This window comes from Drosophila willistoni (genome assembly GCF_018902025.1).
Source record: "Drosophila willistoni isolate 14030-0811.24 chromosome 2L unlocalized genomic scaffold, UCI_dwil_1.1 Seg168, whole genome shotgun sequence".
NCBI classification, from domain to species: Eukaryota; Metazoa; Arthropoda; class Insecta; order Diptera; family Drosophilidae; genus Drosophila; species Drosophila willistoni.
This window is the reverse complement of record NW_025814047.1, coordinates 13,392,547-13,464,635: the sequence shown is the minus strand read 5'-3', so window position 1 is coordinate 13,464,635 and position 72,089 is coordinate 13,392,547.

The window sequence follows — 72,089 nt, the reverse complement described above, 5'->3', positions numbered from 1 at the left end:
TAAGCGCTCCCGTCCGTTGCCTGTCCACCTTTCTAATTTATCTTCTGCTTCAAAAAACTAATAACGTCTAGTCTTTGCATTCATTATCAAAATGTAAGAGGACTTCTTACCAAGCTCTCGAACCTGTTCTGTGATAGCCAAACCTTTTCGGCTGACATATTAGCTTTCTCTGAAACTTGGCTTAACTTCTGTGTTTTGGATAATGAAATTCTTTCTAATAACTTTATTTCTTATAGGCTTGATCGTGTTGGTCGTCGTGGCGGTGGAGTACTCATTGCTGTTAACTCGAATCTGTGTTCAAGTGTTGTGCCGATTGATCTGCCCTTAGGTGTTTAGTTTATTTGCGTTGAAGTTACATGTTCCAACTTTAGCTTATATATTTCTTGTTCATATATTCCTCCAGCTTCTGATATAACGACCTATATGCACCATGCTGATGCTTTGCAAACTATTTTTAATCGTCTTAAAGATCGCGATTTCCTTATAGTTTTAGGTGATTTCAACTTGGCTTGTTGATGATAATCTGTCTTTCTTAATTCCTTCATCTCAACATGTCATTTCTATTTGAGTGCTGCGATATAGATCGTGCAGTGAAGTCATCTGGGCCCACTGTTATTTACACTGTTTATAAATGATTTGCCTTTGGCCTTGGCTCATTCACGCGGGCTCATGTTTGCGGATGACGTCAAGATTTGTTATTCCTATAAAGATTTGTTATTCCTTCTTTCCAACAGTACTTGCAATCAGATCTCGATGCGTTCTGTGATTGGTGCCACGTTAATAAATTACACCTTAATCCTCTAAGTGTTCTTTTATGACTTTCAGTCGTTTGTCTCCGTTCCTAGCTCATTACTCTGTTAAGTCTGTTCTGTTAGATTGTGTACCATCGTTCAAAGACTTAGGCGTTATGTTTGACCCAAAAATTTCATTTAATGTTCATATTTCTTCTATTGTCAATAGAGCATGCAGCCTTCTTGGCTTCATTAAACGTTGGGCCAAAGAATTTGATGATCCCTATGTAACAAAGGTTTTATACACTTCGTTAGTTCGCCCTACTCTGGAATATTGCTCGCCAGTGTGGAATCCGCAATATGATGTTCACCAGCGTAGTATTGAATCGGTACAGAAGTAATTCCTTCAGTTTGCGTTACGCGGTCTTAATTGAGACCCGAGTCTTCGCCTACCTTCTTATTCTAGCAGACTTCTTCTTATTAATCTTCCTTCACTTTACAACCGTAGGCTCGTTTTTGGCATTCTCTTTCTCCATAAACTAGTCAACGGCGAAGTCATTTCTACTAATTTACTAGATACGCTTTATTTTTGTGTTCGCTCACGTCGGACCAGAAACTTTTTTCCTATTCACCTTAGTAGATGTCTGACTAACTACTCTCTTCACGAACCTTTTCGTGTTCTTTGCCAATCTTTTAACAACCTTTCTCACCCAATTTCTCCTCATCTTTCTGTCACTTCTCTTCGCGCTATACTTTTTAATCATCTACAGCGAAACCAATAATAATATTCTGGACTTGGATTGGCTGCTACTCATCCCTGACCACATTGGCTGTGACTCGGGGCATAGCTGGCACCTTATGCAAATAAAACACCTCCACCGGGTCGGGGATGTTTAGTTGTGTATATAGCTAAGCTATCTTTTTCAATTAATTACTATCTGTCTTTAGCTTAAGCTTTTTCGTCGACTGCTGTGTTAGTTGACGTAAATAAATAAATAAATAAATATATACACATGCGTAATCATTAAATTTTTCTTTTTTTTTTATTATTTATTATTAGACATATATGTAGATATTTTTTTATGTTTGGCCGCTTGGATTTATAAGTCGCCCTGAAATATAAACCCAATTGCAGCAACTTCAAACTGTATTATCATACATGTTGTTTGTTTCTGAGTATGTCGACAACTGCTGCCAACCTTTCTGTCGCATAGACGTCGAAATCGAACCGCAGCACGTTTTTCACAAACACTTTGACCCTTTGACACCCTTGCAAAAAGGGTATATTAATTTTGGTCAGAAGTGTGCATATAGTACCACGGATACTGTTTAATGAAATCCTTGGCAGTATCGAGGATATATGCGTTAAATTTGTCGGCACTAATTTTATACCCCGATGCTAAAGCTTGAAGTATAGTGGCACAACCATCCATTAGATCCTCATTTATTTCGGAAGCCAACATTGGATTTGAAAAAAATGTTCTTGCAGTATTTCCGTCGTTCGATGAGCCTCTACCTCCCTCTCTGGGCTTGTCTACAATTCAACCCAGTTTTTCACGAAAATCTTTTTGAATTTCGATTTTTTTTTTCCATGACTTTTTGTTTTTGTTAATTTCCTTTAGCTTGCCACATTTTAATGACGGACTTATAGGATATATGCAAAAAGTATTCAAAAAAACGTATTTTTGCATGAAGAGGCAAAAGACCAAATTCAAAATATTTCTTCAAAGCGACTTTATTTAAGCAAACGGCCAAGTTATTCAACTGTGTTGGATTGGCACTGCATATATAGCACTTGGCAGAAGAAGACTCGCTTAAAGCATTGCAGACTTTTCCATCTACCATTGTCAGTTGTAAACTATGTCTAAGGTTAATATTTCTTTTGTTGATAGATAGTTCCGTCGGCCTTAAAAGGTTAATTTTATCCTTAAAATATTTTTCTTCTTCCAGTTTCTTTGCTCGTTTCTTTTTTAAACTGGAATCGAACTGGCCGAGTTCGATTCTGACAGCGGTGAGAAGCAGACGTGTCCAGAAATTAAGTGCTTAACAATCGGTGTTTCTGAAGTTTCTTTTCTACAATTAATTATTTTTTGAGTGTTTAATACAAATACTAAATGCCCATAGAGGTAGCAGCTCGTAATTATGATTGAGCATATTGCTCTCGACGATATGGACGTCAATTCTAATGATATGGACCTAGAAAAAATACTAGGCAATTCCAGAAAAAGAAAAAGTGTTTACTCTCCCACAAAGCATGAAAAAAAAACTTCGCGTAAATGCGAATACTACGAATTATTAGACATTGATTCGCAACTGTGCGACGAAGAAGTGCTTGAAAGCTTTACGCAGCATGTCCAATTACAAGCAGGTCTCAATAAAAGAATAAGTGCACAAAGCAAAAACTGCGCTATAATAACAACAAAAACAACAACAGCTTCAACAGATGAGCCCATACCATTACCGTCAACATCCAAAGCTGCAAAAAACACCTCAACTATAACGGCGGGTACAGGGCCCAATGCAGAAAATATTAAAAAGTCCACCAAAAACAACAACAAACATATACCCCCAATAAATGTGCATTGAAGCAAAACAAATAATAAAATTAATTAAAACTGGTTTCAAAATTACACAATTCACTATCAGAGAACTAAACCAAAACAAAACTGCCGTTTTCTTGGAAAAATCCAACGCTCAATTTTTCTCCTATACACCTAGGAGCGTCAAAACCAAAACATACCTAATGAAAGGCCTAAGTGGGGATTCAGACGTACAGGAAATTTTCAGTGATTTAAAAAGTTTTGAATCAGAAGCTCTATAATTCATACAAGTAAAACCCTTCAACATAAAATCCTCTGTGGAACGGAAAATTGTCTTACCTATGTTTTTGGTTCAAATAAGCGCCGAAAGCAGCGCAATCGCTTTAAAAGCAATTAAAGCGATACAACATCATTGCATAAAAGGGGAACCACTGTGCCGAGCGGAGTTTCCTCAACGTAGAAAGTGTCAACGTTTTTTTCACAGTTCTGCTAACTGTAACCTTCCATCCAGATGTGTGAAATGTGGTGCTCATCACGGCGACGCACCCTGCCCCTTCCCTAAAAACTCTGAGTGTAACAAGGAGAAACTGTTCTGTGTACCCTGCAAGAAGAGTGGCCACCCGACCTCGTATAAAGGATGCGAGCGATGCAAAGAACTCCAACAGGGGAACAGGGATAAAAAAAGACAAACAACATTAACCCAAAAATATTCCACTAAGCTAATTAACCCTAATATATGATAAGCCAATGTATGCAAAGAAGCTTATATAGGTAATCTAAATTTAGACCTCCAAATCGATTCAGTTCTGATAAATATCTAAAAATCGCTTTTAGCTTTAAGTAAACAAATTGAAAATTTTCAAAAACAACTCGAATTTTAAACTGCTCGGGTAGACACTATTTGTAATTTAGTAGACTCATCATGAATACTATTAGGCACTCCACGAACATAAAATTTTTAAAAATACTTTAAAAATAATTTCAATTAACATAAATTCAATAGTCAGGACATCCAAAAGAATTGAGCTCAATCAGTTTATTATTAAAACAAGCCTGATATCCTTATGTTGAATGAAACCAAGCTTAATCGCATGCACAAATTGTACATTAACGGATACAAAGTAATAAGAAAAGACAGAGACATCGGTTTCAGAGGGGGAGGCGTCGCAATACTAATAAGAAATAGTATAAAATATCAGAGACAATATAATCACAAATTAAACCTTTTCTCCCACATTGAGGCATGTGTGGTAAAGTGATAAAGTATACAAGAACGAAATAAATAACCTACGACCTAGTAGTCTACTCCCTAATATAACCAAAGTATTTGAGATTCTAGTTTATTTAAACATACATAAAATTTGTGCCAAAAACAAAATCGTATGCAATAAACAGTTCGGATTTAAATCTAATCACTCAACTCTTCATGCAATGAACCTTTTAACATCTGAAATCAACTGGAATTGAAACAAAAAAAATGTTGTTGGCGCTTGTTTTGTCGATCTTGAAAAGGCATTTGACACGGTTTGGATTAAAGGACTAATTGCAAAATTAATGAGCTTCAAATTCCCTTTACACCTTCTAATGTTAATATACAATATGATCTCATTTCGGAAGTTTGTGGTTTATTTAAATGGCACAACTAGTAGTTCACAGTTTAAAGCAATCAATGGTTTGCAGCAGGGCACCGTAAATTCACCTACGTTGTTTACTATCTTTATACACGATTTACTTGAAAAAATTGAAAATATTATAGCATACGCTGATGATATTGTTATCTACAATGCAGACAAAACAATAGCCAATATTAACAAAAACTAAAAAAAAGCTTCAATTCACTAGAAGAATTTACACTAAACTGGCATCTTAAAATAAATATTAGTAAATGCGAAAGTATTCTTTTCCGACCTCCAATTAACAAATGCAATCCTAATGTCAGCAAAAATTGGAAAAGATTTCAAGTTGTCTCTAACATGTCCAACGAACCCATTCCTCCCGCTAATAGAGTGAAATACTTGGGGGTACATTTTTACAGTTTTTTACTTAGAGCAAGCAATATGTAACGGGTTCTCACCCCCTGAATCATTCCTACTTCTAGATTAAAGAGGATTTATACAATACTATCCTTTAGTACATACTGAGACTAGCAAATAATAAGTCAATACAATCAAAAAGCTTAACTGTTGAAAATAAAAGCTTTGATACATCCCCATCGATCAGAGACAAAGAATTCCAGTTAGCATCAAGGAAGCTTTTCTGGTGACTCATAGAAATTGAGGCTCGGTCTTAAAATTTTTCTTCTCTTCTTTTATCTTAAACTACCCTACTTATGCATATTTTTTCCTTACTTTTTGTTGCGATCGATTTTGGTTTCATTACACTAATTTAGCTTTTAAGTATATATACAAAAACAAATTTATTTTTGAAAAGAAAGCCTAAATTACAAACATCTATTTCTGCCGAGAGCTCGATGAAAGACTAGCATAAGTTGAAAAAAAAAATGTATATACTGTTTTTTATTAAGTCAACCTAACTCAATTAACCAATAAATGATCTAAAAAAAAAAAAAAAAGAATCGAATGCAGTAACGTGTTGACGAAGGCCGAGGGTTTTTCCAAACATTTTTTTGGTCAACTGTTGAAATGAGTTGCAAAGGTACATATGAGGTAACAAATAAGCTTTTGTCCTTTAAGCCGTCAATGGAAAACTTTTGCTAATATTCGCTATGGCCTGTACTTCCATCAAATCCCCACTTTCCAATTAATAAAAAATTATCACCCGAACCCTCGCAGGCTGTTTGACAACATCAGCTTGAAGTTCCAGTATGCACGATGCTGTGTTATCCAAAAGATTTTGCAACTCGGCTTCGGCCTAAGATTCGTCGACAGAAATATAGTCCGGATATCTTTTTTTTCGCAGTGACTCTACTTTGATAACTTGGAAAAAAATCAAAGAATATTTTGTTATTAACGAAGTCACTTATCAGCAAATATTGGCTATTTGACATGCCGGTCTCCATTAAAAGCGAAATAACTTCGATAGGATCTGCTGGCAATAAATTTTGCGTTTGATTATCATTGCGTAAAGCAGAAACAACAGATTTATCGATTTTGAAAAACTGAGTCTAGGACGGCTACGTTGAGCACTTTCCGATGTTTGCTGAGATGAATTTACTAAAATTTACACATTTTCATTCAACCAAGCGCATTTATATTGGAAAACGGATGATTTTTTGCGGTTGTAATAAGTGCAAAACGCTTCAAGCTTCTTGCTTATGTAACCAATTGATTTCAATAATTGGCTTAAGTCAGCTTCGTAGCCCTCCTTCTTAATTTTAAGTTGCACCATGAAAATTGTAGACAAACACGATAGATGTAACAAAACACAACAACACAATAACAAGATTACACAGAGGCTTAGCTGGGCGGACTTAACCTTGAAAAACAAGACGATGATGAGTTAGCAGATTGCAAATAGAAGATTGCAAATACATCGGCGAATTTCCGTTTGGAACTTTAACACTTTTATTATCTTTAAACAGAGAGAAATAATGTTAAATAGAAAACTTTTGGGGGAGATAAAAGTTTAAGTAAACATAAAAAACATGCACAAAAACGGTACAAACATATGTTTCTTTAAACAATAATTATACTGGAGTTACAAAAAATAATTCAGATCTATTATTTTTAGCAAAAAGTAAATACCTTTAACTTGAAAATCCATTTTAAATAATTAATTTTAGAGCACCCAGTCGATTACCTCACAAAGTGCAAGTTCACTTCGCTTCAGATTAATGCCGTTAAGCGTGCAGCTGTACGTAAAATATGAACACGTGTTCAAGCTTTTGGTTCTATTTTTAGAAAGAACCGTTAGAATTTCAGCAAAAATCAGTTTGCACTAGTTAATAATGGACATTTATGAGATAAATGGACATTAATGACATTTATGAGATAAATAGTGGTAATTTTTATACCCTTGCAAAAAGGGTATATTAATTTTGGTCAGAAGTGTGCAACGCATAGAAGGAAGCATCTCCGACCATATAAAGTATATATATTCTTGATCAGCATGACGAGACGAGTTCATATAGCCATGTCCGTCCGTCCGTCTGGATCAACGCAAACTCCTCCTAGACCGTAAGAGCTACAGAGCTGAAATTTTGCATGTGAGCTTGTATATAGTGCAGGCGTTGTATATCTCGGATTCAGCCGGATCGGATCACTATATCATATAGCTCCCTTACAAATGACAAAGTCACGAACAGTGACTTTTCTTAATAACTTCGTTATTTTCTGAGCTATCGTGAAATTTAATATTGGTTAGTTAATTACACATATAAACGACTGTGCCAAATTTGATCAAGATCGGGTGACTATATCATATAGCTCCCATAGGAACGATCTTTCGAAAACAGTGACTTTTGTCAATAACTTCGTTACTTTTGACGCGATTGCTTTCAAATTAAACATTTGTTAGTTTAATATATCTGTTAATGACTGTGCCGGATTTGATCAAGATCGGGTTACTATATCATATAGCTCCCATAGGAACGATCGGTTGAAAACAGTGACTGATCAATATCTTCGATATTTCCTATGCCAAGATTGTAGGCCGTTCTTTCGCAAACATTAGCCTTTTTAGATAAAAAGTTTTTCCAGGCCCCGGCCCTCTGGTTTTTAATATATTTTGTGATGACGTTTTCGAATTGTGGCCTATAGGCGGACCACTGTGTATTGGTACCTTTTAAGTTTTCGTGATTTGATGCGTTAGATGCTTATAGTCTTTATGTAGTGTACAAGTAGTGTGATACCTATTAGATCGTAAGTCATAAAAACGACGAACTTATGAGGAAGATGAAGAGCGCATATTATTTGGACTGTGTCGTTTGCGTTGATAATTGATAACATAATAATAACATAATGTTGTATTGAATACACAGTTTTAGGAGCTTTTGATATTTGTATTGAGAGCTTTTTATTTGGTGACAAGGTACTTAATTTTGTTTGGGTTATTAATTTCCCTTACTAAGCGTTTTCATGCTTCAAAGGTTTTGGGTAACAGATTTGCTTGTAGGAATTTTGCTAGCCTCAATTGAAATAAACATCCGCTGTTTTGTAGACTAAAGGGGAGTATAGTTATGTGGGTGAATGGAGTGGGAAGTGAAGTTGTGTGGGTGAATAGAGTGATAAAAAGATCGATTTTTTTTTTTTGCATTTTCGTATAGATATATGATTCAAGAATACTGTGTGAAAATTTCAAAAGTAATTACAAATTGCGAAAGTTATCGGCCGTTAAGTGGAGCGGTGTTAAGTCCGCTGGGCAAATTTTCAAACGCGTTTTTCTCAAAACTATGTTATTGGAGTTCATGGAAGTCACACAGGGCGCAAAAATTTAGAAATTGCTATGAAATTTTTTATACATGTTCTTTAAGATATCGTGCAACGCTGGTAGTAGAATTGGTGAAAAATATTAAAAATTGTTAATTTAAAAATATCAAAGAATTTAAGTCCTTGGCAAAAATATTTTTACATTTTGAAATTTGTTTCCCTGCAACTAAGTCCTTGGCAAAAATATTTTTACATTTTGAATTATGTTTCCCAGCAACTCAATTCATCAATACACAGTCTAAACATTATTACTCTTTTTACTACAATTTTTTCTTCTTCTTCCATCATTCCCAAAGCAAAGCACGGTACGTAGCGTTACGTTTGTGTGCATGTGCTCTGTTGATTTGATTATGACGTAGTAGGCAGCAAGCAGCGCTTTCGGCAGCACTTGAGCCGATTTATATGGAGTGTAACTTGTGTTCTATTTATCCGATCAGATTAAAACCTTGGAAGTTTCACGGGGATACTTCAATTTGTTCAGCTATGTTTCTTCTAGCGTCATAAGTAGCTCAAATACCAAGTTAAATCACTACAGCTCTTTAGATGGCTGAGTAAAACGCATATAAACGGACGGACGGACAGACGGACACGCAGGCAGACGGACAGGCAGTCAGACGGACAGAGGGACATGGCTATATCGATTCAGCTTCTTATGCTGATCAAGAATATTTATACTTTATGGGTTCGGAAACGTCTGCTTCTGTGCGTTACAAACATATGACCAATTTTATAATACCCTCTGCAAGGGTATAAAAATAATTAGTAACAAAAAAAAGGCGAAAAATACATTTTTTCTAAAAAAGCTCATACTTTGTTCGTTTTTATCATTTTTGTCCAATTCTACTACCAGTAATCCGAAAAAGTGTCTAAATTAAGGAAAACTTTTCATTTTTAGATTCAGACTTCTTTTCAAAAATTATTATTTTAGGCACGGCATCAGCCACTTGACATCCTGCCATTGTGAACTTTGGGTTAGTTTAAAATTACAAGTGCTTTTTCACAACATGTGTGGCTGATTGTTTTTTTAGTCATATGCTAGGTTAGTTATTTGTGACAAAGATGTATTATATTTTCTTTAGTGCATCTGATTTGGTGAAGCCTCTTCAGATAAACACGATGTTTATTCTTAAACAAGATGTTACATATTCTGTTTTACTCGGTTTTTTCTTAAATTATTGGTTTAGTTGGGATATAAGAGATTGGTTCTATTTGTGTTACGGTGGTTGTTACATAAATGTTATGAAATTGAATTTGACAATGTACCTACTGTTGTTATTTCATTTAACTGCATAGCACAGTCGTATATTTCAAATATGATATTGTTTCCTTCTATGAGTAGTTTGTTCTAGTTACAATTTTCCGTTAAGCATGTCTTTGTATATTTGCATTCTACTGGTTTCTTTGTTTGTTTATTTGTTTTTCCTGGTAAGTATTTTATTTTGTAATCGAATTCGTTCAATTGTATGTTCCATCTCTGTAACTTCATGTTAGCTTCTTTGATATTATCCAACCAGACAAAGGGTTTGTGCTTACTTAAGATTTCAAAGTGTCTACCGAAGAGGTATGTCCGAAAATATTTTGTTTTGTAATTTGTTAAGTAAGTTGATGTTTATTAAGTGTTCTCCTAGCACAAGAGATAGGTTTATGTTCCTGTTAGATGATCGTACCTAAAGCTATATTGCTATATTATACAATTTTTTATATCCTTGAGGAAAGCGCATATTAATTAAACGAGACGAGTTCAAATAGCGATTTTCGCCCATCCGCCCGTCCGTCCGTGTGGAGCGACGCGAACTCTATTAAGACCGTAAGAGCTACAGAGTTGAAATTTTGCATGTTTTGGAGCGATTGCTTTGAAATTGAAGTCCTCGGTAGAGAAGTTGTCTAAGTAGCCCAGTCATTTAGTCAACTGAACAACGAGGGTCCGGGTTCGAATCCCAGGCTAGTGTATGGATGTAGTTTTCGTCTAAGCCGAAGGCCTTAGTTGCCAGTGCTTGTAAAATATAGTTAGTTTACAACACTTTAATAATAATAATAATAATGCTTTGAAATTAAACATTTGTAAGTTTTATATATCTGTTAATGACTGTGTCGAATTTGATAAAGATCGGGTGACTACATCATATACACAGCTCCCATTGGAGCGATCGGTGGAAAACAGTGACTTTAATAGAAACTTCATTTTTTTGCTATACTAAGATTGTAAGCTGTTCCTTCGCAAACATTAGCCTTTTTAGATAAAGAGTTTCCAAAAAAGTTGCAAGGGTGTACAAAGTCTCTCTGTTTTTTTATAGTTTAGGATATTATGACTGTAACCTTTATCTCTTTAGTTTTTTTTTTATTTATTTATTTATTGTATTTTCTCTTCAAACATATTGTTATAATAATTGCACGCAAGCATATATTTTTTTAGATCTTATCCAGTTCAGTAGCTTGTGGCTTAAGGCCATTTTTGTGACACATTTATTGTGTACAATATATATGCGCACAATGTTATGACAATTATCAATAACAATATATTTGTTAATTTTAAGTCAACATTTGATGATTCGATTATATTTATTACATTTTCAGTGAAATTCACTGTCTTTCAATCGACTAATCGCATTTTGAGTGTAATATATGTTTCAAAAAAAATTGTTTTTTTGGCCTCTAAACGGACAACTTGTTAAATGCCGTTAGAATTTTGATAACATTAAAATTTTTTTGTGATTAATTTTTATCTTATATTGTTCCACTTATTAGTTCGTATAGCTTTACGGGTTGTACTTCTATTGCGCGGATAAAGTTCCGCTCAATTTTACAATTTTGTATCTTAATTATATATATATTATATCTTATTTATTTGTTTTATATTAAAATCTGCAACTTCTTTTACCAGCATCAGCTGGTTGTCGCCGGTTGACTCGCTGATGCTCCCTCAAAGACGTAAAAGGCGTTAACGGTCGTTTTCAGCTGTTGATGTCCAATGCCTATGGGCTCAGGCGGTACCGGTGCCGGTCATCGCACCTGTTTTTGTTACACACGTATATTGGCAGTGTATACTTTCCAGTTGGAAGAGGAGGTTGTATTTTATTATAAGTTGTGTTTAAAATTTTTGAATCTGAGTTAGTGAGAGGTATTGGTTTTTTTTTTGTTTGAGGTTTGACTTGTCTTATTTGTGTATAATAGCCACTATATATGTGCTATTCTCTTTTTTATTTTGTTTAGCACTCTCCTTCTTGCCATAACTCTCTCTCTCTACTCACTCATTTTTTTCCATTTGCTGCCAAATAATTGTTTTGTTTTTGTTGGTCCTCCTTCCTTTCTTTTGACTGTTTGGATTTAATTCATTTTTCTGTACTCTTCCTTCTTTCATCCTTCTGTTTTAGTTGGGTCCTCCTCTTTTATTGTAGTCCCCGTGTGACTATGTCACTGTCGCCATGTAATAACTCCACACAATGATTCTTTAGTTTCTTTGTCTTTCATTTATTTTCCTTTTTGATTTAAGTATTAAAGCAAAGACTTGCTTTGTCGATGCAGTTTATTCAATGTTCATAATTCTATAACAATTGTCTTGTACAGCTAAAAACCGCGTAGCTACGCTGCCTGAGACGCCAGCAGAGGATCGGTCTGCTTATGTATAAATGTTTACATATTTATGTATATGGCTTGCGAACAGAGCCGTCGCGCGTGTTAAATATGCCGTCTCTTCACTAGTGTGTAGTCTTGTACACTAATTGTAGTCTTGTAACTAAGTGCTACAATATGTTTCTAATGTTATTTATTATATTCACTTACTACAGTGAGTATTCGATATGTGAACATGCTACACTTCACGTCAAACAGGCTTTCGACCGATTTTGGTACAATGGACTTCTACGCAAATTGAAATTACTGCAACCTGCCCCGTTCACATGATCTTAAAATCATACCTCACCGATAAGCGCTATTACATCAGGTGTTAGAGCTCGGGGTCCAGGATTAAGCGCATAAAAGCAGGCGTCCCCTCAAGGTAGCGTATTGGGCTCCATTATTTATACCTTGTACTCCGCCGACCTGCCTGTGCTGCTAAGCAGCTCCTGATTGTCACTTATGCAGACGGCACTGCCTTGGTTGCTTCATTCTCAGACTCTTCGCTGGCATCGGATCAACTCAACCTTTTGAAACCATGGCTGCGCAGATGGAATGTCTCAGTCAACATGCATAAGTCGCAGCATATGACTTTTGCCACTCACAGGCGCAACTGCCCCCCTGTTAGCCCTAATGGGCCACTTCTTCCGAGTGTGGATAAGATGGAGTACCTAGCCTTACCCTTGACAGGCGTTTAACCTAAAAAGCTCACATCAAGGTCAAGAGAACCCAGTTAAACTTAAAACTGACCAAGATAAAGTGGATAGTCGGCAGGAGATCTGGCAATGAGCTCAGCACCTGTAACAAATTTCAAACATTGAAATTCTGCAATAATTCCAAAAAAAAGATTCTACGTGAATTTTTGAAGCGCATCCTTACGTGCGTACCTCAGTCATCCACATCCACTCATCCGTTAACATCCCGTCAGCTAAATGCTAGATCCAGAGGTATGGTATTCCAGGCTAGAAATCCATGATAATGCTCTGGCACTCAAACTGCACGACAACGGCATGGTGATTAGACGTCTGAAAAAAGACACCCACTTGACCTGCCATCTATACCAGAAACGGACTGGCTATTCCCTTCTATTTCGTGATTACCTTTGTCTATATTTGCTTATTGTCCATTTAGGATAGATCGCAAATAAAAATATATTAAAAACAAAAGAATTTCTTTATTAATAGTCCAATGCATTTTAATTATTACTAAATTTAGTATTAAACTAGAAGCGTTCAACAAATACACCTGCCACTTATTGAACTTTGGAGGAATAGAACTAGAACACATACACTTAATATATTTAATATTTACTTATCAAATATACATGTAAAGTTTTACTGACAGTAGTATTATGAATGATTCTGAGTGGTTAGTTTGCAGTACATTGGTTATCTAAAAGACAACTGAGAACAACTATGATTGAGTTTCGCGACGACTTTCGAATAACCAATGACTACTGCGACTGATTACTTTCAACTCTTAACTGCAACGGACTACTGACGACTCTCGCTTCAATTCGCTCTCTCTGTCTTATTGTAGATGCTCTCTCAATTGCCAGGGACGGGCATAACCGTTCTGATCTGGACAACACCTCTTCATATACTTATATATATGTATGGTCTAAATGTGCGAAAGTCCAAAAACACATCGCATGTTGAAGCAAGAACAATTATGAAATATCGGCATGGCAGAAGTTAAAATACCCTTGCAGTTCTTGACAATAATATTTTTGCATGTTTTAAACTTTTTTCTGTAACTTAATTCATCAATGCATAGACAAAGCCTTCCAAGTATCTTTGTCTCTTTTTTTCTTGCTGTAGGTACCTGTACTTTTTTTCTTTCCTTAACCCAGGGCCCGGCACTTATATCCCCCGGGGAACGAACAAGTTCGGCATCGCTAATGCGTGTAACCGAACGGCTGCCGAATTCGTCACACAAAAAAATCAACAGCATTAGGGTGGATTTAGTTTTCTTCAGCATTTCGACGCAAGCAGATCTAAGTTGCTTTGTTGAGAGAACACACACGAAAAAATTGATCGCTGCTTTGTTTTCTCTACCTTTCTATTTCATCAGATTATCGGCTGCGCTTGTTTTCTTAATATGAAGCCGAATTTGATCACTTTTTATTTTACGCAGTGTAAAGCAATTTACGCACACAAGCAAGCGCACACATTTTACAATTTTCGTTGGCTGTTTTTGTGCAGGGCCCTGCCTTAGCGTTGCGTCTGTGTGTATGTGATTTCAAGTACTGTCGTAGTAGGCTGCTGGCAGCGCTGCCGGCAGCGCTTGAGCAGAGCTGTTTTTTATATTGCCTGTAACTTGTGTTTTAATTACTCGATCTCATTTATTTATTTTATTTACGTCAATTAACCAGCAGTCGACGAAAAAGCTTTAACTAAAATGCATATAACAATTAATTGAAGAAGGTAGCTTAGCTTTATACACAACTAAACATCCCCGACCCGAGAGTTGTTAGTCAGACATCTACTAAGATGAAGAGGAAAAATGTTTCTGGTCCGAAGTGAGGGAACACAAAAATATAGCGTATCTAGTAAATTAGTAGAAATGACTACACCGTTGACTAGTTTATGAAAAAAGAGAATGCCAAATACAAGCCTACGGTTGTAAAGTGAAGGAAGATTAATACGAAGAAGTCTGTCAGTACTGTACTACGCTGGTGAACATCATATTGTGGGTTCCACACTGGCGAGTAATATTCTAGAGTAGGGCGAACTAACGAAGTGTATAAAACCTTTTTTACGTAGGGGTCATCAAATTCTTCGAATGATGGTACACCATCTAACAGAACAGACTTGATAGAGAAATGTGCTAGGAACACAAACGACTAAATGTCATAAAAGAGCACTTTGAGGCATTAAGGTGTAATATATTAACGTGGCACCAATCACACAATCGAGACGCAAGAGACCCCTTGTGGGTTCTGCCAATAAGATACGACTTTAACCAAGCCAATAGTTTCTGGGAAAAGCCCATAATGTTAAGTTTCGTAAGAAGCATAGAATGATCAACAATATCAAAAGCCTTACTAAAGTCGGTATATATAACATCAGTTTGACACTTTTTACGGAAGCTATGGTGTACATTTTGTGACGAGTCACAATACTTGGCAGCGTCTGACACCCCATTACCGTTCCCCTTCTGATGTATATATTTAAGTAAACTACGCTTATGCAGGGCCCCTCTGTTGGTTATCTTTCGTTACGCCCATGGAGGGCATATTTAAATGTTCCGACATGGAATTAACTGTAGTTCTTTTCGACAAACGATGCTCATGATCTACATCTATCTCTTTCTGCCGACTTGGCGTGGCAGCGGCGTCGACGCGTCGCGGAGTGGGCAATCTCTCAGCATCGGTCGCTGCGCCGCGTGCCGACGCCAAATGGAAAAGCAAAGAAATCGAAAGTGAAAGAGAGGGACGCAGATCGTGACGCGTGCCAAAGCACAAGACGCATCGTATGTTTTCACCGTTAGGACATAAGTAGGCATAGCAAGGGTGGGTTTGAACAGAGAGCTAGAATAAGGAGAAAATCACTTCGCCACTGACCACAAGAGGGTCAAGTTAAACAAAGTGAAACAACCAGCAGCAGTGAGAAAAACCTATAACCATAGAAAATCATCAAGTGGGGTACAAGGAGTAGCAGGTGAGCCCATTTCCTAAGATCCTTTTTGCTTGAGTGCGGTAGGGACCCAAAATTATAAAAGATGGATTAGTTAGTTATCAATAAACTCTGTACTATTATCACTTAACGCACACAGCATTATTTCTCTATTTGTTACTAAATTTATGTCTACCCTTTCCCTTCGCTTTTCCTTGGCCACTTAACTATTTGAGCGGATCCGAATGATCAGCGGATTTCGGCAGAAAGAGTTATTCTCCTGCAGACGCAGTCAGTCGCTGATCTCAAGGCTCAGTCACTCAAGGTGAAGAGGCAACAGATCTTGGCCAAGCGGGCTTCGCTTGGCAGACAAGATCGGTCGTTGCTGCCTATCTTGCACTCTTCTCCTACGCCTTTCCCTTCCCTTTTTTCCCTTTATGTGGTCTCAATCTCATATCATAATACTCTTCAAGGTCTTCATATCAAATAAATGTTCTGTAGACGGGCCTCTGGAGACTGAGAACCCCAGCCAGAGCTTCCTTACAGATGGCGCCCGAGCAGGGACCTTGATGAAATATATATATATGTATGTGCATTTATTGATATATATACATACATATATATGTAAGGTTTAGATTAATTTAATGTTTATTATAATGGTTACAGAGGTTATAATGGAATACAGAGTAAATATATGTGATGCATTTAACAGTTTTAAATCGACTTTTAAACAACTTAGAGACAACTTCGTACTTCGGCTGACGACCAACGAGAAAGACTGCCAACTGAGAGCCGATTACACAACGAACACTTGCTTTCGAGCCAGACTACCCAACAAACAGTGTAGAATGGTGTGTTGCCAGCTATCTGGTATCTCTATGTCTTACATTCGGCCCTCCTGTTCATCCTCATCTGTCCCAGATGATTACAGCTCGTCATTTTCGGAAACAAAACGCCATAACTTCACATTATCACAACTTGTTGATGTGATATTTGGTCCTTCGCCGCTTGCCGCTTTTCGCACGTCATATCGGCCATTTCGTTTTACCTCAGTGACCTCATATGGGCCTAGATACTCGCTTTCCAGCTTACGTCCTGCGACGAACTGTGTCCTCTTGACCGCTACCATATCTCCCACTCTATAGCCGTGCTCAGGCCGACGTCTTTTATCAAAATTCTTTTTATAAGCTTGTTCAGCGTTTTCAATGTTTTCTTTTGCTCGACGACGCAACTCTTCGCGCTCGATGTTAAACTGCGAAATCAGCTCTTCATTTAGGACCTCTAATTATCTTCCATCCGCGTTGTTGTGCATTTTAGTCCCAAACATTACTTCAAACGGTGATGACTTCAACGATGCATGCACATGGGAATTAATTGCTTTCTGGACCTGTGGCACAAACTTGTACCATTTTGCGGAATCATAAGACGACATCTTTGCGATGATACTCAAGATCGAACGGTTAACTCTTTCGACTTGGCCGTTACCTCTGGCTACCCCTGTTGTTGTCCACACGTGCTCCACTTTGTTTTCGTTAAGAAACTCAGCAAAGGCATTGGATGTAAACGCCACTCCTCTGTCGCTGATTATACGCCTTGGGAAATCGAACACAGCAGACCAGTCTGTGATCTTTTTAATAACTTCTTCATAGCCGGTTGACTTAGTGGGGAAAAGCCATACAAATTTAGACAAAGCATCCACAGCCGTCAGAACATATTTTTATTGCTTCGCTGTGGCGTCCATCGGACCCAAACGATCTATGTGAAGCGTATGCAGTGGCGTATCCCCTTTCTCTATGCAGTGAAGATAGCCCTCTTGTTTGCCCAACTTTTTACTGAAAATAATGCAACTTATACAATTAGCAATAACTTTAGCTACTTTCCTTTCTAGATGTGGGATCCAATATTGCTGTTGGATTAAGTGCATCGTCTTTGCCGTCGAAAAATGCCCCACTTCATGCGACCCTTGGATGACGTCTCGTTCCATCAGTTTTGGAACAGCCAACAAATCATTGCCCCTTACCTAAGAGATAGTGTCGAAACTTCTTGAGAGCGAGATAGGCTGCTTTGACCTCCAGATAATAGCTATGACGTTTGGACTCTGCTTCTGTGCTTTTTTTGCTCCAATAATAAACTGGATGAAGATGGCCAACAAAATGCTGCAGCAAAACTGCTCCAAATCCATCTTTGGATGCATCTGTGTGGAGTTCGGTTACCGCTTCCCTTGAGTAGATGTGCAACACTGGCTCCATTACCAGTAAATTCTTTAGCGATTACTGCTCTGCTTCTCCAATATTAAAAACAGCTTTCTTCTTGAGTAAGTTCGTCAGTGGACGTGCAACTTGTGCGTACCCAGGGATAAATTTTCGAAAAAACCCTGTAAGTCCCAGAAAAGCTTGAACTGATTTTATGTCTTTCGGCGTAGCAAATCTACTGACGGCTGCTGTTTTCTCCTTGCCAAGTCAAATTCGTCCGCTTGCTTTGCTCCTCAATAGGGACATGGAAAAATCCATTTTCCAGATCCATTATGGTAAACCATTTCGCCGGTTGTAGCTTTTCCAACACCTCCTCTATAATCGGCACAGGGAAACAATCAACCAATACCCTATTGTTCAGCTTTCTGTAGTCCACGCAAACACGAAGTATTCCATCTTTTTTTTTTCACGACGACTACATTGCTCGACTTGCTTGTTTACCTCACTGGCTTCATCTGCTGCTAGGCGACTCGGTGAGTGATGAAACTGCTTGATCACTCCATCAGGAATAATCTTCAATTGAATCGGGCACTGCTTTATCGTTTATTGGAATTTCATCTGAATTCTCCTCCAGGAATGTATATCCTTGTTTACTGCCCACCAAACGGAACTTTTTGATCAAATCATCTCCCAGCAGTCCATCGTAATCAATCTGGCTATTCGGAAGAACTATGAACTTTTGGTTTGTGTTCAACTTATCCACAACCACATCTGCAGTGAAGTGTCCAATAGGCTTTGCTGTGCCATTGCCTAGACCGTGCATCATACGTATATCTTCAATTAGTGCCACGTTTTTTAATTTTTTGAAAATACTCTCCTTGATCACAGAGACGTCTGATCCTGTATCTACCAGACATTCGACTTCTACACCATTTATACGGATTTTCTTCAAACGACTGCGATTGGAAATAACACGAACTTTATCAGCATTCTGAGGACAGTCACGGGATATATGTCCGTTTTGGTTGCACTTGAAGTATTTTGTTTCGGCGTCACATTGGTTGCGCTTATGATTTCCCGATCCGCAGTTGAAACAATACTCTTTTTTAGCTACTTGTCCGTTGTTCTGCGTGAAAAATGATTTTTGTTGCTCTTTATTGCCCTTCCTTTCCGATATATTTAAACGATCATAGATATCGAACTCTTCTTTTAAAGCCTTGAAAGACTTACAACGATGCATTGCAAACTTATACTCATTCTTTATATCCAGACCATTGACAACGTAGCTTATAACAGCGGCATCTTCAATATAACCCAGTGAAGCTATCTTTTTCATTTGAAGTAGGTACTCATGCAGTGTCTCACTGTTCTTTCTCTTTCTTTCTTGCAACAGCTGATGAATGTCAGCACTATTGCAAATTTCTCCACTCTCGGATTCTAGAAACAGTTGGGCTGTACCACTCATCTTAGCTCTGGCATAGCAATATTTCTGCTTCTCACTAAGATCATAAACTTCGGCATTTCTTTCAAATATTTCCAACCACTTATCCACTTGTATAGATTTTCCATCATATTCGCCCACAACTTTTCCAAAGTTGTCCGCAAAAATTTTCATTTGACCATCACGCTTCTCATCAGACACAATTTTTAGGCTCAGCAGCTGTATTATTTGTTCCATTTTCGCCTCTCCAGACTGTCCAGCTTCCTCTATATGAAACTCATTTGGGCACACTTTAAGTTCTTTTGTCATCTCGCTTTGAATTGGAATCGGCGTTGTGTGTTCAGCTTTCTCGCTCTTACTTGTTGTTTTAGATTAAGTATCTGCTATCTCTTTTTGACTCGCACGTTTTACCACCAGCTTCGCCACTTTTTTCCTCGCCTGAGGCGTCGACATGATATTTCGCGCCTTTTTTGTTTTGTCTCTTTTCCCCTTTTTTTTTCGTTAAACTTTCTGGCGACGCTACGGCGGCTTCGAATTTCACAACCTTATGCAACTGATTTTTAAGAGCACTTATAAGGAAATAAACCCGGTTAACTTAAACCGTGAATGCAAGGAGGTAATTGGCGTAGGAGGGAAAAAGATGCGTACACTGGGGTTTTTCAATATCAAAACAGAGTTAGATGGCAACGCTGTAGAAATAGACTTTCATGTTGTTCGGGATAAAGACACATTGTATAAAGGAGTGATCGGCAATGATGTTCTGGAGAACTTGAATGTTACTATTGGAAGAAAACGAATCGTGTTCCACAAAAAAGACGTAATACCAAAGCCAATAAGCCGAGAAGTGCAAACTAAGACAAACATTTCTGAATTGCAGACAACGTTTGAGAGAATTATGACAATGACCTTGGATGAAGACGCTCCACTGGAAATTGATCTCATCTATTTAGACGAAGGTATAAAATCAGATATATTAGAAATGTTGAAGTCATATAAACCGGTAAAGCCTACTATTTCGCCAGTGGAAATGAAGATTGTGGTAACAGATGATATTCCAATTTCTCAAAGGCCAAGACGTTTACCATATCAGGATCAAGTGATAGTGAATCAGCAGATAAAGGAATGGATGGAGGCTGGAATCGTTCGTCAAAGCTTTTCCGAGTATTCATCTCCTGTGGTGCTAGTTTCAAAAAAAGATGACAAGAAAAGATTATGCTGTGATTACAGGAAGCTGAATCAGAAAATAATAAAAGACAATTTTCCGAAAGCATTAATTGACGACGTTTTGCATAAACTGCAGAGAGGAAAGGTGTTTACAACCCTCGATTTATGCAATGGATTCTTCCACGTTCCTGTAGACGAAAGCTCACGGAAGTTTACATCGTTTGTTACTCAAAACGGCCAGTTCATGTTTAATTTCGTGCCATTTGGGATAACCAATTCGCCAGCTGTATTCATGAGATACATATTTGCAGTCTTAAGGCCACTTATCGATGAAGGGATTGTTATTTTGTACATGGATGACATTATCATACCATCAGGTGATGAGGAAGATGGATTAAATAAGCTGAAAAGAGTATTAAATCTAGACGAGACTTCAGGACTAAAAATTAAATGGGAAAAATGTCAATTTTTACAAAGGCGAGTCAATTTTCTAGGATACATAATTGAAAATTCGACTATTAAACCGTCCAGAGAAAAGACTATGGCTGTGGAAAGTTACCCAATCCCAAGAGACAAAAAGGGCTTACAAAGGTTCTTAGGTCTTACTTCGTATTTTCGCCGATTCGTGAAAAACTTTGCAACAATCGCTAGGCCGTTGACGAATATGATGAAAAAAGATGTACCATTCATGATGAATAAAGAAGCACTTGCATTCGTTAGACAGTTAAAAGTATATTTGTCAAATCCGCCAGTATTACGTTTGTTTGATCCGATGGGTATAACCGAAGTTCACTGTGACGCTAGTATGTATGGTTATGGCGCTATGTTACTACAATTTAATTCTGAAGACCAGAATTTTTATCCTGTGGAGTACATGAGTCGTAAGACTACACCAGCAGAGGAGAAGTATCACTCATTTGAGTTGGAAGTACTCGCCATAATTCAGGCTTTGTCAAAGTGGAGGGTTTACGTGCTTGGGAAGAAGATAAAAATCGTTACAGATTGTTATGCATTCGCGATGACGATTAAAAAAAAAGAAGTGCCTTTAAGAGTGGCTCGATGGGCGATATTTCTACAAGATTTCGACTTCGAAATCGAACATCGACCTGGAACTAAAATGAAACACGTGGATGCGTTAAGCAGAATTCATTGCTTATTGCTCGAAAATTCTCTGAGACACAAGATACAACAGGCTCAGCTTTTGGATGAATGGATTAATGCGGTTAGAAAGGTATTGGAAAACGGGACATATGACGACTTTTATTTGCAGTACGATATTTTACACAAAGACCCGATTAAAGAACTTATAGTTATACCGTCGGCAATGGAAAGAGAAATCATAACTATGGCGCACCGCCAGGGGCATTTTGGAATTAAGAAGACCATAGATGTCCTAGGAAAAGATTATTATATATCAAACGTTGCCAGCAAAGTTGAGGTGGTTATCAAATCGTGTGTGGAGTGCATTGTGAGCGAGCAGAAGCATGGAAGGAAGGAAGGATTTTTAAATGTCATCGACAAAGTTGATGAGCCATTGACAACGTTTCACCTAGATCACATAGGCCCCATGGAATCGACAAAAAAGCAGTATAACCATGTTTTGGTCATAGTAGATGCTTTCTCCAAGTTCGTCTGGCTATATCCCACTAAGAGCACAGGATCTGAAGAAGTTGTTGATCGTCTGCAGAGACAATCGGAAGTATTCGGGAACCCGAAACGTTTTATAACTGACAGAGGAACTGCTTTCACTTCCAACATGTTTAAAGAACACTGTACCTCCCAAAAGATTCAGCATTTACTTATTGCTACAGGAGTACCCCGTGGAAATGGGCAAGTCGAGCGTCTTAATAGGACTGTTTCAACGCTATTGACCAAGTTATGTGCAGAGGAACCCAAGTCCTGGTATAAAAACGTTGGCAGGGTACAATAGTTCATCAACTCTTCGCCACCACGGAGTACCAAGATCTCGCCTTTTAAAATTTTGACTGGTATTGAAATGATGATCAAGAGTTAAAGTCCCAGTTAGAGGAAGAATTACTTATAGAGTTTCAACGGGAGAAAGATGAAATTCGTAGATTAGCAAAAGATAATATAGCAAAAATACAGGAAGAAAATCGTAAGTCATATAACAAGTTCAGAAAGTCCGAAACAGAATACGAAGTGGGCGATATGGTTGCTATAAAGCGTACCCAGTTTGGAGCAGGGCTGAAGCTTAAGAAGAATTATCTAGGGCCGTATAAAATTGTTAGGAAGTTGAGACATGGTAGATACTCAGTGGAGAAGATTGGGGATGGTGAGGGCCCAAATAGGACCAATACCGTAGGGGAGTACCTGAAGATGTGGAATCCATCATTCGGGACGAATGAGGCTGTAGAATGGCCGAATGTAGGATTGCGTGAGAACCCCTAATGTTATCAGAATGCCGATAACGATATTGGTTTGATAGATATCGATAGATGGTCAATCGGAGAGGGGGAAAAGCTTGAGTTGCTGGACGAAGAGGTTGTGTTGGTCTCGTTAAATTAAAAGTGTTCAATAAGATGGTTTCTTTTTCTTTTGTTAATAATAAAATAAAAATGATAAGCTAAGATACATACATAAAAGCAAAGTGGTGTGAAGAGTATATTTTATTTTGGTCCAGTGGACTCAGCCTTTCTACATATATATGAGTTAAATTAAAAGTGTTCAATAAGATGGTTTCTTTTTCTTTTGTTAATAATTAAATAAAAATGATAAGCTAAGATACATACATAAAAGCAAAGTGGTGTGAAGAGTATATTTTATTTTGGTCCAGTGGACTCATCCTTTCTACATATATATGAGTCCACACCAGAGTGAAAATTTTTTTTATGTACGAATATTCATTGATATATATATATCGGAGTCAACACAGGAGTAAACATTTTTTTATATATATAGGTATATGTATGTATATTTGTGGTTAGGGTATTTAGAGGTCGCATATACGTTGTCGATGTGCCACGTGCTTTTAGTTTTCTTTGCAAGCGACAGTTACATGTGAGAAAGAGACAGGGACACACGAGCGGCCAGTAAGAATGAGAATAGACAGTTCACCGTTTGATTCGGGGCGTGTGGGTGAGCTAAGAGCATTCTCTTGCCATCTCCCTCTCACTCTTAGTGCACTTACACACAGCTTTGATTCAACCGTTTTTTTTTTGTCGTTCCCTCATTCACACTGAGTTGCAAGTACCGTCGCGCATTGGGTTTCGTGTTATTGTATTTTTTTATTGTGCCTAAGAAAAAAACAAGTTTTCAAAGTGCGTGTGTGTGTGAAAAAAAAAACGATGATGGTCGTGTGCATTGGCCCTCACATGTGTGATGCCGGATCCGATCTTGTGAGTGTGTATGTGGATTAGCCTGAAAATATGAGCGTGTGACGCTTACGTTCGCTCGTGACGTACATATGCCTGAAGAGGCGATTTATAGACATTGGACACATTCGTATCGGTATACGCATGGAAGGGTATGCATGGGTATATCACCTAGGTTAAACACACACATGAGCAAAAGAAAACCATTGGTTTTTTTGTGTCTACTGATATGATTACTTTTTTTAAGATGAGTACAGTGAAATGAAAACAACAAATTAAAAAAAAAAAATTATATATATATAACACGCACAAAGCCAAGCCATGCTAAGTAAGAATATCGGCAGAGTCTCCGGTAGGGTTTCTACAGAGTTATCAGCAGAGTCATCAACACAGTTTTCGACAGGATTAATAATATCGTCAACAACATATTTCAGAGAGAATTATTAATGGAGTCAGATACTGAGTTACCGACAGAGTTAGCGATAGAGACATCAACGGAGCCATCGACAGAGTCGCATATGGAAATTAGTTTTATTAAAAAAAAATTTTTTTTTAAAAGAGAGAAGAAAAAGAGCAGATGTTAACGGAAGCAGATAGAGCGAGTCAAGATGCCTCTCTCAGAGAGTCATTAGTGACTCTATAACCTACCGCACTTCGAGTTGATCGGGACCTGGGTATGGTTAGCCTAGATATCCACCACTCTCACCTAAAGCAGGGTGAAAGAGACAGAAGAGTAAAGCACAAGGGACCATTTAATACCAAGCATATGCATATGGCAAGGGCAGTCAGTGTTTGGAACTCAACAAGAAAACATCGAGGGAAAAAAAAATTACTTCAATCCGGAAGGATAACAACTGGACAAGGATCATCAACAGGACTACTCATCAATACAAGGATTAACACCGGAAGGATCAACATGGACATAGGACAAGGACATTCATCGCCAAGGTGAACTAAGCTTCAAGCAACCTCAGCACCAACGGAGATTAACGCAAAGGACATCAGGAAATTCGGCAGCAAGGACCACTATTTTCTCAAGGATATTCTAAACATTAATCGGAGTAAACGCTTATTTTCTTTGGGCAACATCGAGGGAGAATCAAACACGTCTCCAATAACTATATTCTACATTCAAGGATTATCCCAATTCAAATAAACAAACTGGATCTAATTCTATCACCAGGCAAGATCTTTCTTATATATATTCCAACCATTGCAAAGATTTTGGTCAAAATATTTAAACCGAAGACCACCTCGAAAGTTTCCCTGGCGGCGATAATTCTTATTTACGCGTCACCGTTGAACAAACATATATACTTATATACATATATACTCTTCTTTGAACAAACATATATACATTTTTATATTTTCTGACCCCTCCCTTGCAGAATTTATTAAAAATTAAATAAAACATATATATATACGCATTGGTCAAATTGCACATCCATACCATAGCCTATCGGTTTACCGTAGCCATCTTTAATCAGTATCGCGTAGCCTACTGGGCGAACTCCGATATCCTTTAGCTATCGCTTATACTACGACCCCGAGTCCTTACTAATATACTAGCAATGGGCGTTTCTTGGATAAACCATCGTCGCAAAGCCGAGTTGGAAGTTCTTTGTGACGAATTCGGATTAGACACCGGTGGAATAGTGGAAGACCTAAGAAATCGTTTCCGCGAGTTCGCCTCAAGGGAGGATCATCATCCTGAGGTATTGAGTCGACTCGCCGAAATCGAAGCCCAATTTAGTGCCGGGGACAAGAAATTAGATGTAAAACCACAGTCTAGAGCACCGTCGCCTACTCCCGAAGGAATTGTTTCTCAACTACCGGTGCCACAAGACACTAACTATCGTTCTGAATCACATTCTGGTTCTCGTTCCGGTTCTCCGACACCTTTCGGTATACCTGGCTCAAAGATCAACATCGAACCCGGTTAGCGGAATCGAGTCCATGAATCTATGGTAGGCCGTACTACTGGGACCTACGCCTCGATCGCGGAACGTATAACTAAATGGGGAATTGCCTTTAGCGGATCTACCGATCCTATCTATTTCATAGAACAAATAGAGACCATTGCCGTTTGACTCTGCCTCCAATGATAGCCATCTTATTGACCGGACGGGCCGAAAGTTGGTGGCAAACCAGCGGGTATCCGGAGATGGCATGGGTCGATTTCAAGTCTGAATTTTAAGAGTTCTTTCTACCCCCACGCTATTTTGAGAAACTAGAGGATAGCATACGCGCATCTCGAAAGCAACGCCATCGGGAGCCGTACAAGGAGTATCTAGTAGACCTACGATTAATGATGAAGAGAGCTCATTACTCGACGTTACAGGAACTCGACAGGATCTACGAAAATCTTTTTCCAGACTACAAGCTGTATACCCGACGAAATGATTTCCAAACGTTACCCGGCTTAACCAAGTTGGTGGTAAATTATGAGACAATTCGATTGGAGCAAGGTAGCGATAACCCAGCGCATTCATGGAAAAGGAGCAACGCCGTTCAAAATAAGCCCTTGGATCATATAACTTCCAGCCTAAACGGGACTGCTATATGTCAACACTTTGAAGCACTCGTGGATACCAGCACATGGAGGGCATATTTAAATGTTCCAACATGGAATTAACTGTAGTTCTTTTCGACAGACGATGTAGTTCTTTTCGACAGACGATGCTCATGATCTACATCTATCTCTTTCTGACTACCGACTTGGAGTGGCAGCGGGGTCGACGCGTCGCGGAGTGGGCAATCTCTCAGCATCGGTCGCTGCGCCGCGTGCCGACGCCAAATGGAAAAGCAATGAAATCGAAAGTGAAAGAGAGTGACGGAGATCGTGACGCGTGCTAAAGCACCAGACGCATCGTATGTTTTCACCGTTCGGACATAAGTAGGCAGAGCAAGGGTGGGTTTGAACAGAGAGCTAGAATTAGGAGAATATCACTTCGCCACTGACCACAAGAGGGTCAAGTTAAACAAAGTGAAACAACCAGCAGCAGTGAAAAAAACCTATAACCATAGAAAATCATCAAGTGGGGTACAAGGAGTAGCAGGTGAGCCCATTTCCTAAGATCCTTTTTGCTTGAGTGCGGTAGGGACCCAAAATTATAAAAGATGGATTAGTTAGTTATCAATAAACTCTGTACTATTATCACTTAACGCACACAGCATTATTTCTTTATTTATTACTAAATTTATGTCTACCCTTTCCCTTCCCTTTTCCTTAGCCACTTAACTATTTGAGTGGAGCCGAAGGATCAGCGGATTTCGGCAGAAAGAGTTATTCTCCTGCAGACGCAGCCAGTCGCTGATCTCAAGGCTCAGTCACTCAAGGTGAAGAGGCAACGGATCTTGGCCAAGCGGGCTTCGCTTGGCAGACAAGATCGGTCGTTGCTGCCTATCTTGGACTTTCCTCCTACCCCTTTCCCTTCCCTTTTCTCCCTTTATGTGGTCTCAATCTCATATCATAATACTCTTCAAAGTCTTCAGATCAAATAAATGTTAGAAGGGACTCTGGAGACTAAGAACTGTACCCCAGCCAGAGCTTCCTTACAACTTTAAGGTTGCAAGACGGTTTGAAGACGTCATAGATGATAAGCTAGAGATAATACAGTCTTCACTAATACTAGAAAAAACCATACAATTTAAATGTGGCAAATGTTGAGAAGGGATAGGATGTGGGATCCGAAGCAGTAGTAGAGTATGTCGTCTGAAAGAATTTAGCAAGCAGATCTGCAATATCTGAATCATTACACTGTGATAGTTTAAAAAAAAAAAGACACGGCGAAATTCGATGGTTTCACCCTATTTCGGGTCCTGCGAATCGAACTGCATCATTAGTTTTTTAAGTTATCACGATGGTTTCATAGAAAATTTTTTACGGAAGTTTTTCATCTAAAACCGTCCGTTCCCGAGCTTTTGGACAAAATGTAAAACAAATCGAATCTTGACAAAATGTAAGAAAAATGTAATCTTGACCCAGTTTTTTGTTGTTTTCTTTCTCGCGTTTTGCTAATATTGAAAATTTTCCATTCGAATCTGGATCATAATATGAGAATTTACTATGCTCAATAGCAGCAGAAAAAACATCAGAAAGAAAACAACAAAAAATTGGGTCAAGATTACATTTTGTCTTAAAGCTCGGGAACGGGCGCATTTAAAGGCTAGATGTTTTTCCAACATTTGTAGCTCTTTTAATTTTAAGAAACTTTGTGAAAAAATGCTTCTAAATTTTAGAAGTTAGAAGCAATTGAAAAAAACATCCTTTTCGAAAAAATGGCAACTTTGATGAAAAACTTCCGTACAAAATTTTGTATGAAACCATCGTGATAATTTAAAAAACTAATGATGCAGTTCGATTCGCAGGACCCAAAATAGGGTAAAACCATTGAATTTTGCCATGTCTTTTTTTTCGACTATCACAGTGTTATTAGCAGTTTGAAGGTAAGAGGTAATAAATTAGAGCGTCACTTAAAATTAACAAAGTTGTAAAATCTTTTAGGGTTTTTATAGAATTCAACCTTATAATACACGATATAATTATTGTAGCATTGAGTATTTAGGAGATCGATTTAATCTTTCGGAGATTAGACAACCTACGTGTGAACCAGACCGGCGTACTTGAGACGTTAGAGACATTCACATAAAGAACGCATTTATCAATTAGACGATTAAGATCAGAGTATAAAAATAGAAATGACCAATCAAAAGAGGAAATAAAGTAATTAAGAAGACTGAAAACATCTACGACGAGAAATTGAGATGTTATTAAATGAATTAGTAACGGAATCGTAAGAAATAATAACTTCAATGGTAGGGTGATAAGGATCTTCAGGCTTCACAAGCGGCGGAGTTTGAGATACAGAACTAACAGTGGGATCCGAGACAAAAACAAGATCGAGGATTCTTTTAGAAGAGTTAAGTAAAGAGTACAACTGATATAGCGAACATTCAAGTAGGCTATCAAGAAAAACATGTTGAGATGAAGGAATTAAGAAAGATAGATTGTCATCAACCAGACAAGAAATATTAGGCAAGTTAAAATCACGTAAAATATAAAAATAGCTAAAAAGCATCAGCATGGAGCATGCTGATATCAGAAGCTGGAGGAATATATGAAGAAGAAATATATAAGCTAAAGTTGGAACATGTAACTTCAACGCAAAAAAAAAACAACACCTAAGGCCAGATCAATCGGCACAACACTTGAACACAGATTCGTGTTGACAGCAATGAGCACTCCACCGCCACCAAGACCAACACGATCAAGCCTATAAGAAATAAAGTTATTAGAAAGAATTTCGTTATCCAAAACAGAGGAGTTGAGCCAAGCTTCAGAAAAAGCTAATATGTCAGCCGAAAAGGTTTGGCTATCACAGAACAGTTTCGAGAGCTTGGTAAGAAGTCCTCTTACATTTTGATAATGAATGCAAAGACTAGACCTTATTAGTTTTTTGAAGCAGAAGATAAATTAGGAAGGTGGACAGGCAACGGACGGGAGTGCTTATTGGGCCAAAAATCAGGGAATACCATAGCTGAGAAATACTCATTTGGTACTGTAAACTTAAACTTTTGAATTAAAACTTTAGCAGGGCATATATAACCAATGTAAGCTGCCACAGACAACTCAGAAGTATCTGGAGCATGCCTAGAGATAAATAATTGTTTGCGATGAGGCACTACAGTTATTGAAGGCGGAGGAGCATTGGAATCTACAAGTGATTGAGAGCCAGCATGATCCTGTAGTTGATCAGAGTTCCCGTGAGGGATAGATTGAGGTACACTAGGGCTTGTACTGGGTCCTTCAATCTGAAAAGAAGAGCATAAAGAGGGACAAAAAGATGGTGTAGGCGAAAGTAAAATGGGAGAAGATTCAATAGATAGTGCTGGCGACTTATGAGGCAACTGAAGTGTACATTTCTTGGGCAACTTTTCAGAAGGTGGAACGAACTTGAATTGCGACAACAAATGTACGCTAGAGTCACACGCTTTAAACAGCTGTTTGGCAAGTTTGTTTAAAGAAAGAAACTTTAAACGAAGATCCCCGTACATACGGCTAAAATCAAGCTGCTGGCTGGCGCAAGATGGGCAAGTCCAGCGCATTAAGCCAAGCTCAGGCTTAGACACAGACAAACCAGAAAATTTGTCATAGTCGTGGCCGTTAAGGCCAGCACATTTTAAGTAAATAAGATTATCGCAGATTATCATCAAAACGATCAGAATGCTTGCAAGTAGCTAGACAACTGTAGTATATCCATACCAAAAATTATTCAACACGAAGAGCTCAACTTGTAACACTTTGTTGCAAGTATAAACAATAAGATATGTACGCAATAAAACATAAGTATGCACTTGAATATGTTTATGTGTATACATTAATATATTCACATAAATATACTCACATAAATATACAGCTAAACATGTTCATATGTACATGTATGTATGCGCCCCAAATAATATGTATGTATGTACTGACACTCTCCCTCTCTTTTGTAGCTGTCGCCTAAGTCGCAGCATAAGAATATTTATGTAACAATAGGTTGAGCCAAAGATTATTATTGGAATAAAAATCGATCTGAATATGACCACCAACCAACACTGACGTGTTCGTTTTTAAATAATTCAATCTAAGTGGAACCCGTTCATTAGATGGCGACCGTGACAATAGGCCAAGATAAGGCCTAAAGACATCGAGGGACCAAGGACTAAGGACGTCGAAGGACCAAGGAGAGAAAATTTTGTGTACGTATGTGTGTGTGTTAAAAACAAAAAAAAATATATGTATAAGCACGAAAATGAGAAACGGTAATGATGGATAACTACTTTCAAAGAGTTACCAGACGGAACCAGGGCGTTAGAGAAAACATAATTGAGATGTTTAGAAGTGAACAAAGTCACTCCCCTCAAAGATCGCTAACTCTAGTGCAAATAAGAACAAAATATTTAGAAATAACTGAAGAAAAATTCCCAGTAAAAGGAGACACAATAATGCAAATGTGCTTCTTGTTGAGCGTACTAAACATATGCTGCTACACAAATGCAGCAGGTACTTTCCATTTCTACCTGATGGAATAAAAAATTTTTTTTTAAATTAAAATAAATACAAACATATTTAAAAAAAAAAAAAAAAGAACACATACACACAAAAATATAAATAAACAGTTGAAAAAAAAGGCACGTGTAAATGACTAGCACCGAACCGTCACATCCAGAGCACCTGGATTTCCTGACGGCTGTACGTACTTTACAAAGGGACGCACCCCTCCTCGAAGAGGTATTAGAGGTGTGTCCAAACGAGGGACCACGCCCACTCAAGATAGCTGAGTACCGGGCTCGCCAAGAGAAGCGAAAAGAAGACCCCAAAAGGAAGTCGAGAGGAGGAAAATACGCCAGGCTAAGGCGTGAGAGGAAGCTCCTTCAGGACTTCCTCCACACAGGACTCGACGACAAGGACCAACAGCACTACACAGAGTGCCTAATGACCAACACGGCCCAACTTCGCCAAAGAGCGAAGACACGCAATGAGTAAAGAATTCTCTTGCCTCTAGTTATAATTGAAATTTCATTTAAATATTAAGATAGTATAAACATGTACGAGTTTGCACTTGTTGCACAGTACAATTACTAACCAACCATTGATAGGCTATTACCAAAAAACATGCGTAGGCATAGATTTAATTAAACCATTGTTCAAGTTGTAAGCCTACGCATGTCTACTCTTCTATCTTTCCACGTCTCTGGCTCACTGTGCAAAACACAGTTGAGATAATTTTTCTCAAAAATTTTGTTTGCTAGTAATATGGGTTCTCAAGAATCCAAAATACACATCCCGACGGCTAATGTCGTCAACAGCGTGAAAATAGTAGATCACAAGAAAAATTTAGAAGAAATAGGGATATTGTTGTTAGCTACCCTAATATTAGTAGCCTTAAATCTGGCTTTGAAATATTATGCAATGCATAATAAAATAATTAAGAAAAAATATCAGAGTAGAGCAGATGGCCTAAATACAGTATAAAAATGGGTCGAGTAGAACTTAAATACTTGAACAAATACGTTCCATTTTTAGACTTCCTCTTTAACAGAGGTGAAACCAATCCAAAATATAAAGAAATCAAATACTGGATTGTGAATAATAGAAAATTTAAATCAGGGATAACACACTTCATAGAAATATCCATAGTAGAAGCAAACAACCGCTTAAAGCGAAAAAACAGAATGCTACCCACCTGGGTACATAAACTATTCGAAAAAAAGATTGACTCTCCTTCAACAAAATATGATTAGTTGGGATGACATAATAGGAGAAGCTAGAACACATGCGCAAGAATTAAATAAATCTTGTAAGTGCCTCTCGCAGAATAGAAACATCCCAAAGTACAATAGAGAAACACTCGAAAATAATAATAGAGAGCCTAGAAAATATTAGAGCAGTATTAATAGAACACTATAGTAAGCTAGCTGCGGGACGTAAAACAGCCGCAAATTCATTCTATAATGACTGCGAACAAAAGGCAAAATCCGTATTAAAAAGATATATGTAATATTGAATATAAACAAACAATTGATTTGGAAATTTCAATATCACTGGAAGACAAAACCAAGTTAACGGCTGAAGAAGAGATAGATCAAGAAGAACCATCAGTGAGTTTAAATCAAACAATTTAAATCAAATTTCGCCACGAAACACAAATATGACTCAAACAGTCACTGATTTTTTAAAGATGGCCTCAAACCTTTTCCCACAGTTTGATGGCTGAAGACAAAATCTTCAGAGCTTCATAGACGCATTGAATTTGATAAATTCACTAAAAGGCGACCATGAGGAGACAGCAGTGTGCCTAATAAAAACAAAACTAAAAGGTCACACAAGAAATTTGATAACCTCTGAACAGACAATAGAAAAAATTATTAACAGTATTGCGACAAATGTAAAAACGGAACAGTAGCGTCAATAACGGCAAAAATTAAAAACCTACCCCAAAGAAACAAAACAGCAAGTCAGTATGCCCAAGAGATTTAAAAGCTTACTGAATCTCTGGAAGGTGCCTTTATACACGACGGCACAACTGTCGAATTAGCTAAAAAGTATACACTTTTCGTCGCTACAGAGGCAGTAACAAGGAACTGCATAAACAATCAAGTACGTAACGTACTAAAAGCAGGTCTTTTCCGTGACATGAACGAACTAACAACGAAGTTCGTAGACAGTAGTACAGCAGAAACAGGACAGGCGAACCCTGTCATGCACTACCGTCAATACAATAGAAATGGACAAAATAACTACCGAGGTAGAGGTAATTATCAAAATAACGGTTATAGGAATTATAATACCGGCTGATATCGTGGTAACTCACGGTACAACAACCGAGGAAGAAATAATTCCAACCGTAACAGCTCGAACCGAGGTAATTCTAACCGAGGTAGCTCTAACAACGCAAATGGTAATGTACGACTTACTCAAAGTAATTCGGAAAACCAATAGAGCCCTGCAGATATTCAGAAGAAACTGTAAATGTATACACTTTCAATCTTAGCCTAAGTATTTTCATCAAAGTTAAAAACGAAAATACAAACAACACATATACTTTCTTGTTAGATACAGGTGCAGACGTATCAATAATAAAAAAAAAAAACAGATCCTTTTGAACATATAGATACTTCAAACACAATTGAAATATCAGGAATTGGTGAAGGTTCAATTACTTCCAAAGGTCTAACCCTTATAGAACAAAGACAAAATGAATTCATAATTCCACACAACTTCCATATAGTAGACGAAAGTTTTCCAATTCCATTTGATGGAATTTTAGGACTAGATTTCTTCAAAACATTCAATTGCCAATTAGATTTCAGTGAACCAAACGATTCACTAATATTAAGACCAAATAATTTAAATTTTGCAATAAATATCCCAATATTACACACTTGTGACAGCAATACCACAATCCTCCCAGCAAGATCTGAAGTAATCCGACAAATAAATTCCCAAATGAAAACTCATATATCATCATCTTAAATCAAGAGGACGAAAATGGAATATTTATTGGAAATTCGATCTCAAGCCCGAACCAAACATTTGTACGAATTTTGAACACAACAAAAAGAGTAAAAATTTAATATTTAAAAAACATAAAATATGAATCATTAAAGAATTATGAAATTGTACAGATGACCAAAGAAGTCAATTAGTAATACAAAAACTAAAGCCAAACTTCCCACCTATGTTCAAAAACGTACTAGAAGAGCTTTGCACCAACTATACAGATGTATTTGGTTTAGAAAACGAACCAATTACTACGAACAACTTTTATAAACAAGAACTAAGATTGAATAACAACCAGCCAGTATACACAAAAAATTACAGAATACCACACACGCATAAAGAAGAAATAACTAGACAAGTCGATAAACTCAGTAAAGATAAAATAGTTGAACCATCAGTGTCCGAGTATAATAGTCCGTTACTACTGGTGCCGAAAAAAGGTTTACCAGGATCAGAAAAGAAACAATGACGATTGGTAATAGACTATCGTCAAATAAACAAAAAATTGTCGTCCGATAAATTCCCATTACCAAGAATAGACGATATTCTTGACCAACTAGGCAGAGCCAAATATTTTTCATGTATAGATTTAATGTCCGGTTTTCACAAAATAGAACTAAAAGATAAATCGCGAAGCATTACGACATTTTCCACTAGCAATGGATCGTATCAGTTTACTAGACTACCGTATGGTCTGAAAATAGCACCAAATTCCTTTCAAAGAATGATGACAATTGCTTTCTCTGGATTAAATCCGTCACAAGCATTCCTTTACTTGGATGACTTAATAGTCATCGGCTGTTCTGAGAACACATGCTCAAAAACCTAAAGGATATTTTCGACATATGCAGAAAACACAACCTAAAACTGCATCCAGAGAAATTATTATTCTTCATGCACGAAGTGACCTTCTTGGGTCGCAAGTGTACCGACAAAGGAATATTGCCAGATGACACCAAATATGACGTCATTGAAAAATACCCAGTACCAACAGATGCTGATAGTGCTAGAAGATTCGTAGCCTTTTGCAACTATTACATACGTTTTATTAAAAACTTCGCAAAACATGCACGTCCGATAACATAACTATGTAAGAAAAACGTAGATTTTGTTTGGTCTGAAGAATGCCAAAAAGGATTTGAATATCTAAAAAAAGCCTTAATAGAACCCACACTGCTGCAGTATCCAGATTTTAGCAAAGAATTTTGCATAATAACAGATGCTAGCAAATATGCATGTGGAGCAGCGTTAACTCAAACTTATGGCGATAAGCAGTTGCCAGAAGCATACGCGTCCCGTTCGTTCACTAAAGGTAAAAGTAATAAAAGTGCTACTGAGCAAGAACTAGCTGCGATACACTGGGCTATTACACACTTTCGCCCATATATATATGGAAGACACTTCAGAGTCAAAACATAGCACAGACCCCTAACGTATTTGTTTTTTATGATAAATACGAGTTCCAAATTAACAAGAATGAGACTTGATCTAGAGAAATATGAATTTACAGTAGAATATCTGAAGGGAAAATATAATTTTGTTGCGGATGCATTATTTATTTATTTTCGTCAACTAACACAGCAGTCGACGAAAAAGCTGAAGCTAAAAACAGATAATAATTAATTGAAGAAGGTATCTTAGCTTTAGAATAAAAATCAATCAGAAAAAGACCACAAAACTGAACTGACGTGTTCATTTATTTAATATTCATAACAGTGGAACCCGGCCATTACAATGGTTTTATCAAGACCGAAGTGTCCGACATCATCATGGCAACTTTTAACAACGCGCCATCTAACTGCCTTTGGTACAACAAACGCCATATTGTTTTCCGTTTTTCGATAGGCGATGATTTTCGATGACATAATCAATACGTAGTTGCTTCAGTTGATAACTGTGATAGAGCTGGGAATCCATCGATAGTCTCCCCCCTCGATGGATTTTGCAGCGATGGAAAAAAAAGTCGATAGTATCGATGGCTTGGACTTTTTCCATCGATGGATGAAACCATCGATATTATCGATGGTTCCATCGGATATTTAAAAGGGTTATTCGGTGCAAAAACTGTTAAACGTTAATTATGTTTTTAAATCCATTTAATTAACTTTTTAGGCAAAATAACATTAAATTAAAACTTTATCGTCATACACTTATTGTGCTATAAAACAAAAAAAAACTTTTCAATGCAACTCAAACTAATACCAAATACTGTTAAACAGCTACATATATTGTTGCAAGATTCCGATATTGACTTCAAAATTAATTTAAAGTAAAAATGACAAATTTTTGGTTTGCTTCGAGATATTCAAGTAAAAACCCTTTTTTATTGAAGCAACAAAGTTGAAATAAACAATAGATGGGTTTGAAAGTTCGCATTCTTCCGATTCTGACTAACTTAAAGGATTGATTAAGTTCGATACATCGCCATCGAAAAATTTACATCGATCAATCGCACTTTATAAATTCCATCGATACTATCGATGGAGCCATCGATGGATTTCCCAGCTCTAAACTGTGATGCTTTCCCTTCAGTACTACGATTATTTCGACAAGTATTTTATCCTGTAGTTGCATCGTTAACAACCAGTCATCGATCCATCTAGTGATTCTTCCGGGGGTTAATTTGGAGCACTGCTCAACGCATCTACATGAGCCATTTTGCTTCCATCTCGATGAACAAATTCACAGTCGTAATCCATTATTTTAATCCACCAGCGCGCCACCTGTGGATTGAGTTCTTTATTCATTTTAACCTTGGCAATAGCGGCTCCGCGGAATGATCAGTCATCAGACGGAATGATTTTCCCAAAAGGTACACTCTAAACCTTTGTAGTGTTTCTACTAATGCAAGTGTTTCCAATGCGTAACTGTGGTATTTACTCTCAGCGTTGATACAGTGTCGACTAAAATAACAAACGGGACGCCAATCATTATGTAACTGCAGTAAAACTAAACCACAAGCATCGGTGTGTACTTCGTGTTTACCCGAAAAATCGTATAGAGTGAGAACAGGTTCGCTACATAGTTTTTCGGTTAGTTCGATAAATGCATGTTGCTGGGCTCCTCCCCAACTAAATGTATTCGCCTTCGTTTTACGTAGAAGTTCTGTTAAAGGGCGTGATATTAATGAGTAATTTTCAATAAATTTTCTGAAGAAACCTTGCGCGCATACTGAAAAAATCTACATTTTAAATTTGGTGAAAGCCACCAAAGCTTTGTTGGTTTTTGAGAAAATCAGTTTTGTTTAATTTGCGGGGGCGGAAATGGGCGTGACAAAATTTTTAAATATTCAATACCTATATGCGCGTGTATTAAGGTAGCTTACATACCAAATTTAATTCGGGAGCTTTCATAGTTTTTAAGAAAATCTGTTTTGTGTAAGTTCTGGGGCCGTAAGGGGGCGTGGCCAAAATTCCAATTAATTCTATACATTTACATACCACACAAGTCTACATACCAAGTTTGGTGGCTCTAGCTCTTATAGTCTCCGAGATCTAGGTGTTCCTACAGACGGACGGACGGACGGACAGACGGACATGGCTAGATCGACTCGGTTGTTGATCCTGATCAAGTATATATTTACTTTGTGGGGTCGGAGATGCTTCCTTCTGCCTGTTACATACATTTTGGCGATTTTAATATAACATTGCACCCCATGTGTATGGTATAAAAAAGTATTACATTAGTAAATTCTATAAATCATATGGATACTCCAGCTCCTTAACCTATTTTTCGTATATCACTATTTAATATAATATATCACTATTGAATAATCCAATCCGGTCGATTTTCATACTTGATCTCACGCAGGTAATAAAAAGCATGCAATAAAATTGGCTAAGTAAATCGCATAGCCTCTCACGCTGTTCAAAAATATATATATATTTCGGGTTTGAATTATGAAAAGTGTCGTGGAACCTCAACGTGGCTTTTGGGGCTTAAGCAACATCAGATTTGAACGTCAACGTAAACATTGGGCACTCCGCTGTCTCCGTATTTAACAGGTGCTAAATTGGTTCGATAAGAACCTGGAGAAATGATGGGTTAAGTTCTAAGTGGCGTACCTACTCTACTAGTAGAACCCCTAACCCGGCTGAATTAAATCCAATTCCCGTCCCGGTATTAGAAGTGGGATCAGTACCGACTCCTTCACTGAGCTGAAACTGAGCTGAAGTCTTCTGCACGACCGCAGAATCCGCTTTGTTCTAACAAAATTTAATCTTGACGAGATAAATATCGGTGCTACTCAATGGTGTGTAACGGCAAGCTTAATTTTGGATGAGCAGCTAGCTACATTCTTTGGCCTACTACAGAGTCGTCTGGAGCCCAATGAGTGCCACACAAAATATGAAAGTTGCATGACGTCCCGGCAAAATTTAATCCATTTTCGGTCCCGCAATATAATTTGTGGGGTCGGATAAGTCTCCTTCTGTGCGTTAAAACATCTGATCAATTTTCTAATACCCTCTGCAAGGGTATAAAAACGCATCTATATTTAGCTGTACATTTTGTGTTGTTATTTGGTTGAACATTGCCTAATACTATATGAAAAATACTTCCTGAATAAGGAAAAGGAATATATATCTTTTACATATTTTGTATATTTCATTCAAAGGAAAAGTCTGCGGAAACAAGTGAATCAAATTTTAGGTAGTAGAAAATTGGGATACTTCCAGTTTGGTACTTTTTGGATTTTACCTTTTACCTACATACTTAGGTATGTTCTCTCGGAACTAAGGATTGAAAATTCACTGCTCAAAGCACGGAAACACGCTGAGTTTTTTTTTAAATGACAATGAAATCTTTTATGTGTTAATCATAAAATTATTAAAAGGTTGGCGGTTCTGATATTTAAGATTATAAATTGCAAGAAAGTGGTAAATGGAGCTAAATTTGCCCAATATGCATCGAAACCAGTTTTTCATGTGACTGAATTGTATCCGCAGAAAAAACATACCTAAACGGTACATGGGATTTTGGACCACAAATGTTTCTGAAATGAACATTGAACATTGAGATATGGCGATAAATGTTAAACTTATTAGATATTGATGTAAATGTTGATTATTATTTTAATGAAAATAAGGTATCAATAGCAAAAAATTTAAATAAACCTAACAAATAAAATAAAATAAATATTTTTAGTTTTTTGTAATTCATAATTTATAACTGTGTTAGAAAATCGATTTGAAAAACAAAGCAGATCATTTGTGATAAAAAAACGTTTTTTTTTTTAATTTTATAGGTAATTGTAATGATTCCTAAACCTGGCAAACCTGAGGGCGAAATCGGTTTCAACAGGCCAATTAGCCTGCTGCCTGTGCTCTCCAAAGTATTACTCGCACAGCTGGGTAGCCATGAAGCCATCCTGTTGAGAGGACAGGGGACGCACAACCCGATTAACTCAGAAGTTTATTAGAGACTAACATAATGCGCGTGCCATTAATACAGTTTGACAAGCGCAATATTCAAATACAAAAGAGATATATAAATGTATGTGTTCATATACATACGCAGATAGAATACATGTGTGCATTGCTCTGGAAAGTTCTTGTACAGTACTATTTTAACACCCTTCCTCAATGCAACCATGTCTTACAAAGTTAATGCAAATTTAACATATTCACAAAGTCAATATGCTTTTTCTTTGGCAAATTCTTAGTTAATATATCCGCTATCATTAAATCAGTCGAAACATACTTCAACTTAACAAAACCTTCAGATACAGTTTGTCGTACAAAATGATATCTTATATCTATATGTTTTGTCCTAGAATGATGAACTGGATTCTTCGCCAACTGTTGAGCACTCAAGTTATCTCCATATACAACTGTTGGGGTCTCGGCATTTCCACATCCAAGTTCAATGATTAAGCGTCGCAAAACGATAGCTTCTTTGCATGCGGTCGACAAAGCTATATACTCAGCTTCACTACTACTTAGCGCCACACTGCGCTGTTTCTCAGATTTCCAAGATATTGGACCTCCGGCCAAAAAGAAAACATAGCCGGTATAGGACTTCCGGTCAGTTTTGTCACCACCCCAATCGGCATCTACATATCCAGAAAAAGGTTGGCCGGTCCTTTTATAGCGTAGCTTTTTATTCATCATTGAGGCCAAATACCGCAGGATGTGCTTCACACCTGCTTCATGCTCTGAATGCGGATCTTGACTTCGCTGAGCCAACTTTGCAACTGAATGCAATATATCCGGTCTGGTGGTTAGAGCCAGCCACATCAGTTCGCCAATTTGAGTCTGGTACGACCCTATGTCAACCCTCTTGCACTGCTCATTGTCGAATGCCACTTGATGCCCTGCGTCAAGAGGAGTAGCCGCCGGTCTGCAGTTTTCGATACCGTATCGAATCAACATATCGTTGATATATTGAGAATGGCCTAGAGTAATAGGCCCAAGCTCACCGTCTCGATGAATCTCCATACCCAGGAATAGCTCAGTTGCACCCTTGTCTGTGCAATCGAACGCGTTTGATATCGCTGCTTTGATGGCATCCATCTTCTGTTTCGAACGACAAGCTATAAGGAGATAATCAACATAAACAAGAATTAGTGTTAAGTCTTCTTCACCATGTTTTTGGTATAAACACGGCTCACTACTACATGGTTTAAAACCCAAATCTCGTAGTACAGCGTCCAGCTTAGAGTTCCATGCCCTTCCTGATTGTTTCAAATCGTAGATTGCCTTCTTCAAATGTAATACGGCCTTTGGACGATTTTTGTCTGTGTACCCCAGAGGGTTGCCTCATATACACCGTGTCCTCCAGATCGCTATTGAGGTATGCTGTGCATACGTCCATTTGATGTAAATAAAGATCCAACTCTGCTGCCACCGCCAAAACAAACCTTACGCTTTCTAATCGACATACAGGTGCATATGTATCGGTGTAGTTTACACCGAACTGCTGCGAGCATCCTTTCGCAACCAATCGCGCCTTAAAACGTTCTATGTCTCCCTGCGCATTCTTTTTCAGACTATAAACCCATTTGCAGCCTATGGTTCGTTGTTTGTTTGTTAGGTCCATCAGCTCCCAAGTTTGATTTTTTACCAGAGCTCCAAACTCTTTGTCCATTGCCTGCGATCCATATGGTCCACTTATGGCATCCTGGTAGGTCGATGGACTTGACACCTCACCAGCCACAATCGAACCAAGTATATTGTACTGTTTTCTCGGCCGTCCAGGTTTTCCCGTTCTGATTACTCGTGGTCTGCCAGGTCCTACCCGCATTTCGCTCTCATCTTGTGCTATCTCATTTTGCCTATAGCGTCCAGGCAAATCAAACATAACCGTCGTACAATTAGTTTGTTCTAAGGGATCTCTTTCATCAAAGAGAACATCTCTTCGTTCAACCACTTTGCGAGTTTCTCCATCATATAATCGGTAGCCTTTTGTTTCTCTTGAATATCCCACCATGCGATATTCCTTTCCTTTTGGTTGGAATTTACTTTCCTGATGACCCTTGGATAGCGCAACTGCAACAGAACCAAAAACTTTAAGATGATTGATACATGGCTTCTTACCAGTCCACGCTTCCATTGGCGTTTGGTTTGTCAGCGCGCTTGTAGGCGAACGGTTCCTCAGATATACAGCTGTAAATATAGCCTCTGCCCACAATGCCTCACATAATCCAGACTGTGCCAACAAACACCTAAACATTTCCACCAGAGTGCGATTAGCTCGTTCCGCAACGCCGTTCTGTTGTGGAGTGTACGCTATGGTCAGCTGGCGTAATATCACGTTTTTCTTCAGGTAGTCATCGAATGCTTTGTTCACATATTCTCGTCCATTGTCACTGCGGATACATTTTAGCTTCTTCCCTGTCTGCCTTTCCACTAGACTCTTGAACTCCAAAAACTTGCCAAAGACCTCATCTTTGCCCTTGAGGAACTACACAAAAATTCGCCTAGATTTGTCATCAATAAATGTTAGGAAATAACGGGAACCACCTAGTGATTTTGTTCCAAAGGGTCCGCAGACATCACTATGAACCAATTGTAAAAGTTCACTGGACCGACTTTCTGTCATCTTGGGAAATGGCTATTTTATTTGGCTATTTGGTATTTTACTCACCATGCACGTCTTACATGGAGTATCGGGCACGAAGTTTGTCACACTTAGCCCACGTACCAAGCCCTTGCTTGCGATTTGCGTCAGACTTGTATAATTAAGATGACCAAAGCGTTTGTGCCACAATGACACATCCTCTCCAACAGCAGCAAATAGATTTTCCGATTCAGCTTCAAAAACAAACAAGTTGCCTATCTTTTTTGCCTCTAAAATACATTCACCATTTTGTATGACCTTTGCCATATGTTTTTCGAAATGTACAACACTGTTATATTCAATAACCCGCGCCACTGACATAAAGTTTCCTGCCAGCCCTGGTACATACAGTACATTCTTCATTGTTAATGTACATATTCCAGTCCGAATGGTGACTTTTCCTTTTCCTTTGCCGTAAATACCCCGCATCTGCCAGACTGATCTTCTCATCATGTGCAGAGAAATCTGAAAACATTCTCTTATTGCAACACATATGACTCGTCGCACCAGAATCCAAGCACCACTTCTCTCTTTTCATATTCTCTGCTTCCAAAGCATTTATCAAGCTACATTGCTAGTTCTCTATTCTCTCAGTGTACTTGTACTCTTTTTTTTTTTATCGGCTCTCTCTTTGCCGCACTGTGCTTTGACATGCCCTTGACTGCCGCATTTGTAACAAGTAATTTGCGAACGATTTCTCTGTGTGCGTGTGTTTTGATTTCTGTTTCTGTTCTGCGTAGCGACAAATGCCCATTCTCTTTCGTTACAGTTAGACGTCTTCGTTCTACTTCCTCCTTTAATATTATGCAATGAATTTCAAAACTGGCAAATCGTCGCGCGTCTCAATGGCGACAACGAAATTCTCATACGCTGGTGGTAGACTCGATAACAAAATGATAGTTCGTAACTCCTCATTAATTTGTACACCGGCGCCTGCAAGTTGATCTAACACATCAGAGAAACCATTTATATAACTGGGCATCTCTTGACCGTCTGTCGTAAGCTTAGCAACTTATTGTACAGCGATACCTTCCGCACCGGTCCCCTTGGGTGATGGACATCTCGTAGTCTTGTCCACGCCTCATATGCCGTTAAACAATTTTTGATGTATGCCAATTGCGATGGTTCAACTCAACGTAATACTTGCTAGCGCCTTCCGATCCAATCCTCCAAGATCGACACCCTGTACCGTGGGTAAATTTCCAGCCGTTACATCCCACAGGTCTGAATGCACCAATACGCTGCGCATTTGTATATTCCAAGAATCATAATTCTTTTCGTCCAACTTCTCGATGTAGTACAGATTACTCATGTTGTCTTTTTGGTCTCTTTTCTCGAATAAAGTTCGTAACTTATTCGTAGCTTCAATGCTCACTGATATAAATCGTTAAATATATCACTTCATTACTTTTCTATTCAAAAACCGTGCCCTGGGCCCATAACCTGTTGAGAGGGGAGGGGACGCACAACCCGATTAACGCATGCAGAATAGAAAGAATGGTAACACGTCCGTACAACTCAGAAGTTTATTAGAGACTAACATAATGCGCGTGCCATTAATACAGTTTGACAAGCGCAATATTCAAATACAAAAGAGATATATAAATGTATGTGTTCAAATACATACGCAGATAGAATACATGTGTGCATTGCTCTGGAAAGTTCTTGTACAGTACTATTTTAACACATTCCGAATTACCAACTTGGCCTCAGGAGTCAGCATGGTACGCTTAAATAAGTACAGATGGTTGTTCAACAACATTTTTTTTTTTTTTTAACAAGTTTTTTGCAATTTAATCTTCTGACTATCGTAAAGCCCAAATATGTGTCATTGCTGGCAGTTGAAATTGATTCATTGTTGAATGTTAATGCAGGGCAGGTGAAGCTTCTGAGGGCAAATGTGGTTTGAATTGACTTGGTGGATTTTATAAAGATGCACAATCGTTTGGTCCATACATGGAACTCGTGTAGATATGTTCGAAGGGCTTCCGTAACATCTTGTGGGTCGTATGCAGTGGAGAGAATGAATACTTCACGGAGAGAATGAATACTTGTTAAAAACAATATGCATATGTACCAACAAAACTCAAAATGCTGGACTGGATGTTCCGCATGTTGTCACTCGTAAAGTACAAATTTACGCAGCGATCGTGGTACCAACATTCACATACGCCCTTCCTATTTGGGACTCTGTAGGTACATCTACTGTCAAAAAAGTCCAAACCATGCGTAACAAAGCGCTTCGACGCATTACAGGAGCAGAATGGTACGAGCGAAATTCAGATCTCCACCACGACCTCGGCCTACCCACGATAGCTGAACTAATGGGCCGACACATCACGCGCTAAAGAGACCGCCTCGAAGCTCATGCGAATCCCTTAGCCAACGATTTGGCCGTCAACAACTCTAGGCGTAGGCTAAAGCGTCTGCATTCTTTGGACGACCAACACCGATTACCTCGTTAACATTGATTCAGGATAATTTATATTTGATATTATAAACTGCAAATTGATATCAATCTGCGAATTCGTTGTAAAAGCTGTCTGAAGTTGAAACTACATAAATGAAAATAATAAATAAAAAAAAGCTTGAAAATATTTTTTGACTTTGCCCTTGAATAAAAGGAATATGTATAAACATTATGAAATGTTCTTGGTTTAGCTATGATTTTTATACCATGCACCCATAGGGTGAAATGGTATATTAAAGTCGCCAAAATGTATGTAACAGGCAGAAGGAAGCTTCTCCGCATAAAGTATATATATTCTTGATCAGGATCAACAACCGAGTCAATCTAGCCATGTCCGTCCGCCCGTCTGTCCGTATAAACACCTAGATCTCGGAGACTATAGGAGCTAGAATCAGAGTAGAAAAAAATCGATTGTATCCTGCAATTTTTTGAAGCCAAAATCGACACACTAATGAGCTCTTTAAAAATCTACAAAATTTCATTAAAATCGTATGAACCAGTTTTACTATGCCGTCCATAAGGGCTGAGTTGGCCGTAGGCTAGTGGCGGCGAGGGTGAGCGAGTTCGCTCATACTATGATGCGAATTTAATTGACTTTGATGTTCAAAATTAGATGTTCAAAATTTAAAATACGAATTACTTCATTGTAATGTAAAATGAGCATCGGCCTCATTGTTCGACGCCTATCAAAATGCACCGAGACCTTATATTACTTTGAATGCGTACTAGGAACTGGGCACGTGGATCCCGCCAAGAAATAATTTGTTGACCCTCTGGATTCACCCTTCTTCTGCTTAATTATTTGGGAAATCCAAATGTTGTATAATAAGGTTTTGTTAATGAAGTACATTCAATAAACTTAGCAATAAGTATCCCAGATATAAAAAGTGTATATGTGTCGGTATTTTATCACATGATTGAAAAAATTATTGTTGTTTTTTTCAGGAATTTTATGCGGAAAACGAATTTTTGAGGGGTAATGTTTTATTATCCAACAATGACTATGAAATGGCCAGTTCAATTTTTATGCAATTGTTGGACACTGCAATTTTAAATCAAGTAAGTCGTAAATGTATACTAATAAGCAGTCTTCGGTAGATCAGTTGTGTAGGTGCCCAAGTCTTTTAGTCCACTGAACAACGAGGATCCGGGTTCGAATCCCAGGCTAGTGTATGGATGTAGTTTTCGTCTAAGCCGAAGGCCTTAGTTACAAGCCAGTGCTTGTAAAATATAGTTAGGTTGATAGTTTACAACTATATCCTATACTTTAATAATAATAATAAATCTATACTAATACACTAAAAAAGTGTATAAGTTAACAAACAATCTAGCGAACTGCCCCTGCACTAAGTCTTAGAAGAATCTGTGCAGCTGCAACGTCGATGTGACGAATTCCACATAAGCATAAATACGATGACACAGCGTCTGATGAAGAGCTTATAGCATGACCATACGCCTTACATATTTACTTCTTATGTATTTAGCTTTAGATTCATATTCCCACTTATGTATTTAGCTTTTATATATTTTAGTATATATATTTTTGATCAGGATCAACAGCCGTGTAGATCTAGCCATGTCAGTCTGTCTGTCCGTCCGAACGTCTGTCCGGCCGTCTGAGACTATAAGAGCTAGAGCCATGTAGACTCGTTTAGTATGTAAATGCATACAGTTAATTGGAATTTCGGCCACGCCCCTTTCGCCCGCAGAATTTACGTATTTAGTTCTTGCATGCTGGCTGCTGCTTCATTTGTCTCCAAACACTCAAACTTACGATTTATAAGATTCTCTTTCGTAGCCTATTGCTGGTGCCGATGTTAGCTGCTGCGTTGACTCTTGCCTGATGTCTCCCAAAATTATGTGGTTGACCACGTTGTACTCTTCGCTTAGGTGGTCTTCTTTGTCGTTTCGCTGTTCGTAGTGGTTCTACCTATTCTGATGAGTTCATCACCGTCATTTGTGGACTAATGTCGTTGAAAAAGTATAGCAGCTAGAGACATCAACTTTGGTATATACACTCCTTTACTTAGCGCGCAGAAACTAATTGTTCAATCTTCTGGCCACGCCCCCTAAACTAAACAAAACTGATTTTCTTAAAAACTATGACAGCTACCGTCATTAAATTTGGTATATAAACTAGCTTAGTACACGCGCACATATTTGCTATTTAAAAATTTTTAACCGCCCACTTCGGGCCCCGCAAATAAAATAAAACTGATTTTGTCGAAAACTAACAAAGCTAAAGTCACCAAATTTATTGTGTAGATTTGTTTAGTATACGCGCAGAAATTATATATTTTAATAATTTGCCAACCCCACTTCCGCCTTCATAATTTAGAAAAGATCGATTGCCAGCTGCAATTTTTTGACTATTGCAATCAAATTTGGCAGACCAATTAATCTTATCTACTTCTACCAAACTACCGAAATTAGACTAAAAACATGCAAAATATGCGTATGAACGTATTTTACTACATTTTACATAAGGGCAGAATTGGCGATAGATAATGCCACATTGACGCACCGCATCCAGGGCTGCCATCTCTCAGCACATATGTACCCATATGACACTACATATATACAAATCTAAGTTAACAATGACGTCTCCTCCAACATACACCCCCATTGAAGGATGAAATAACGCCATATTTCCTTCAATTTACATAAACAGCATCTATCAAAGGCAGTAGAGCATGTTTGCAAGTTTGGCTGGGCGGCGAATAATTCCTTTCTTGGTGCGAACATCGGCATTTGTGACCCTTCTATCTGCCCCAAGTATAGCTTCGTCCACACAACCAAAAATCCAGCATTGCGGAGGAAGATTGATAGATGAGAACTAATTAATCCTTTGCTATGTTGTTTTCGGGATGCACCCACTTAGAGCGTTCTTGCAATTGAGCGTTCTTGCAATTGATAGGCTTCCAGAGTTCCCAGAAGCGTTGCTTGAAATAGGTGCCAACGAGATAAAAAAGTTTTAAATCATTCACCACTGGTTCAGGGATCGCTCGCAATGAACAACGAATTAATAAGTGGGCCGGCTTCAGGGCCTCCCCGTCATTGGGGTGATCGCTGTGAATGTATACTTGACGGAAGTTCAATATCGCCTAAACTTCTATTGCAATGGATTGAAAAAAGTGTATAAGTTAACAAACAATCTAGCGAACTGCCCCTGCACTAAGTCTTAGAAGAATCTGTGCAGCTGCAACGTCGATGTGACGAATTCCACATAAGCATAAATACGATGACACAGCGTCTGACCAAGAGCTTATAGCATGACCATACGCCTTACATATTTACTTCTTATGTATTTAGCTTTAGATTCATATTCCCACTTATGTATTTAGCTTTAGATTCATATTCTTAGTCTTCTAAATCGACTTCAAAGTCTGCATATAGTATGCATATGCTATTTCGGTTACTCTTACGAACACACGACCGCCTAGTGAAACATATTTAAACGTATACTTTGCATATTTCTAGTCCGATTGTTAGCGCAGATGAGCGCTAGTGTATTGTTCGTGTCGTCGCTTAGTGTTTGATGTTGGAGATGGGGCCGAGCCGAGAGCGTGGGAGTGGCATGGAGCGAATTCGCGAATTTGAAGAATAAATAGTCGAAAATTACCTTTGAAAGGTAATTCTTTCTTTCTTTGTTTTTTTTCTCAAAAATCACGTCAATTAACGGTCCAGTTATATACATATATACCTAAATTAAAAATCATAAAAACTCGTATGATTTAGCACCGATTTTAATCAAATTTGTTGGGTTGGTAGAAATTACTAAGCTAATAAGTGTGCTAAATTTGCGGGAAGCATACATACCAAACTTGATATCTTTAGCTAGTATGGTTTTTGAGAAAAACGGGCTTATCTCATTTCCGTATGGACTATTTATGCTCCTATTGCTGGATATTTAACTTAATTTTGTTTAGAAGTTCAATACTTCAAAATTTTTTGAAAACAAAATAAAAAATTCACAAAATTGAATCCTACAAAAGAATTTGTCTTCAAGTCTTTCTCCAAAATCTAGATACTAAAAATAATTGTAATATTTAGTATGAAACGTCGGGGCATCGATTGCTCTCCTCCGGAATTTTTGACCATTCTTTTAGTAAAATTGTCATTATTTCCTTTTTTGAGGAAACCTTGTGCTCCTGGGTTTTCAGCTTACGATGTGCCCATAAATTTTCGATCGGCTTGACATCTAAACTCTGGGTGGGCATATTTAGTTGTTTTACATTGTACAACAACCACATTTTTAACTTCCAGGCAAGATGGTTTAGGTCGTTGTCTTGCTGGAAAATGAAGTCCTCTATTAAAGCTCCAAAAGGATTACGCGAGACTTTTCCCTCACCATCAGATCCACCCAACTAAGGGTAAAGGCATATTACTTAGCAGCTTAATTGGGTGCAGAGATACAAATTGTGTGTCAATTGCTTCAAGCCAGAACATATAGCAAAAAATTGCTCTTGGAATGCGATAAAAACATAACACACTGTTGCATTTAGAAACAGGCAACCTAATTGCTACATCTGCTTCTGCAGCTTCTGCATATGGAATTGGCAGAAAAAACAGCTTATTGGCAATGGCGAAGGTAGTGGTAAAAGGGATCAATGAAAGGAGAATTTCGAGCAGTCCTGGATAACGGCTCACAAGTAAATCTCGTCTCAGAGAGACTGGTAAAGAAATTATCGTTAAAAATTAATGAGACTCGTGTGCACATAAATGGAGTGGGTGGTCAACCACAGATAAGCAAGGTGCGAGTAAGTTTGGTTGTAAGGTCAAGATACAACAAGTTCGCTATGCTAGTTGAGGCATTTGTATTGCCACACATAATAGGTGACCAACCCACAGAACAAATAACGCAGAAAGTCACATTACCAGACAACATTCAATTAGCGGACCCAACATTTGATAAACCAGGAAAAATTGATATCCTGTTGGGAGCTGATGATCACTATGCTATACTGCTACCAGAAAGGAGACGGGGCAATCGAAACCGTCCAACATTACAAAATTCAGAGTTTGTCAAGCTTACTTATAAGGAAACATTACAAAATTCAGAGCTTGGATGAATTATTGCTGGCAGAATTAATTCATTAACGATCTTCCATCAGTCATTATTCATTCGCGTGTATAAGTATGCTGACGATGTCAAGCTTATTTATAAGGAATCAGATTCATTTAGTCGGCCACAAGCTGATTTTAAAAACTTTCAATCCTGGTGCCAGTTTAATCTATTAATTCTCAACACTACCAAATGTAAAGTACTGACTTTTTTCGTAACTTTCCCCAACTGGTCACTTATTTTCTAAACAATAGTCCTTTAGAACGTCTAAATAATATGAATGCTTTGATGACCATAAGTTAAATTTTAACACCCATATTTCCACCACTGTCGCAAAGGCCATGAGTGTTCTGGGTTTCATTAAAAGATGGTCCAAAGAATTTGACGACCTCTATACAACTAAAGTTCTTTTTACTTCGCTTGTCCGTCTTATTTTAGAGTATGGATCTTGCATTTGGTCACCTCAATATGAGTCGTACCAGTTTAGAGTAGAATCCGTTCAAAAGCAGTTCTTGCTATTTGGTCTTCTTGGCTTAAACTGGGATCGCAATGTCAATTTACCTTCTATTCCCTGTAATCGACTCAGAGTGTTCTATTAATATGCTTAAAACATATATCCTATCCCATTTAGTTAATAAATAGCTATAGTATTATTTGTTTGTCTGTCTTTTCTATTGCGTATTTTGTCCACGCGATTCGGTCGGTCGGGTGGGAGGTAGGCAGTTATCTGCTTGGGCTCGCGCGTAACAGGCTTTGTCCTGGTGTCGTAGGGGCCACTTGAACGTACTGCGCATAGTATCGTCAACGTCCGCTATAACAGTAATTTACCGTGGAGAGAACAGTGTGCTTCTCCAGCAGCTCGTTGACAGCAACTACTGCAACGTCTGCCGAAGTATTGACCTGCCTCAAGCCGTCAACGACAAGTCGACCAAAATCAGCCACAATAATAAGCCCAACGCCTTCTGTCGAAACTGAAATGGATAGATATATTAAAATAACTAAGCGGAAGCTAAGCCCGCAAAAGAAAAAAATTGGCAATACGCCGAAAATAACCAAACCAAATGAACGAGTAGCACCCCTTAGCGGGAATCGTTTTAAAATTCTTGCCGATCAGCAAGACGATCAAGCCGGAGCTGTAGATAAAGTTAAATCGGCTAGACCACCCCCTTTATACATCAGTGGCACCAACTGCAGCGCCCTGATTTCGAAGCTAGTAGAAACACTAGTGGCAAATAACTTTGTTGGGGGTAACATTAAAGAAATTAAATGTCAAACCCAAACTGAGCAAAATTTCCCCATCAGCGAAAAGTACCTCCGTAATGCTAACATCAACTTCTATACCTACCAACTAAAAAGCAGTAAAGGGCTCCATTTTTTATTAAAGGGGATTGAGCCATCGGTCCCTACTCAAGAAATAGCAGACGCGTTGGTCGAAAAAGGGTTTGCGGTCAAGTCCGTTCATCATCAACAGGAACAAAGTCGCACAACCCGTCTTTAAAATCGAGCTCCAACCAGATGCAAAGTGGTCAAAGCCAAATGAAGTGCACCCAATCTACAACCTACAGCTTCTATTGCACAGAAGAATCACCGTAGAGGAGCCCCATAAGAGACGCCAACCACCGCAGTGTAAAAACTGCCAGGAATACAACCACACCTCAAACAATTGCAATCTTAGGTCAGTGTGTGTTGGCTGCGGCGAAACATCATGAAGATGGAATTTGCACCAAGGACAGAAACAACGTCGCACTAATGTAAGACTATGCAGCACCTGTGAAGGGAACCACACGGCCAACTACAGAGGATGTCCTGTCTTCCAGGATCTTAAATCACACCTAAACGGGCGCAAACCCCCAGCTGGACCAAAAATCACCTTCAACGCCTCCGAAACTACACCGGAGATATTTATCGCCAAGGCTGTTAGATCATCCAATATGACTGCTACAACCAGTCCAAGTGTATCTTTCGCTAGTGTGCTACGAACTGGACAGACGGAGCCCGCGAAAGAGACCCCGTCACTCCACCATCTACAGAATCCGCAACCTAGCGCACCAGAGCTTGGCCAGCAACCTTCTAGTGGTTTAGAGGCCCTATTGATCTCACTCAATCAAAACATGACCACTTTTATGACGTTCATGCAAAACTGTATGCACGAACTGATGCGGAATCAAAACCTGCTTATCCAGAAGCTTATCGAGAATAAATAATGGCTTCCCTACGTCTATGTCTTTGGAATGCTAACGGCATCTCCAAGCACAAAAATGAACTGCAACTATTCCTAGACTCAAGTGAAATCGACGTTTTGCTGATTTCGAAAACACATTTAACATCAAAAAATAGTTTTCAAATACCAAAATATACCTTCTCCGCAACAAGCCATCCAGACGGAAAAGCTCATGGCGGGACTGGTATCCTAATCAAAAACCGTATAAAACACTCGTTCCCCAACAGATTTAAAACACAGCACCTACAAGCAACTGCTTTAACCGTCCAAACCAGCTGCGGCAACACTACATCGATTGCCCTGTACTGCCCACCACGCTTCTCAATCTCTGAATTTACCGATTTCTTTAACACACTCGGAGATCGCTTCATTGCAGCAGAGGACTATAACGCCAAACATACGCACTGGGGATCTCGCTTGGTAAATCCTAAAGGCAAGCAGTTGTACAACACAATAGTCAACCCTCTCAATAAGATGGATTACGTCTCACCGGGTAGGCCTACTTATTGGCCCACAGATCCACAGAAAGTGCCTGACTTGATTGATTTCGCAGTAACCAAGAGGATTCCGCGTAATCGGATCACTGCGGATACACTGCTAGATTTAACTTCCGATCACTCTCCAGTGCTATTCACACTATTAACAAGACCTCAAGTACTTGACCGCCCATATAGTCTTACAAACAACAAAACAAATTGGCTTAAATTAAATTTGTACATGAGTGCCCACATTGACTGTTCGGCGAAACTGGATGCTGCAGAGGACATTGATATGTGCGTCTCTGCACTTGAGTCGATGATGAGAGCTGCAGCAAGAGTATCTACTCCACATGCCTCTTCTTACACTAAACCTGTTGACACGCCTACGAACCGCAGAAAAACATCGCCTAAGGCATGCTAATCGCAACCTCTCCAAGGCGTTAAGATAAGAGGAAAGCTGGGCTCAAAGGATATACATAGAAAAGCTCAGTCCAACCAGCACTAAACGTCCTCTGTGGAGAGCCCATCCAACTTTAAGCGCTCCTACAGAGACAGTTTCACCGATATGGGCCCGCAGTGACGAAGAGAGGGCATCCGTATTTGCCACACATCTTAAAATGGTTTTCCAGCCAAATCCAACATCAAACTCATCTGTACTTCCCCCTTCGAGCACATTAACGGATAGTGAGTACTCGGAACTCCAATCGGACGAGATCACTGCAGTTATTAAAAACCACATATAGCCGAAAAAAGCCCATGGCCATGACCTAATCACACCGAAAATGATCCTAGAACTCCCTATCATCGCCATACAATACATCTGCAAACTGTTCAGCGCTATAATAAAAATTGGCTACTTCCCAATGGAAAAGGTCCACTATCATCATGATTCCTAAAGTGGGAAAGGACAAATCCCAGCCATCATCCTATAGGCCAATTAGTTTGCTGCCATGTCTTTCGAAGCTCTTCGAAAAGGTCCTGCAGATCCGACAAAACTCATTTCTGGCATCGGAGAACACAATCCCTTCACACCAGTTCGGCTTCCGCGAAAAACATGGTACAATTGAACAAGTCAATCGCATAACATCCGAAATACGAACAGCATTCGAACCAAAAGAATACTGTGCGGCTGTCTTTCTCGACGTTGCCCAGGCTTTCGATAGAGTTTGGCTGGAGAGTCTGATGTTCAAAATCCGGCAAAAACTGCCACAGTACACCCACAAACTTATGAAATCTTACCTTTACAATAGGAAATTCGCTGTAAGATGTAATGGCTCCGCCTCGGCTGATTTTGAAATCAAAGCTGGTGTACCGCAAGGCAGTGTACTCGGCCCATAGCTCTACCTGCTGTACACTGCAGACTTACCAACGAGTCTAGGACTTACAACGTCCACTTTTGCCGATGACACGGCATTCCTCAGTAGATCGAAATGCCCAATACAAGCCTCTGCAAAATGGCTAGCAACCTGGCGTATCCGGGTCAACGAGCAGAAATGCAAACATGTTACATTTACGCTTAACAGAAGAAACTATCCAGCTCTAATGCTAAACAAGATTTAGAAGATGTTAAGATCAATCACGGGGGCCCCGTGGTATATACGAAACGACAACATTCAAAATGATCTAAATATACCTAGCATAAAATCTAAAATAGGTACTCAACAACTAAAGTATTCTGCGAAACTGGATGCACACCCAAATGTTCTTGCCAATTCCCTTACGCGAACTAATAATAGAACTCGTCTTAAAAGAAATGACAGACCAACCCAATAACAAGTGATTAGGGCCGCCTGCAATATCCCCAGGATTTATCTTAAGCACTAGTCTAAGAAAAATATCTCAAACTTGTTAGGCTCTAATTTAAGAGTAGATTCAACAAATATATATTAACCGTTAAAAAAAAAAAAAAAATATACACTGACTTCAGCAGAGCCTTTGATTCCGTTAATCATACCCTATTACTTCCTATGCTGAACGACATTGGGTTTCTACCCCTTTTCCTTTCTTGGGTTCGAGAATATTTAACAAATAGAAAACAGAAGGTACTTTTTAAGTCTTCTTTTTCCGTTTCCATTCCTGTGACTTCTGGTGTACCTCAAGGTAGTCATCTTGGCCCTCTGCTCTTCACACTATTTCTTAACGATCTTCCATCAGTCATTGTTCATTCGCGTGTGCTTATGTATGCTGACGACGTCAAGCTTTGTCTTACTTATAAAGATACAGATTCATTTAGTTGGCTACAAGCTGATCTTAAAAACTTTCAATCCTGGTGCCAGTTTAATCTACTAAATCTTAAGACTACCAAATGTAAGGTAATGACTTTTTTTCGTAACTCTCCTCAACTGCTTTTGGACCACCATGGTCGCAAAGGCCATGAGTGTTCTGGGTTTGATTAAAAGATGGTCAAAAGAATTTGATGACCCCTATACAACTAAGGTTCTATTTACTTTGCTTGTCCGTTTTAGAGTATGGATCTTGCATTTGGTCACCTCAATATGAGTCGCACAAGATTAGACTTGAATCCGTTCAAAAGCAGTTCTTGCTATTTGCTCTTCGTGGCTTAAGCTGGAATCGCAATGTCAATTTGCCTTCGTATTCTAGTAGACTTCTTTTGATTAACCTTCCGTCCCTAACTAACCGTAGAATTATGCTTGGTGTTGTTTTTATGCACAAGCTCCTAATTGGTGATATCGACTCGCCTGAGTTATTAGCTCAGGTAAATCTGTCGGTACCATGTAGACGGAGTAGACATCCTTTGATACCTTTATCCCTTAGTCGTTGTTCTTCTAACTATGCCTTGCATGAACCTTTTAGGTTCCTCAGCTCTGATTACAACCTTTTTTTCACTGTAATCTGCTCAGTGTCTTCTATTAATATACTTAAAACATCTATCCTTTCCTATTTAGTATGTTATTTCCTATAGTATTCGGTCGGTCGGGTGGGAGGTGGTCAGTTATCTGCTTGGGCTCTCGCATAACATGCTTTGTCCTGGTGTCGTAGGTACCACTTGAACATACTGCGTATAGTATCGTCAATGCTTGCCTATTGTCCTTGAATAGGGATTCCCGGAGAGAAGGAAAATAACCCAATCTTCATTCGTTGAATTCAAAATATGAACTGATTTTATTTACTAAAGTACGGAGTTTATATAGGAAATCTTAGGCTCTAGGAGGTAACAATTGTTCTTAAGGAGATCTTATTCTAGTACAACTCACACCCACGCATTCGGGGGTTGAAAAATTATTATTATTTTGGGCACGGCGTCGGCCACTTGACATCCTGCCGTCGTGATCGTTTGGGTTAGTTTACAATTACAAGTGTTTTTCCCACAACGCGTGTGGCTGATTGTAATTCTAGTCATATGCTAGGTTAGTTGTTTGTGCCAAAGTACAGTTGTATTATATTTTCTTTAGTGCATCTGATTTGGTGAAGCCGCTTCAGATGGACACGATGTTTATTCTTAAACATTCTGCGAAGGGCAGCCAAATGGGGCGTTTTGGAATTTATTTGTGTAGTATGTAATTAGTTTTTTATTTAAGCGACTTTTAAATTGTTAGAAAACCATGCTTTGCCTCCGCTCGCCTCTCCTTAAACTCGTTCGAACTCCGCTCGCCTCTCCGATCTGCTCCTGCGGCCACCTGGCACCATCCTTTTCGTCTCTGAAACTATGTTGTTGCTCTTCTGCTAACGTGTTGCCTCTTTGCAAATTTTTCATTGCTCTTCTGCTGTCCTTTGTTGGCTAATTGCAACTGTTTCATTGCTCTGCTGCTGATCTTTGTTGCCTACTTGCAACTACATACAGCGTTTGCAACGATATTAGTGTACATACACACTGCCGAAATTACTACAGTTGCTCCACTAGCCAAACTGCCTTTAAGATCGGTTAAAAACTCTCCCGCCGCTGAGGGTACTACAGTTGCTCCACTAGCCAAACTGCCTTTAAATTCAGACGCGCGCATTTTTTATTTATTAAGCAATAATATTTTGCTTTAATTTTATACTCTGTCTCTTACCACTGGTGGGGGAAAACAAGAGTTATTTATTTTGCTACCTTTAGCTGATCTTATCATAAGAATTCAGACTTTAAGGAGCTGATTGAACCTCTGAGTCTCTTACCACTGGTGGGGGAAAACTACAGAGTTCTTTTTTATCGAAGGACCAAACATGATCCATTCGGCTCGAAGGACCAAAATGATCCATCCGGCTCGAAGGACCAAAATGAATAGGGAATCCCGGAGAGAAGGAAAATAACCCAATCTTCATTCGTTGAATTCAAAATATGAACTGATTTTATTTACTAAAGTACGGAGTTTATATAGGAAATCTTAGGCTCTAGTAGGTAACAATTGTTCTTAAGTAGATCTTATTCTAGTACGACTCACCCCACGCATTCGGGGGTTGAGAAATTATTATCTTGGGCACGGCGTCGGCCACTTGACATCCTGCCGTCGTGATCGTTTGGGTTAGTTTACAATTACAAGTGTTTTTCCCACAACGCGTGTGGCTGATTGTAATTCTAGTCATATGCTAGGTTAGTTGTTTGTGCCAAAGTACAGTTGTATTATATTTTCTTTAGTGCATCTGATTTGGTGAAGCCGCTTCAGATGGACACGATGTTTATTCTTAAACAGTCCTACTGGACATCTCATGATCATCTTCATTGAACTTCTGCTCCATATTAGCCGTTACCAAAAGTGCTATAAGGTAGCGGATCTGTCCCAGAATTAATCTCGATTGCTCAAAAATTGTGTCTTTCTTGGTGCAACTTAGTGTAAGTGATTGAAAAATGAGGTCATGAACATAATATACCGACAACTCATTTTAAAAGTGATCGGAATATTTTTGGGAGAGTAGACATTTCATTAGCTTCTCTTTCACTCGCTTTTGACTCAACCATAACGCATACACTTTTGCATTAACCGCTCAGAACAGTCACATCGGCTTTGAACTAAAAAGTCTCCAATTCAAGTGAAGAGAAGCTAATGGAATAGACATTATAGAGTCGGCATCAACACTAATTTATTTTAAGAGCAGAAAAACTGAGCGGCATGCTTAAAGAGAGTCAAGAATATAAAAAATAAAATTCCACGTGAAGAAAACATTGACCAATTTGTAAATTATCGTGATTTTTAATATATACATATATATATATTACATATATTTATTTATATATTACATATATGTATACATAGAATGATCTCTGCAAATGTCCAAGCTGCTAATTTGTAATCTAATATTCTTAAATTCACTGTGGGTTAGATTGACATTTTTTAGCATAAGCTCCAATTTAAATTATAAAGGTCTAAAATTTTGCAAGCATATTAGTGGAATAGAATCTCGATTTTTTTATTTTCACAATCTGATTACAGTTTTATCTCATTTTGCTCACAACAACTATCATACCTTTAAAGTTTTTTTTTTGTTCTAAAATTTTTCCAAAAATTTTTGACAAACAAGTTTTATTTTAAAGTCTTCTGAAACCATAACAACAATCGCCATATGGCTGAAATCACAAAAAATTTGGCATAAAGTCAAATATAACACATGCCGATATTTTTGTACTCTTTGGATATGGTTATTGTTTATGCCCAACGGGTAACACAATGGATAAGGGCTGAGGGAGGCGAGCTTTCACCTTGCACCGCTCTCCCGAATATGCCCACCGCTCTCCCCACACTTTGGTCCAAGCAGGGCTTACTCTCCGCTCTTAGTTATGTTAGTTGCTAGTTTAATTATCAGTGTGAATAAAGCAAGAAGTGAAAATATAGTTAAATATAGTGCGTGCCCACGTTTTCTGAGCTTAAAGAAGGAATCAAAATTGTCTTCGCTGTCCCCAATTAAAAAGGAAGTTCTGCCCCACTACAAACAAGATCCTCTCGAACCTCAGCATCGGTGGAGTTTCCAAAGTTTAAGGCTAAGTAATTTTTTCTAAATTATACGAATGTATATGAGTACATGAACATGCCTCCAGCATCCGTACCCATTCTCACATAGATACATATAATTGACTTCACTTGATTTTCCTAATCAAAAAATTACTTTCGCGCATAACTCCTGCATTTAATTCGTTTTTTTTCCTCTACAAAAAAAGAAAATTTGGTCCCAAATTTTTATACATATATATGTGTCCAGTATATAGGGTGCACTATTTGTTGGCCTACTTCAAAGTTTTTGTGTGCGCTAAGTGAAACGTGGTTTCAACAAAGAGAAAAGTTTTCAATCCAAATTAATAAAGATTTAAAAAAAAAAACAAAAAATAAAGTGAACCACCATTTCACACACTTAGATGTTTCTTTTCTCCCGCGACACCCTACAAAGTTGGGGCATATCAGTCAGACAGGAAAAAATAATTGTGCACCTTTGTTTTTCATTCTTCGAAATTCTGATTGTCCAAAAGTCCAATTGCATAGCAATACATATGAATGTATATACACACATATACATACATGTAAAAACAGCTGTTTTCTAACCTGCAAGTAAAGGTGTTTAATAATCGAGAATTTATAAAGTACAACTTACCTTTACTTAAAGAGTAAAGCACACTCCACGGGCGGATCATTAGTCCATCGGCATAATTTATTTATGTCAAATAATTTGTACATCCATACATACATACATACATATGTAAGAACTTTTGCCGCGGTAAGCACACTCATACGCACATACAATTTGATTTCACCTTAATTCACCAAAATTAATTGCAGCCACTCCGATTGGCTTTCCGCAATTTAATAATTTGAAACATAATTAAAGCAGGAAATCGTGATCTTCGTTAAACAATTTAAAATTAATTAAATTCACAAAACATAAACAACGGCAGAACAGCTGACTCCCGATCAGTGCTGACACTCAAGTCTCATCAGTGCTGACACTCGAGCCAAGCCGTGACTCGGTCACGATACCATTTTTTCCCTCGTGATAAATACAATTTTATTTATATGGAATAAATATTTTGTCTTGTCTCGGTTTGATTTTTTCCTCACAGATCCATGAAATTGATCTAGCCCGTTTAATTAAAATTAATTCCGAGTTTTTTTTCTTCATTGAAAAGTTATCGGCACTCCCAATCCTACTGATCTCAATTTTTCCATATTTTTAAATACTCTTATAAATTTCAACATATTTCCACATTGTGTAAATTTTAATATCCAAGTGATTATATATCCTTATAATTATTCACACAACTGCGAGGAAAATTATAAATCCTTCTAGGAGAGGAGACATTTTTCCTTCTCACTCCTCTATCCTTAAATTATACAGTCCACTTACAGCTTCGTTTCGATCTCCTCGCTTGAGAGCTCTAATTCCACGAAGTTATTTGTTTCCATTCGATTCGTAATAGCTCAGAGAACACTCTACGATGCCTTTTTCCGACTTTGTTGCCGTGTGCGAGGCATTATCGGCGTTCGAGGCTCGCGAGGCCCAGGCTTTAGCTGACGATGTGCCACTCCACTTAAAATACACTTAGACCAGCTTAAGTCACTTTGGGCAAAAGTCGAGGCAGAGTTTTCACGATGCTATAAAGCCTTGACGGCTCAAAAGAACGAAGATAGTCCGAAGCACATAGCTACAATTAAAGCTAAACATGAATATTGTTATATGGTATATGTGCGAGGTGGGACTTTGTTGGGAGAGCGAATCGAGCAGTTGTCCGCGAAAATGGCTCCCCCACCAGTCAGGCTCTCCGTCGATTCCACCCATCAAAGCCACACAGTTCCCCCGTGCGAAGTCGAAAACTTCAACGGAGACAGCCTGGCTTGGCCTACATTCCGTGACTTATTTACCGCGATTTTTATACATAATCCAAGCCTAACACAAGTGGAGAAACTTTACCACTTAAGTTGCAAAACTCACGGTTAAGCCAGAGCCATTGTTTCTAGGTCACCCTTGACCAATGAAGGGTTCCAGTCCGCGTGGGATAACCTCACTGCGCGATACGAAAATAATCGATTATTGATTATGAGCCAAGCCAAGTAGCTTCTACAGATCCCAGCTGTAACCCAAGAGTCTGGCAAAGCGTTGAGAGAACTGCAGACGTCAATTCAAGGTTGCTTAACCGGTCTTGAGCGTTCCGAGGCTCGTACAGACAATACATCAATCCAGGACTCAATTTTTCCGAATCCCCAATGTATAATTCCGAATCCTGCGTCCTCCGATTCTTCCAGCAGCCCTCATGTAAACGTGGGAAGTTACTTCGCCTCCACTCGCAACACTGGCCTCCCGGGTACTGCGAGGATAACTATTCATCATCGTGGCAAGCAGCTTCAAATCCGCGCTTTGATTGATATGGGATCTGAAGCGTCCTTTATTTCCCAAAGAATGTTTGAATTGATTAATCCTCCAAGCTGCAAGGTATCAACTAGCATTCGCGGCGTTGGGCAATGCGATGCTGCTAGCGGCGACAAACTGAGCCGCTTACAGATTTCCCGTCCTGACGAACCGCTGCGACAGTTCCAAGCAGTCGCCGTGATGCTGCCTAGTGTAGCTGAAGCTTCACCAAGGGGCTCCTGTGGATTTGGTGCTTGGAGTCGAGCTCCTTCCCACTATCCTTGTGGAACAAATCATCAAGAATGTTGGTGATTCTTTTGTGGGGATCGAGACGATGTTCGGATGGGTTCTCTGTGGATCCGTTACTGGAGAATCCAGAAGGCCTCGGTCCACCTTCTCCAGCAGTTCGAAGATATCGCTAAGGACAGCAGCACCATCCGATTTAGAACGCAGTTCTAATTGCTTCAGGTGCCGAGTTTGTCAAGGGGCACACGCGCTCCGTCAGTGCCGACAGTTTCGAGGACTACGAGCTGACGACAGGCTACGGGTAGTCTTGAGCAACGGATACTGGCCGAACTTTTGGTTCATAAGCATTCCAATGGCTCCTGCAGGAACACCGCAAGATGATGTGGTTGATGTGGCAAGCAACACCATACGCTCTTGCACATCGACAGCTCAGTCGCGTACATCCAACACAAAGAGTAAAGACCCGAAAGGCACCCGCCTTTCATTCCTTCTATCCTGAGGTCATCAGCCATCGTGCCGCCTACTCCATCTGCATCCAAAGTTCCCCCTCCATCTCCACCCGTGTCTTGGCGATCCAGAACGCTGCCATCCCCCATCCTTAGACATGTCCAGCGAGGCAATTGCAACTTGTTGGAAGGAGGGCGGTATGTTCACGCCACCGGGTGAACAGCAGAGAGTGAGGGGTAGGGTTTTTTTTATATTCGCACACAAATCTATATAATTACTTTTCCCATTACCGCGAAAAATCCCGCTATCCCTTGCGGCCTATATACGTGCGTACAAAAGTCCCGCTTGCTTGGTATATTTGCTGAAGGGTAACGTTTAGGAAAAAGTAAAAAAATATTAAACTGTTAAAAATTTGTGTATCCGCGTCACTTTATTCCATAACCGAACATTAGAGATTTTGTTCCAATTCCGTTTCGGTTGAAAGGGCAAAACTAATTTCTATTCGTTTGGGAAAATAAATTTATAATTTTTTTTTTGCTGAATTCATGTCCCAATCGTTTCGCTTTGCAGACCAAAAACTTCCGTTCTACTTCCCCTGTTCAACAATCGCACAAACTCCTTACTTTGCGTTCCATTCCTCACGTGACGGTTGGCAACAAATTTCCAAACTCGGTTGTTACATTTCAAAGCGTTCCAACTCAATTTCCAAACCGTCATTGGTCCTTACCGGCTCTGTTTCAAGTTGTCCCAAACATGCCAAGTCGTGTGTGTGGGTTTTTTTTAAATTGCTAGGCGTTCCCATGCCATTTATTGGGACTATCGGTACCGCTCCAAGAAAACCCAAACGTTTCAATTCGTTTTTGTGGATTTTGATTAAATTTCAAGGCGTTTCAAGCCGTTCCTTGGCCTTTTAGGCAGCGTTCCAAGTTATCCCAAACGTTCCAACAAGTGTTTGTGGTTTTTATTCAATTTTAAGGCGTTCCAAGTCGTCCCTTGGGTTCTTTGGCAGCATTCCTGAATTTCTTAAACGTTCCATTTTTAGCTTTGTGGCTTTTACTAATTTCCAAGCCGTTCTAAACCAGTTCACTACTATTATAACCGTGTTTCTGTGGGGTTATGAGCACGAGCCCCCCAAAAGACGATAAAGGGGCTAAAATCACTGCTGCGACGCGCAAATCTTCGTTTTTTTCTTCTAGTCCTCGTCAGAGGAGTGCCAGTCCTACTACTCCATTAAGCACGACTTCTCAGCAAGCCACGTCAAAGTCACGTCGAACAAGCCGAAAACGATGGACGATTTCCTCACCAAGCGGTTTTGTACGCTCGAAGCGGTTGAAAATACAACTGATGCCAAGGTAACCACCAAACCCAAGTCCTGTGATCTCTGTATGAAGGTGAAAATACAACTGATGCCAATGTAACCACCAAACCCAAGTCCTGTGATCTCTGTATGAAGGATAATCACCCGGTGCGTCGATGTTCACGCTTCCTTCAGATGCCGGTGCCAGAGAGGGTGGCATACATAAAGAAAAAGTCCCTGTATCTGAACTGTTTCGTATAAGGACATCAAATAAAAGATTTCCCGAGTCAACATAATTGCTTCACATGCGTCCCAATACGCTTTTGCACAAGGATGCCCGACCGGAGAATAGTCCAACGGCCGTCCGAGCGCAGCCCAGTTCCCACAATATTGTCCGGACATACTTTACTTCTGAGGCAAGGTTCTCACGCCAATCCCAAGTTGTCAATTTCCAGAAGACCACAAGGAGAGATGTTTCGGGGAGATACATGGTCACACTTCCGTTTCCCAACCAACATCAACCTAGGTCCCTCTAGACCAGGTGCAATGGCCCAGTTCCTAAAGGTTCCGAAGGTCATCTCCTACAAAAATATTCCGGGCAAAACTGAGTATGACGCCGTCATCCAAGAGTATTTTGACTTGGTCCACATGCGTAAGGTGACATTTGACCTCAGTAATAAAAATTTTTTTTTGCCACCGTGCAGTTCTTAGACCCGATAGTACCACAACGAAGGTACGGGTAGTCTTCAACCCCTCTAGCAAATCCACAAACGGAGTAAGTCTTAATGATAAACTTTACCCTGGTCCAGTACTTCAGTCTGTCTCACTACTCAGATTCTGAAGTAGCTTTTTTTGGAGTAGTTTTTAACGCCAACATCACAAAAATTTACCGGTAAGTTATGGTATATCCAATTCATACGCCATTTCAGAGAATCCTGTTCCGGAACAAAGAGGGTCAACTTGGTTATTACGAGCTTAAAACAGTCACGTTTGGCATAAGCTGTGCTTTGTTATTAGCCATCCGAATACTTCAGTAACTCGCAAATGATGTACAATCCAAATTTCCTTTGACTAGCGATATTATCAAATCCTTTATGTATATCTATGATGTCCTGGCAGGGGCTCATTCTAAACAAACCGCTCAGTTGCTCAGTTGCATCCAAAGATGACATTTGTTGAATGCTGATTCCCTCGATATCGAAGAGGCCAGCACAACACTTGGAATCCGATGGAAAGCGACTACGGACGAGTTTTGCTTTGTTATTTCACCCCAAGAGATCGGGCCAGTTTGTACTAACCGAGAAGTCCTCGGGCGGCCGCGTTATTCTAAAATCTGTGAAAAATGTATAAGCAAATTTCTTTTTCTTTCTATAGTAACTTTTGGCAAAACCAAGTTCACATTCGGAATCAGCATAAGCGAATTAGTTGGAAGCACCTCTCAAATTAAAATTATCGAAAATCATGACGTCCTGTGTAGTTATAGAGCTTTGTTGGAGCATTGTCCCTAATTTTAAATACATACTTCCTATTTTATTTTCATGTATATTCGATCAACAAAAACACACGTGACATTAGTTTTTTACATAAAGCTAACATTATTTCAAAATGTTAATTTTTATATATTCTGACCACTCTGGTTTTTATTATCCATTTTGTTAAATATTTATTTATCACAATCGGACAAACTAAAAATCAATATCTTGTCCAGGGTTTTGTAAAAACTGCTCTGTAGTAGCAAGATCAATGGAAATTTTGCTATGCTCCTGATACTGCTCCCGTTTTTGACGAGAGCATGAGCGGAGTCAACGGCAGACTACGAAAAATAAATGCTATGCTCTGCTATAGTTTTTGACGTTTAAATAAGCTACAGCAAAGAAATGAAACGAATTTTCATACGTAGCCGTAGCCGTAGTTCAAACCCTTGAGCGAGATGAGATCGGATGAAATATTTTTTTTTTTTTGCAACCGCTCTCATTATATTCATTTTTGATATTACTATTATCAAATGAATATTTTTTTTATTTTAACATTGAATAAACTAATACGAAAATATAATTTGGAAACTCTAGAATACATTTATTTTCTTTGCTTAGAATTAGAAACAGCAATTATGTGTTAAGTTACTGAATACGTACAGTGGCGGAAAAAAATTTGAGTACATTTTTTTTTGACCTTAAATTCTGATTTCATTCGATTGTTACTTAATGTTGGTGAAAAGTTTTGATATGTTAATTTATAACATTCAATTGGTTATTCTATTGAGATGATGTTCTGTAAATTTCGTGGGCATATCTCTAATGGGTTTTTTTTAAATGGGTTTTGATAAAAAGCCCCCAAATTCGGACCCGGAAAAAAAAAAAAAGACACATTTTCAAAATTTGTAAAATTGATCGTACACCTTTGGAATCAAAGAAAAAGTTTTTACCTACTTAACGGCGTTTTGCATCAAAAGAAAGAGAGGGAAATAGTTGGGCTGTTGAAAACACATCTTTAAGAAAAAACACCTTTTTTGCAGGGCAACGAAGTCTATCTATTTTTAATCCGATTTTGATGAACAATATCTCATTCGACGGGAAATTTAATTCACTATATTTCATAGTTCAAGTGTAGTTATACTTTAGTGTGTGTTAGTGCCGTAAAGTGACGTCAAGCAGAGAGACCAATAAATTCCATACAAAATTAAATTTTTCAATTGGCTCCAAAATGGATCCTGGGGCCAAATTGAAAATTTGTGGTATGCAAATTATCTTAGTTTTACTAGATCTAAAACTTTTTCTTTGAGTCCAAAGGTGTACGATCAATTTTACAAATTTTGAAAATGTGTCTTTTTATACCATACACCCATAGGGTGAAATGCTATATTAAAGTCGCCAAAATGTATGTAACAGGCAGAAGGAAGCATCTCCGACCCCACAAAGTATATATATTCTTGATCAGGATCATCAACCAAGTCGATCTAGCCATGTCCGTCTGTCCGTCCGTCCGTCCGTATGAACACCTAGATCTCGGAGACTATAAGAGCTAGAGCCACCAAATTTGGTATGCAGTCTCGTGTAGTATGTACAGTTATCGAGTTTGTTTCAAATTTTTGCCACGCCCCCTTCCGCCCCCGGAATTTACAAAAAACTGATTTTCTTAAAAACTATGTAAGCTACCGACATTAAATTTGGTATGTAAGCTAGCTTAATAGACGCGCAGATATTGACTATTTAAAAATTTGTCCACGCCCATTTCCGCTCCCGAAAATGAAACAAAACTGATTTTCTCGAAAACATAGAAAGCTAAAGTCACCAAATTTAGTATGTATATTGGCTTAGTATGCGCGAAGACTACATATATTTTAATATGTTGCCACGCCCACTTCCGCCTCCATCATTTAGAAAAAACCGATTGGCTTTCGCAATTTTTTGACCATCGCGATCGAATTTGGCAGACTAATCTTATCTATTTCTATCGAACTATCAAATTTTATTGAAATCGGACTATAAACATACAAAATATACGTATGAACGTATTTTGCTACGTGATCCATAAGGGCAGAATTTTAAATATTTGTTTCACCTGGTGTATGGTATGCCCAAGTCGGCGAGACGACTTACTCACTTAATTTTTTTTGCCGGGTCCGAATTTGGGGGGCTTTTTATCAAAACCCATTTTAAAAAAACCCATTAGAGATATGCCCACGAAATTTACAGAACATCATCTCAAAAGAATAACCAATTGAACGTTATAAATTAACATATCAAAACTTTTCACCAACATTAAATAACAATTGAATGAAATCAGAATTTAAGGTAAAAAAAAATGTACTCAAATTTTTTGCCGCCACTGTAAATACCCTGCGACTGCAAAGCAGACTCTTCATGCTATTTGTTACAAGTTTTCAAAGGTTTTATTTATAATAATAAAAGACAGTGTATATTTTTTTAAGTTAGTGTTTCCGAAATATTTATTTTTACTCATTCTCAAACAAACTTAAATTATTATTGTATTTTAGAGGTTCTTATTCCTATTTTCTTACTAGTTTAATCAATAGTATTGTTGGCCAATTTCTCGGCCAGTTCATAAATTTCTTCCTTGTTTGGATTCGGTGCAACAAAACTTCCCTGGCCTATGTAGTTCCACAATGTTCCCGAAAAAGATAAGTCGACGTTATCCCGTTTGTACATTTATTTGCGTCCGACGCATTCGAGTTCTTATGGTACAGTAAACTCTTGAAGCTTGAAAAAGCAAGAAGAGAGCAAGTGTGCCAGATTCTCTTTGAGCTTGCGATATATCAATAGTTTAGCTATTTAACATAATGGTTAATATTTCAGAACAAATAAATTAATGAGTTTAAATTCTGGTACTGACGTCAATTCGGTTCCAATCAGCGAACGCCCAGGAGAGCATTGAAATCGTTGGGGTCATCTGAAGTAGGTGCTATTGGCCCTGAATTAAGGATGGCTTCCACATCCGAGAACACAATAAGTTCCTCGAAAGTAAGAGATGCACTTGAAATATTCTTCAGAGCCAGTGTCTTCGCTGATTTTACTGACGATTCCCAGAGACCGCCTAAGTGTGGAGCTATAGGGGGAATAAAGCAAAAATTAAATCCTTTAATTGAACTATATGTTTTTATGTGAACTATGATGTCTGAGGTAAACTATTTTGACTTAAACTCAGCTAGCCTTATAGCAGCACCAACAAAGTTTGTGGCGTTGTCGCAAACCATGCGTAATGGTACACCACGGCGCGCTACAAATCTACATATACAAAGCAGAAATGCATTTGTTGACAATTCGGAGACTAATTCAATATGAATCGCCTTTGAAGCGAAACATACAAAATTGCCGCACATGTTTTGTACGGAGGCTTTCCGCGAATCCTGTAAGACGTGAAAAATGGGCCGCAAAAATCTACTCCTGTTACTAGGAATGGTCCTTCAGCTCGTAGTCGATCAGCAGGTAGAATGCCCATCAGTTGAGTCATGAGGCGAGGTTTAAAGTGAAAGCAGCGGATGCAGCTTCGCACAACCTTTCTAATCAATTACCCAAGTTCGTTCTCGTAAAAGAGATAAAATAAACTTTGGGCCAGCATGAAAATTTTTGTTGTGCAGGTAGTAGAATTAGTGGTTCCTGGTGCTTGGCGTAGAATGGAAGGTCTCCGTTTTCGAGACGTCCTCCGACTCTCATCACACAAACTGCAGTTTGTCCAAGTGTCATTGTGTGCATGAATGGTGTCAAACGCTGTAGACACGGTGATAAGGTTTGTTTTTTTTTTTAGTAAAGATATTTCATCAGCATAACTTTCTTGTTGTATTAGTGCAACAATTTTCCAAAACGATTGATACATTTCTGTCTCATTCGGCCTTAGACAATTTTAGGAATGTTGGCCCTGTTATCCACATGCTTGTTTGCAGCTCTGACGTCCGACAACCACGAGAAACAATGTCCGCTGGATTCTTGGTAGAAGGGACGTGCTTCCATATTATTTCTTCCGTGTGTGGTTGTAACTCTAATACTCTATTTGCTACAAAATAATTTAGTGTTGATGCATGAAGTTTCAGCCATTGCAGAACAATTTTTGAATCGGTCCAAAAGTATACCTTGTCGATGTATAATTTTAATGTCCTTTCGAATTTGCGCCAAGTCCGACTGAGCAACAATGCTCCGCACAGTTCTAACTTAGGCAATGACTGTGTCTTGGTAGGTGCTATCTTTGAATTCGCAACGAGTAAAGTGACCTTGACTCCACTCGTGAGTTCTAATCGAATCTAAAGACAGCATCCGTACGCTCTTTCGGATGCGTCAGCAAATCCGTGTATTTCGCATCGATACGTCTTTGATGTGTTCACATATCGTGGTATTTGCAGGCAGGATTTTTAAGATCCTGTAAAAGTTCTTTCCATCTTTCCTTAATTCGACCATCGACAGGCTCATCCCAATCTAGGCCCTTGAGTGTCAAGTCTTGCATACGAATTTTGCACCCAACAATGACCGGACTTATGAATCCCTACAAGCCAAACATTCTTGCTACTACTGAAAGAATTGATCGTTTAGTAAATGGTTCTTGGTGGTTACAAATGTATCGAAAGGTAAAGATGTCACTGCTGGGCATGCACGTCATTCCCAGAGTTTTGGTAGTGTCTTGATCATCCATGGCGATAAATACTTCGTCCTCTGAAGTTTTCCTAATTTTCTTGCAGTTGCTACTAAATTTTGTGTGATACAATCCAGCCTGTGCAAAGATGTCTATCTGTATAATTTTTAATGTGTTGAAGCTCGGTTACGCTATCAGCTCCGGTTAGCAAGTCATCCACATATAAGTCGTTGCGTAATGTTTTAGCACCTATAGGATGATCATGTGAGTACAAATCGGCAATATGGTGAACGCCTCTTATAGATGCTACATGTTATATGTCACGGTGTTGAGCTCGTAAGTTTTTAGTTCTTCTGTTTTTGTTGGTCGCCATACAATGCGCTGAAATCTTCGGTCTCTTGGATCTATGACAAATTGGCGATACATCTTGGCTATGTCGCCTGTAAGTGCATACCTGTTCAGACGAAATGATAGAAATGTTATAAATAGGTCTTGTTGAATTGTGGGGCCAATCATTAAGAGCTCATTTAATGATTTTCCCGATGATGTTTTAGCCAAAGCATCAAACACAACTCTAATTTTCGTAGTAACGCTTTGCGGACGCAACACGCAATAATGCGGTTCGTTGTGGCTTGCGACAGTTTTGGTAGACATGTGGCCAAGTTTTACATACTCGTTGATGAAATCTACATATGCTTTTTTTAGTTGATCGTCGCGGTCGAGACGATTTTCTAAGGATTTGAAACGCCGTACTGCGTTGTCGTAGGATAATCCTAATTTCTCTGGGGGTTCCTTAAATGGAAGTCGAACTTGGAGTCTTCCATCCGATTTTACAATTGAATTTTTACAAAAATGGCTTTCGCATTCCTGTTCTTCTTTGGTTTGTCGGTTACCAACAAACTCACAGTTTTCAATTTCCCAAAATCTTTTAACTAGAAGATCAAGTGATGGGTTGACGTGTACCAATAAACATTGTTGTCGAGGCCTATCGTGTGTGGTTTCCAAATTTCCACCAACTATCCATCCATATTCCGTGTTGATTAAATATGGCATGTTTTTGCCCAAGCCTTGCTGACCATCGAGGATTGCTGCAAACAGCCCATTCGTGTTTATTAAAATGTGTATCTTGTGGGGCTCGTTGAAATTCGGATCGGCTAGATTGATATCCGTAGGTATGGTCCAATTTGATGTATCGATATGCTCGTGTCGTTGCTGAGCACAAATTTTCTTAATGACGTCAAAGTTGGCGGACCACGTAAATGAAGAATGCCTAGAACGTATTGTGGCAAACGCATTTTGTTTAATGCCTTGACTGCTTCCGGTAATACCGCTGAATTCTTGAGATACACGAGTCCTATCCAGATTTAGGCAGTCTCTTCTGTAATAAAATTAAGTTCAGAACATGAATCTAAAAGTGCCCGTACAGTATGTAATTGGCCAGACTTATCCATTATGTGAACCAATGCTGTAGGAAGCATCCCATTTTTATCAGTGTTCGTTAATAACGAAGTGCTTTGTGAATTAGTTATTGGATTAACAGATTGAATCGATGATGATAGGTTTTTTATCGGGGTGGAGGCGAATTGATGCAATAACGTATGATGAGCCGATCGGCAGGCAAGGCCGATGCCTTTGACGTTGATGGTCGTTTTCCTCTTAGTGAACTATTGTGCATGTCTGATGACTTTCTAGGAACTGGCAGCGGCGATGAAGAATTCCTCCCACGTTGAAAGCTTGTCGAAGCTTTGCTTTTAGTCGTAGACGCCTTTGGTCTCAGCATCAACGTTCGTAAGAAGTATGTGGATCATAATGTTATTTATTATTTCCTCAGTTGATCCTAGTGTAAGAAATGATCCACGAATAGCGGACGCATTATCGATACGCTTCTGCAAAAGTCTTGCTTCTGGTTGCTTGACTAATGGTAAATTGAACAGACTCGATATACAATCATGGAAGATTAGAACGTCGTTGTCGTAGCGAGCTTCTAATCTTGACCAAGCTTGACTGTAGTTTTGTTCGGTGACTTGGAACGACTGCACGACCTGAAGTAGGCCTAATAAACATTCGAGAAAATAATTGAACTTATCAATTGTTGGCATGTGGTGAACGTTGTGAATTAGATTCAGCAAAGACGATTTAAATCTCTTAAACGCTGAATATTTACCATCGAAACTGGGTAATTTCAGTTTAGGTAATCCGTTGAACGTTTACTTTGTAAAAGAGACAATAAATTACTGCGCTCTTTATCAATTCCGTGTAAATTTTCGATTTGTGTTTGAATATGAGTAATTTGCCTATATTGAAATTTAAGTATTTGAAGTCTGCAGTCTAGTGTATCGGCATCTTCTTGGTCGCTAGTAGCAATGATCTTTTCATGTAAATTTCGAATATGATTTTCAAACTGAGTCCGCTGGGATCTAAAATTTGTTAGTTGGTCTGTTCCCTTTGAGCTTACGGGAGTATTTGAACCGTCTTTGCCCATAATGCTTCAATAAACGCCAGCAACACCTCCAAGTAGCACAACCAACGCGAATGTTGAATAGTTATATGTGTATGTTCGCAAACTTAACTGTTTTTTGATGTACAGTTGACGCAGGCACTCACGCTCGTGTGTTTGAATATCTAAAAAGTGAATGACAAACGACGAAAATATAACTGTTTGGTTTTCTATTATTGTACATGTGCGAGTACAGTAATTGTTTGATTGAATTATTATTGGGTTGGTCTGTCTTTTCTTTTAAGACGAGTTCTACTATTTGTTCGCGTAAGGGAATTGGCATGAGATTTTGGATGTGTATTTAGTTTTGCAGAATACTTTAGAATTTTAAGTAGGTGTATTTACATTATTTTGAATGTTGTCGTTCCGTATGTACCACGGAGCCCCTGTGATTGATCTTAAAATTTTCGACTGCGCCTTGTGTATAATGTCGACATTGTTGGTACTTGCATTTCCCCATAGTACGGCTCCGTAAGTCCAGATGGGTTTTAGTACGGAGTTGTTGAGAAGGACTTAATACTTCAGACGTAGAGGGGAGCGAGCATTGATGATCCAATGTAAGCTACTCGCTTTCAGTTTAAGCTTTCAGTTTAGGACGTTGTAAGTCCGTAACTCGTTGGTAAGTCTGCAGTGTACAGCAGGTAGAGCAATGGGCCGAGCACACTGCCTTGCGGTACACCAGCTTTGATTTCAAAGTCAGCCAAGACGGAGCCATTACATCTTACAGCAAATTCCCGATTGTAAAGGTAAGATTCCATGAGTTTGTGATGTACTGTGGGAGTTTTTGCCGGATTTTGAACATCAGACCCTCCAGCCAAACTCTATCGAAAGCCTGGGCAACATCGAGAAAGACAGCCGCACAGTATTCTTTTAATTCGAATGCTGTTCGTATT